We start from the raw sequence: 72,089 nt of genomic DNA on the forward strand, positions 1-72,089 counted from the left end.
TAGATAAGGTTAGTTAGTTGGTGGTTAACCAAGGACAGACAGCTGTCAGTAGAAATGGTTTGACCCTCTTAATAATCCTTTAAATTTTCTTCCACAATTCCTGTGGAATACCACTCATCATAGGAGGCCAATCAAAACAAAACCCTCCCTTTTGCCAAGTCAATTTTGGATCCAATTCACCAACTAGCCCTGAAACTCATGGGCCCTAACCTTTTGGACCAGTCTCCCATGTGGAACCTTGTCAAAGGCCTTACTGAAGTCCATGTAATTCACACCAACTGTACTGCCCTCATCAACACTCTTTGTTACCTCCTCAAAAAATTCAGTCTTGAGCATAGTTGAAGCTATTGTCATCCAGGTGAGCAGAGAGTATACCATCATTGTCCTTGTACTTTGTAGCGGGTGGAAAGCTGTCCAGAAGTGGGTCACTTCCCACAGAATACCTGGCCACAGACCTCACCAATTTTCACCAATGCACCACACAAAGCATCCTATCTGGATGCATCGTGACTTGGTATGGCAACTGCTCTGCCTGTGACTGCAAGAAACTGCAGAGAGTTGTGGACACAGCTCAGTACATCACGGAAACCAGACTCCCCTCCATGGACTCTGTCAATATCTCTCGCTGACACGGTAAAGTAGCCAGCATATTCAAAGACCCCACCCACTCTGGACATTCTCTCTTTTCCCCCCTCCCATTGGGCAGAAGATACAAAAAACTGAAAGCACCAGGCTCAAGGACAGCTTCTATCCCACTGTTATTAGACTATTAAATGGTCCGCTAGTACGATAAGATGGACCCTTGACCTCACAATCTACCTTGTTATGACCTTGCACCTTATTGTCTACCTGCACAGCACTTTCTTTGTGGCTGTTACACTTTATTCTGCATTCTGTTATTGCTTTACCTTGTACTACCTCAATGCACTGTGTAACAAATTGACCTATTTGAATGGTATGCAAGACAAGTTTTTCACTGTACCTCGGTACATGTGACAATAATAAACCAATTTCAATTCTAGGGAGCCATTCCTTAATACTGCAGCATCTGGAGTTTGTGCTCAGAAGTTTTTGCACAGTCATTAATATTGAATATTCAAAGGGGTTCTGCTAGTTAGAATGTGCTACTATTGTAAATACGTAATTCTGCAAAATTACCTGTCTACATTCAAAATGTTAAAGTCAAGTCGTGATTATAACCATTGAAGCCAAAGTTGATAATTTATTATTGTCTTTGTGTTCAAAAAGCATAAAACATTGTGTGGGAGATGATTCTAGGTTCTCCCCAGAAGAGCTGCTGTGTTCAATAAAGACTTTGATATTTCCCAGTTACAGTTTCCGTGTGGCTCAGTTTAGTCAGTCACAACAGCCACATTCAGTACTTTTAAAATTTATCTGCAGACCTTTAAGGGCTGCTGACACAGTTGTCAACTTCCATTTGGCAAATCCTGAATCAGTCTAATGTTGGCAAACATTGTCTAATTTCAATTGATCAACCAGGCATACTGAAATCTACTGGGCATAATCCCTAATCTGCTACACACCCATTCCGCCCATGAATGTTACAGAGATTGCTTCCAACACTTAATTGACTCTTCCTGTTCACTTGTGTATATCCAGATAAGAAAAGAGCAGAGAAGTTTTTGATATGTAATGTCCAATATTGAAGTGGGGGATCTCTGCTTGCTTTGTTCAAAGTCATCAAGATTGTGTTTATGAAGATTTCATTTTGATCATGTACACTTTCATGTTTTTAAAATTTTGTAGTTTTAAAAACGTAAAAGTGCACATTTACAAGATCAAAATGAAATCTTCATAGACACAATCTTAGAAAAGGGAATTCTTACAAATGCATTTTCCTGTTGTCATGGCAACTGGGATTTATCCCATTACTTGTTACTTCTTAAAAATTAGCCAGAAACTTACCTTACACAAATGAAATCCTCTGTTTAAATTGCTAGGATTGATGTTGATTTTTTTTCAGTTGTACTTATAAGTTTCATTATTTGAAAGCAGACTGGTGTCAAACAGCATATTAGCATTTAATTTGCTACTTCAGAATGCTTTTCAAATTTCTTAATTGACTTCTGCTTCTATCTCTAACGTAATGCTACTGAAATGGAAAGGTATGGAAATTATATTTTTCCAATGTCAAATAACTCATCAGCATCAGCTTAGAAAGTTATGAAAAATGATTTACCAAAATTCAAATCAAATAAATAATATGAGCTTACTGAATCAAGAGGAAACTTCAAAGTGGATGGGTCTCATTGCAGAATTACAGTACCCAATTTCATCAGAGGCACTGCATTACTGTAAAGTGGGAGTTGTGTTGTCAAAGCACAGTAGAGAAATTTGAACGGTATAAGAAGATTGTTCTATTTGGAAAATATACTGTTTTACAGATTGCATTAAAGAGAATGGCTTTTTACAAGTAACAAAATATTAAATAACATACTCTGCCATCAGCTGACCTGATGAAGAAAGCAAAACAAGTATTATAGATGGGAATGTTAGCTCTTGTTGTTCTAACTTTGGCTGTTGATGCTGAAAAGCTGTCAGTGAAATGTGTGATCGCTTTTGTCACTTATCGGTCAAACCACTGGCTGTAAAATCTTTTGATAGCCAAGAGGCTGTGCTGTCATCAGGAAGGCAATCAAACTGGAGCATCTCATCATGCAACAAATAGCTTTCCAACAGCTTGAGCCTGGGTAGAATGGATGATAATGTTTGTGGATATGATTGAAAAACTTTTATTTTGTCTTGCAATCCAATGGAGGTTTCCTATAGCTAGTTTTCTTGCCTCAACAGTAAAGAGTAATAATTGTTGAGATAAAAGTTCCACCAAAGGGCATTAAGTACCAAATAAACCTTTTCTCATATTACTGTTTTTAGTGTCTTAATGGTCATAGGTCTCCCACTGAGGAAAGCAAGTCGATCTGAATGCTTCACTTTTGTTTGCCCTCTTAGAACAGAACTAACAGAAATTTCTTCTACTTGTAAAAAAAATTATGGTTGACTGGGCATTGGAGTTGAAATTGGTTTATTATTGTCACTTGTACCAAGGTACAGTGAAAAACTTGTCTTGCATACCATTCATAGAGATCAATTTATTACACAGTGCATTGAAGTAGTGCAAAGTAAAACAATACAGAATGCAGATCTGGATCTGCTGCTTATGTACTTAGTACACTACGCAACCAGATCCAGAAGCCAACCTACTTAGGCCATTATTAAAATTTGAATGTGGACTTATTCAATAACAATATTTGACATTGCCTTATCCAGTAGTGTGAGAGACATATGGCTCCATGATGGAAGGTCAGCATCAGGGAAGGCCAAATGGTAAATTCAATCGTGACTGCATATCTCTGAGTCCACGAAGCTTTGTATTTTAAAGTCATGCAGGTGTATCATCTTCAGAGACCAATGCAGGTTCTGTAGATTAAAGATCTATGACGACTTTAGTCATGGCTGAAAAAAAAGACTAAAATTGGTAAATTGGTTTATTATTGTCACATGTACCAAGGTACAGTGAAAAAGTTTGTTTTGCATGCCATCCATACAGATAATTTCATCACAATAATGCATTGAGGTAGTACAGGGGAAAATAATAACAGAATGCAGAATAAAGTGTTCCAGTTACTGAGAAAGTGCAGTGCAGGCTGACAATAAGGTGCAAGGCCATAACGAGGTAGATTGTGAGGTCAAGAGTCCATCATCGTACAAGGGGACTGTTCGATAGTCTTATAACAGCGGGATGTGCTTCAGGGCTTTTGTATCTTTTGCCCAATGGAAGGGGGGGAGAAGAGAGAATGTCCCAGGTGGGTGAGGTCTTTGATTATGTCGGTTGCTTTACCAAGGCAATGAGGAGTGTCGATAGAGTCCATGGAGGGGAGGCTGCTTTCTGTGATGTGCTGAGTGTGTCCGCAACTCTCTGCAGTTTCTTGTGGTCTCGGGCAGAGCAGTTGCCATACCAAGCTGTGATGCATCTGGATAGGATGCTTTCTATGGTGCATCAATAAAAATTGATGAGGGGCAAAGGGGACATGCCAAATTTCTTTAGCATCCTGAGGAAGTAGAGACATTGGTGAACTTTCTTGGCCGTGACGTCTACATGGTTGGACCAGGACAGGTTATTGTTGATGTTCATTCCTAGAAACTTGAAGCTCTCAACCCTCTTGACCTCAGCACCTTTGTTGTAGACAGGAGTATGTGCATCACCCCCTTTCCTGAAGTCAATGACAAGCTCTTTTGTTTTGCTGACATTGAGGGAAAGGTTGTTGTCATGATACCTTGTTACTAAGGTCTCTATCTCCTTCCTGTACTCCGACTCATCATTATTTGAGACACGGCCCACTATGGTGGTATCATCTGCAAACTTGTAGATGGAGTTTGGCCATGCAGTCATGAGTGTATAGGGAGTAGAGTAGGAGGATAAGGACGCAGCCTTCTGGGGCACCAGCGTTGAGAATAATTGTGGCGGAGGTGTTTCAGCCTATACTTACTGATTGCATCTATTGGTCTGGAAGTCAAGGATCCAGTTGCAAAGGGAGGTGTTGAGTCCCAGCTTTCAGAGTTTGGTGATAAGTTTGCTTGGAATTATAATATTGAAGGCAGAACTGTAGTCAATAAACTATAGTCTAACGTAGGAGTCTTTACTGTCCAGATGCTCCAGAGGTGAGTGTAGGGCCAGGGAGATGGCATCCACTGTAAACCTGTTTTGGTGGTAGGCAAATTGCAGTGGGTCAAAGTTATCTGGGAGGTTTCCTGAATATAAAACTAGTCATAATATTAAGTGACAAAACAGATCTGTCCTGAACTGCGCACTAAGTGGCAGGGATACGCTTTTAACAATGTGTTAATACAGGAGATGGCCCTGATCTCATCCTGAAGTTTTCAATAAGCACCAATTAACATGAACATTCATCTATTGTCTTCCCCTGCGTAGTTTCAATGGTACGGAATCAGAGAATGTCCCACACCCAATAGTTGGTTTCAATAGCCTTAAAGTATCAGTTGAAGTTAAATTATGAACAGGTTTTATTTCCTGAAGACTGGTTCTCATTTTAATTAATATCTGCTCTCCATAATTTCATAACTCCAGAATAATCCCTAATGGTGGCCACCTAAAAATAACACTCCAAGAAAGGTAGAGTTTACAAAAATAATAAATATATTAAAGATGGATTTTAAGCATTTACAAAAATTGCAAAAGCATTGGAATGATTGTTGCATTTTTCTTTCAAAAAAATAATGGAACTGAAAAGAATGTAGAATTGCAAAAGGATTTCAAGAACAATATCTACAATAATTGAGAATTCCTGGGAGAAAAGACTATGGTTAAAAAAAACTTTGAAGATAAGAGCACACACAGTGCACAGTAAGGCAAGAGTTTTGCCTATTAACCTATAATCCATTATAAACGGAACCTACCAACTTTAATCAAAATTACAGTTGTTTTATTGTTGACTATTATATCTCTATTGACATCAAGATTATTATTGAAATCACTTTCATTTATCAACTAAAATGAAAAATACTAAATATTATAAGTTGTGATGACAGTACTGTACCAAAACTAGAGCATATTGACTGCATAATAGACAGACATTTTAATCTTGTGATTTGTATCTTTCTAAAGCTAAGCAGGGAAGAAGCAGGGATGCACCAGCTGTACTCACTAGAGTATGAAATTTTCATAAAGATGGATATGTAGCAATCATCCTAGTGGAAGACAGCAAGAACATAGGGAACAATGAAATGGGATTACTTTATATGTGAAGTGGAGTTTAAATAGTCTCTGGAATGTCACCAGTATGATGGTGTATTTGTGTACCTGATGTAGACAAACTATAAATCAATTGATGATTGTAGAAGTAAAGGGAATTACCACTCTAATGAAGGGATTATTGGAATTATTCATCTTTTAGTTATTAAACAAGGACCAGTTTTATTACTTTTCTCACAGCAAGTAGAACAAAATCAATATTATAATTATGTGGGTACATAATAAAGCAGTTCTGTGGGATACTTCAACAGGTTCTACTGAAAACAGTAAAATGTATCCTTCGGATTTTGGCTCAGGGAGTTTCATATTATAATAATCTAGATAGATATTCATTCCTTCCATAGAGGAAATTTTCTTTCGTGTGCTACCTTGTATGTGCAATGCAGTTTCCTATCATTAAATAATTCATTATAAATAGGTGAATGAATGAGCTAAAGCCATAGAGATGAGAAGTCAAAGTGAGCTGAGGCAGTGCAAAGATGGATTTAAACCTGCAAGTGCGCAAATTATAATGTTCAACTTTATTAGGATTTAATATAATCCATTGGAATCATTCCAGAATATCATATTTTAAAAGACTTTGATGATCAAATCTCCATGCAAGGCCTTAATTTTACAGTGGATATCTCACTTGTAACTCCCTATGTGTAACTTAATGTGAGATCCAGACTACCTGTGATTTAAAATCCTTATTTTCAAGGCAGCAGGATCATTGATTCTGGTCAAATATATATGCACATCACATAGTCTACAGCTAGAAGAGAGAAAACAAAAGTTTACAAAACTTTCCATTCACTTTCAGATAGGTTTGGAAAACATCTGGTCCCTTTTCCCTCACTATATCCCCAAGAATTTTCTGCAGAAAGGAGGAACAGCATCTTGTGAAACTTTCTTAAATGTTGCCCATAATACTTATTGAATGTAAAGCTCCTCTCCTTAGACAATCTAGTTACCTCCAGTACTACTTGTGGTCATACATTTTTTGGGATATTGTTATCTGATGCTGGTTATTCTCCTAAGTGAATAATATGAAGAAATCTCATAAGCTGTGAGAAAATAGTCTTCATCAGGCTGATAAATTCCTGAAAGGAAGTTGCTTCAAAGAACCCTTACAGATTTCCAAGAAGGAGTTTGAAATTGCAAGGAATAGGGTGGCAGAAACTGACATGCAAGGCCTAGACCATCTCCTCGTGCCTGATCAGGTGCTTGGACGAGTACAACAATGAGATACTGTTCAAGGATGGCACAGATGGGACTGATTACCAAAATGGTTTCCTTCTGCTTCCTTTAGTTGGCCTTAGAGTCAAATAATTTCGATGTCCATTCTCTACTTTTACCAGTAGCATCTCTACAGAAGTTGTGACTGGGATTGGAGAATGATGATGTGCTTCATTCCCTACCACAAAACCATCAGACACTGTTCATTTGGTTTCAACATGTTTCCAATTGCAAAAACATTGTGATCTATCCTTTAAAGATGATGCAGGCAGTTAAACTATAGGTCTAACTTTTTGCCAGCTGATGGAAAACCCCAAAGCCACTGAGAGTCTCAATAACAAGGAAACGACCCTCGACCTGGAGAACACAATTGAGCCAGAATGGAATCACAAGAGAGAATTCACTTCAGGTTGGGACACCAATACAGAGGAAATTCTACCCCAGACCACAGCTATATTCTATTCTATAGCTCTTATCTAAAGTGGTTTCCAAAGTCTAACTTGCTGAGCAGATCACAGTTCAATCTATCTTGTTGCTTTTTAAATATCGTTGATAAGTTATTCCACAAAGGCGTTTAGTGCATCGATCATTCTACTTCAACAGATCTAGATCCTTCAGAAGTTAAATATTTCCATCTAATCACAAAGTAATTTCTTCATTCACAGGTTTTCCCTTTCCCTTGAGATAACCAATAATTATATTTAGCTAGTCCTAATTCACCTTTGGAAAAAAAGTGAATTTCTTGATTTAACTTGTATTGGTCTGCAGGAAACCAATTCACAATTACCAATTAACACCAAACCTACAACATGTTCTGGAAACTTATTCAATGTGTTCGCTAGACTGTGTGAGGGAAAAATATTAAGCTTTCCACCAGGCTCATTGGGATTCTACCTGAACAGAACATGTTTGATCTGAATTCATAGTTAATTGAAATATTGGAACCCAGTTAACATTAATAACAAGATTGAAATAATTTTGCTACTCAACTGGCTGTACCTAATATTTTGCATATACTGACAACGCTCACATATGGATGTTGATAACATCTTGGTTTCAATGTTGTATGACCTGCAATATAGCACTAATTGTCAAACAAAATTAAATCTCTCTGTAAAACCAATAAGTTAAAGCAGTTTCCTATTACAGATGAGGACAGATGCTTCACAGACTGATTCTTCTCCATAAAACATTGCTTTGAAATGTGAAGAATGTAATGTTTGCAGAGAAAGTAAAAGGTGCTGGCTCTTTCCTAACCATTCCAATCAGAGGAATATATTAACGTTCTACCATACCAAGCACTCTTTCCTCAATTAATAATGTTGGTGTAGAATCTCCAGGGAGAATCTTCAAAACTCCCAACAGAAGTTTGGCAGAAATTTTGGGGTCCTTGTGATAAAGGCATTTTTCAATACTTTTAGGCGGGGAGTTCCATGATTTTGTTCCAACAGCAATGAAGGAATGGCAATATAACTCCAATATAAACTTGGATTATATGATCATAAAGATATATGATAATATATTATATGATAATAAAGATTATATAATCTTTGGAGAAGAACCCCAGCCAATGGTTTTCACCAGTGTATCCTCCTTCCTTCCACATTTAGCTTCTGCATTGACTGTCTCCTCATCTACAGTGATTTCAAACTGCAGGTCTGCTTCCCTTGTGCTCCCACCTTCGAAGTCACTCCTAAAGTTGTCCCTCTATTTAAATTCTCTAACACACGTTGACACCCCACTCTCAATCTTGGCATCTCTCAATGTCGCCCTGCTCCCGTGATCTCTAACACCATTAAGACATCTCTAACTATTCTTGTATGTTCTACAATCCACGTTCCATACCCTTTGAGGCTCCTCTTTCTTCTGTGTGCATTCCTGTAACACGTTTCTCTTCCAAATCACTTACAGACGCACTTTCTAAAATGCAACTGTATCACCTTTGACTCTCCATGTGTTCCATTACTGTGTCATTCTTGATCTGCTAAACACATTGCTCATGCCGACCTTTGACACTATTGTATCAGAAAAAAGCTCTCTCAGCTTTGTCAATAATTCCTTCAATTCTAAAAGGTGCAAACATCAGGGTACTATTGGCTTAGCCATCCATCACCAAGTCTGTCTGAACCACAATAGGTGCTATTGGATCAAAAATCAGAGGCGGAAAGCACTTACTATTCTGATAAGCAGACTGCTGAATGTGTGGCTCTACCAGCCTCTGCAACACCATCCATGTTCTCAAATAAATGATGCATTTGAAGATTAATTTCACTCCGTCCTCAGAATTCACTTTTTTAGCACAAGGGTGTTCAACCTTTTTTTTCCACACGGGCTATGTCAGCCTGGTCAGAGTTGAAATTGTTTTTTTACATTAGTTTGCAAATAGATAGCATTATGCACATTGTAAAAGTACTCAGTTTTTTTGACAGGATTAATCCATCATTGAACCAATGATATTTTCAGAACTTCCAACCAATAACTTTCAGACAGGGTAACCAAAGGAGAAAACAATTGTATATTTTAATCAGCTATCTCCTTGGTATATTTCCTTGACAGAAATTCGGTTGCTGGATACACATGGTTCCTGAACTTGTACTTATGAATTAATTGCCAGAAAATTGGGAAATATGCAAATTAGATGACCTAAAAATTGGATTTCAACTATCTCTAGTGTGCTAAAGCATCAGCAAATTGGGTTGCTCGCAAAAAAAAATCATGAAACTGGCCAAAATCCAGTGAAACGACATTGGTGTAGTTTACACCTGAAAACATGTACCACTATTATCCAGGTACTAATGCAGTTATGGCTGCTATGAACAGGAACAACTATTGTGAGCAATCAGGGTAGTAAATGGTAGCCCCTATCTTCAGTATCTGTCCCTGGCAGTGAAAAATGTGTGACAGTGCAGTCTACCTGAGAATGAAGGAACCATGTTTGCTTTCTGGAAACAGAATATTCAGCATGAGGAGATTCTTCTCTTGTCCATAACAAGCTGCACATTGAGGGAGTGGAAACCTCTCAGAAGATCACCTGCAGCCCCTTATCATTTGCACCTATCACCTCCAGCTTCTGACGCTACTCCCACTCTCCCCTCCTCCATCTGCCTATCACCCCTCCCCCTCACCTGGACCCACCTATCCCCTGCTGGCTCTTGCTCCACCCCTTTCCTCCACCTTTTCAATCTAGCTAGGTCCCTTCTATCTTTCAGTCCATTTCCTTCCATAGATGCTGCCTTACCCGCTGAGTTCCTCCAGTGTTTTGTGTGTTGCTAACAATCAATGACTGCCTGATCAGGGCAGCAATTCTGGCAGATCCCTGTGCCTGATATACCACCTGCTCCTCACTGTTATCACAGCAGCTGAAATCAAATACAGCGGCTGAGTGTCTTCTCTGACGCCACGTTGAGCAGCAAATTTGGAGCAATGGCAGAGACCAGCTGTAGTTACTTCGTAAGATCCTGCGCCAAGGAAGTTGCAATTCAAGATTACTTTTCCCCTCATAGAGAGAGTAATAAGATTGAATTGTCTTGGTTTGAAGTCCATGCTTAGTTCATTTGACTGAAGAAATGCGAGGAAATATTCCGGCATTGAGCAAATGGACTGATTCTCTTGCTTCAATGCTATAAGCTCGAAGCAGTTGTCAGTACACTATGAGGCCAGACCCCGAGGACATAAGTACTGGAAATTGTTTGGACAGCTCCATATCCAGTAAATGGACAAACTTCCATGTTTGTATTTATTTCAATCAGACATCTTTACAATACTTACTTTGCTATTTTCAGTCTCAAATATTTAATTGTGTTTTTCCCTTGCATTTCAATGAACTAAAAAATCTTTTTACTAATAATGATTTAATCACAAATGTCCAAACAGCAATGATTCTAATCCTTATAGGTTCCAATTGCAGTGATGTAAGCCTAAACAGGCTACAGGTTATAGAACATGTCCCCTCATGAGAGAACGCAATGAATCATTATCCATGATGTTGTAGAAATCGATTAAGAGTTTCAGTATTTCTATAACTAATTTAACAGCACTCTGGAATCATATAGATGTTTCTTGATTCTGTTTCTTCACTTTCTCAGATTTTTATTCTTATGCACTGTTCATGAATTTTTCTCCCTGTAGGTTTTTTTTTCAGTCCCTAACACTAAATGCATGGCTGAGCAGTTGGTGCAAGGGGCAGGGTTTCAAATTGTTGATTATTGGGATCTCTTCTGGGGAGGGTATGACCTGTACAAAAGGGATGGGTTACACCTGAACTGACCTGCTGAGCTCCTTCAGCACTTTTTGTGAATTACTCCAGATTCCAGCGTCTGCAGAATTTTTTGTGTCTCCATTCTTGTGGACGATTTGGGATGTGGGAGAAAACCAGAGCACCCAGAGGAAACACATGTGGTCACAGGAAATATGTGCAAACTCCACGCAGACAACACTGGTGGTTAAGATTAACCCAAGGTCGGTGGAGCTGTGAGACATCAGCTCTGTTGCTGTCTTGCTGCTCTGATCACTGCTGATCTGTAATTAAGCAGAAGAAGAGGGCATGCCTTTGCCATATGAGGATTATAAATATAAATCCCCGTTTTATTTTATCAAAGGTTTCTTGTCCTTTCTATTGTGTGGGACATAGAAGTAAAATCAGTGCATTCCACAATCACACCATAGCCTTGTACAAGTTTATCACAACCTCTTTGCCCTTGTACAGTGTGCCTGTTTATAAAACCAATATAAAACCTTTGGTGTAATTTAGTACTACACGTAAGAGCTTCACAGCTAGGATATAATGTTGTCATTAATTTTTAATGATGACATGAAAGAATATGGAAGGATTGTAACTCTACAAGTTACATGGGTCATGTTCAATTTGTACCATCATTGACTTTCTAATAATTTGACCTTCTACTGGAAGAACATAAATACAAGGAAAAATTTCAAGGAGCTATTACTATGAAATTTCTCACTGCTCTTCAAAAGCATGAAGCAAATAATCAAGCTATCAGTCTGGCTTATCTATACAATTTAACTTCTTCTGGGATTCAATAAGTATCATTTGTCAATATTCTTATTTATAGCTATGATTGCATCTCTCTAATTTGTTTTTCAAAAAGAAGGTAAGCATTTTAAAAGGAGTATAAACATCAATGACATACTGTATGTGCATATTCTTGCCTTTTGAATGCAGTTGGATTCCTCAATAGGTTTCCAATGTACTATTTGAATCACCCAGCTTTTCAGAAGAGAAGAAAATGTCCAAAGATACCTACAATATGGTAAAAAGAAATAGCATGGATTTATGAAAGCAAGAGCTTGTTTAACAAATTTAATGAAGTTTTTGAAGAATTGATTATGCTTATTACTTACTTTCCTGTTAATGAGTTATATTGGTTTATCATCAACTCTATTCTCACCCAAAGCTTCAATATATAAATAGAAAACTGTTTAGTTTTTTTTTCTATAACTACTTCTATCTGTAATCTAACTTTTAATGATATCTCTGTACGTTCATTCCACTGAGAATTTTAGCATTCCTTCTCTTTCTGTTTTGTTCCAAATTGTATTATTTCATTTGAACCACATTAACTGCACATTCTCCTAAACTATCTCCTTTCTCTTATAGCTCCTGTACTCACCTTCACAGTTTGTCTGGCACCCTAGATCAAAATAGTGAGTAGATGTTAGTATTAGACTATCTATGTCATTGTCCAAGTGACATACTGACAATATACAGATCCATGGGACACAACATCCATATTTTGCAAACATGAGAAACATACATTCAGCCTAGCTCTCTACTTTATGATCTTCAGGCATATCTCTATACATGCCTGAACTTCACCTCTAATGCTATGAGCCTTGGTCTTCATTTAACTTTTTAACTGTGCCATTTGATCAAACAGTTTCTGTAAGTCCAAATACAATCCTTTCATTGTGATCAGTTTGTCCCATGTTTCAAAATGCAACAGCAATTGGACCTTTTTATCAATCTCTGCAATGAGACTGCAATCTCCCTCCTCTGTTGCAGCTGATGAATTCACACATTACATTTGCGTGCATGAGTCGGTGAAAGATTTTAGGAGAATCCATATTACGTCATGCAAAATTGCAGCATTTGTTTTTGATCCTTCGAGTGAAACAAGATCAAGTATTGATATTTCCAAATATAGATGTAAAAGCAAATGATTTGTTGTACACATTAGTTTTCCCATATCAAAATATGGACACATATTTCCAAAGGATCACATTCTTCTCAGTTACGAGCTTTCCATAGAACACTGGTATGTTTGTAGGGTTATTTTACATTGTACAATTGTGGAAAAAGATTCTGCACCATGAAATTATCCCACATATAAAACGCTACTTCTGCTGTCCTTTATTATTGTGATTGTAAAATCAAGAATGCTAACCACCAAAAGGAAAACATTTACTGAGAAAAGACTATGAACATTTTATTAATACATATGTAGAAACCACATAATGTAATTCAGCATAGCTTAAGTTCATAAATTCAAGGCCCAGAAGTATTTCAGGGTTAATCCATCGTAACCTTTGTGTACTTGTAGGAGAAATCCTACCAAAAGACTAATTTTTCTGCAGTGCTGAGGTTACTGCCTTGTTGGAAATATTAACCTAGAAATTATTTGATGCTTGGAGTGCATGAAGAAATATTAGTCAAGGTTTTGGCCTGAGTCATGTATGCATTAAGGCCTCATCCAGGGGGGTCAGGATTGAGAGGGGTGGAGGCAGGGGGCAGACAGTGAAAGGCACCATTGAGGAATGGGGAAATGGGGATCTTAAGGAACGTGTCAGTTTATAGTGGGATGGTCACAATCAACTAGCATGGACAAGGGTTAGTTGAACAATCAACAAGAGTTAGTTGAACAATCAAGAGTTGAGATAAAAGCTGGATTCACAATTAGGAGGTCATTTGGGCAGTATGAGGGGTAAGAATATAGATTAAAGAGGACACACCTAAGCTGGGTTCCTAATGTCATATTCACTATATGAGTCTTATTCAGAAGTGGTTCCTTCTAATTAATGTTGAAGCAGTCTTCTAAAACATTTTCAAAGCCTGCTGTAGCATGAGTGGTCCATGCATAAGTCATTGGAAATTAAGAGCATGAGTCATGCTTTCCTTCTCTGTGCAGTGATTTGTCTTTTGAACAAGTGATCCAGAAGTAAAATGGTAGATATTGCTAAATGGTCCTAATTTTCCTTCATGATTTTTTAATATATATTGGAATTGTATAAATGTTGCAGTATTTGATGGAATTTCTCAGTTGTTTTTTTGGGGAAGACATCAAACCAGAACCCTGGCAGGTCATTGTGGTCAATGTTAAATACTCCTCTACAACATTTGAAGTTGGAATAGCCAAGATTTATATCACAGCCACAGCAATTTATATAGATAACCATTAAACTCATTGCTGTCTGTGAGAATCTGTTGCTAAAGTTGCAGTAACTGTGCAGGGAAGCCTTTAGGAAGTCCTGATAATGTAGGAAGTGATATTAAAAAAAAGTCCTTTTTACAATTTGAATGACAGCTATACTGTTCTAATTTCCATATTTCTGTCTCAATAGGTATCTTAAAATCCTAAAATATTGTGATTCACAGTTGGAGAAGCTTAGATACAATGTACAATCTATCCTGAGAGCTACGTTGCATCCAGGTGCCCAACTGTGATGCATAAGTCATGCAGCTTTATAACGTAAGAGAAAAATCAAACTCTTAACAGGAGTGCACAAATATTTTTTGGCTAAATCTTTTTACAGCTTTCAAGGAGGAGGCACATCCTCCTTCACAATGGAAGCTAGAATTCATAAGATCTCTTTATTAGTCACATGTACATTGAAACACACAGTGAAATGCATCTTTTGTGTAGAGTGTTCTGGGGGCAGCCCACAAGTGTCACTATGCTTACAGCACCAACATAGCATGTTATATATTTATTAAATATTTCTTACTATGTCTCACAGCACTTCCAAGGTAGGACAATGCATCAGTCAATTTGAATGCAACAAGGCTACACAAGCATGCTTTTAGTGATGTTAGTTAAGATAGGGCATCTACCTGCTATTCTTCAAACAGCATGATGGAGCCTTCATTTGGCATTTTATTTGCATTACAGCACTTACACTAATTTAGAAAGAGTTTCAATAGCAAAGGGGACCAAGGGAACTGGAGACCAGACTCTGCTGTATGTTTATTAATACTTACACAAAGGTAGGCACATGGATGGGTCCGCAGTATCTAGAGCTTGCTCTTTGAAAGCTATGTGATAGCTGGTGTGCAACAGCTACCCAATATTGAAAGAAACCAGGCACAGGCAATTTCCACTCCACAGCATGAAATTGGGAACCTGGAATGTTGGGACATTCATGAACAATTCCAACAGTGACAGTCCTGAACATCATACTGCTATCCCAGCTCAGGAACTAGGACACTTTGGCACTGACTTCACTGCAGTGAGTGAGACATGTCAAGACATGGCCAGTATGAAGAACAAACTGAAGGAGGAATCTTTTTCTCCCCATGGAGTGAGCTTTGCCATCAAGAATGAGCTAGTCTAGTATTTAAGCATTTCCTCCAGTGGAATTAGTGAGTGCCTTCCAGAAATGGAGTCAGACCATCTGAGAAAATATTGAGAACCTCTAAGCAGTACATCAGGAGCACACAAAAGCTCGACGTAATCAGCAGGAGACCATCACCTCAAACTACCCTGTCAGCCACCTCTTCTCCCATCTGTGGGAGAGTCTGCAGTTCTCACATTGACCTCAATAACAACAAAGCTAGATCCTGAGGACTGCACAAAAAGAAGTCAAATTTAGCATGTGCTTTTTGGCCACCCATGGTAGTTTACTCTGGTGTCCATCATTGTAACTAGAAAATACTGAGACACCCCACTGAAACTGAACTCTTAAACCACAGCAACAATCATCACTTGTGTCATTACAACAGAACAAGGCAGGGCGAGACCGAAAACTGAGTAAGAGAACAAAATAAGAGAGGATTGATTTTTACTGAAAAGGAAAGATTATGTTAAATTGGGCAATGAGTTTTATTTTTGTTATCCAATGGTATCAAGTGACACGAAGAAGGCAACAGGTAAATGGAGTTGGGTCAATGATCAGCGATGATCTCACTGAAAAGCAGAGAGTGATTGAAGAAAAAAAAAGTAACCTACTCCTTGTTAAAGGATGCAAAAATTGGTTCACTAGCATCACCCTCTAAAAACCTGAAGAGGTCTATCAACACCCTTCTGCCACTTTCAAATTATGTGGAGCTATTTATAAGATAGATAAGATACTTTTATTAATCACGTGTATATCGAAACAGTGAAATGCATCTATTGCATAGAGTGTTCTTGGAGGTAGCCTGCAAATGTTACCACACTTCTGGCACCAACATAGCATGCCCACAACTTCCTAACTTGTACGTCTTTGGAGTGTGGGAGGAAACCAAAGAACCTGGAGGAAACCCTCAGAGGCAGGGAGAACGTACAAACTCCTTACAGACAGTGGCCAGAATTGAACCTGGGTTGTTGGCACTGTAATAGCGTTACGCTATTCTTAAGATTATAGCCAGGTCCCCAATCTGAGAGACATATATGGAGTATCTCCTGGCCCAGGCTACAATAATGCAGGTCCAATCTTACCCCAGCACCTCCTTGTTTTTCACATTATTCCCCACTAACTCCACTCAATCACACAGCAAGGACAGGCCAGCAGGCATCAACTTTGGAATCACAGCAGTTAATAATGTGAAAACTGGAGAGTGACCTTGAACTGCTTGTTTTGTGTCTTCAGCTTGCTTATCAAATTCTCATTAGGCAGGAGCCTCAAAACCAAGGCTGCCTCTTTGGTACTGGGAAGGGTGATTGGCCAGTGGAAGACAAGCAGGTTTTGTAATTATGTGCATTAGAGAATGGCTCAGATCAGCTTTATTAAGAACAAATCCTGCTTTTATCAAAAGCAACTACAAATATAAATAACATGAAGTTGAAGTGTTGCGTAAATGATGTCAGTATCATCTCCAATGCAAATGAACAAGCAATTAAGATCTTGCACTGGTACAGTAAAGCAAATACATTGTTTCCTCAATGACCTGCTGTCCATAGTGTGCAACAGAGCCAAGTCAATTTCTTTGTGTAGATGTTTGCAGGAAGTGCCACACATAGGTTAAGTACTTATGTTTGATAATACTTCAACACCTTGCAATGGAATATGGGCCTGCACTCATAAAGGCCCAAGCTTAGCAGGGCAGTTGGTGGAAGATTTTAATGAAAGAAAAGCAATTAAGGTCATTCTCTTTAAAGAACAACAGGCTTTAGACTGAAGTAGACTAGAATTAGAGGTTTTTTTTAAGGAAAACATGTAGGATTCCACATCAGTTCATCACCAGAATTATCCATTCATCATCCCATAGGATGAAAATTAATTCTTAACTCATACTACTAAATGGATTTGACCAGGATGTGAATCAAATATTCTAAATTCCCTTTCCAAATTCCCAGTTATCTCGTTATATAACTTAATGTTGAAATAACATCTATGGCTGTTTTGTTATTAAAACCATTTCTCCTGGAATGCCACCAGTCTAATGCGAATGGTGGAGTGGGAGATCAGGAGAACGCCAGTGGAAATAATTGTTGCAGCAATGATCAGGCTGAGGCAAACAAATGGTTCACTTTAAAGAATGAGAACCTGCGTGAAGTTCCTCTATTTCTGATGAATGGGTTAAGAAGCTGGATCAATGAAGAAATTGGGCCTCAGCAGATCTAGCTTAATGCAAATCTGCAATATATAGACTACACTCTGCCCCCTCCCACTGAAGATAAAGCAGTCCAATTCCACTCCCCCTTTCTTTAAATTTCCTTTGTGTTTAAGGCTCTTTTTGAAAAAAGCAAACTCAAATGTGAAATAGATATGCTGAAGGAAAATATTCTTGAAGCTGTTCTTTCCTATAGCAACACTTGCAGTAAATCAACAATATTTCCACCACAGTACTTAGACATTAAGAACTATGACCATTTATGAACATTATGTAATTTGTAAAGTTTTGTAAAATAACCTCAATTTTATCTCCTTGTGAAGCTTACAATATAACACTGCACAAATAGAATGCCCAGATTAATTTATTTCTTTAGATTAAGCTGGCGATAGAAGGACCAAATGCAAATGTTTTAGTTTTAGCTTCAGGGTGCTTCATCCAGCTTAAATATGAGTTACATGTCTCATATTAACCTCCCTCAAGATAAAGGATGACTTATTCCTAATCTGGTTGTATAGGTTGAGGTGGCTAATGACACCAATGTGGGAGCTGTAGAGTCTGATAGGACAGACTGGTGGGTAGGTTGTGAGGTAGAGTCTCTTTCCCCTACTTATGCAGGGCTTCTGATTGCTCCCAATGCATGGCCTCCAGGTTCTGAAGACCATCCTGAATATCCTTCTCCACTTTAAGTCGTCATGGGCCAGAAATTCCCAAGAGTCAGGGGATGTTGCATTTCTTCAAGGAGGCTTTGAGCACATGAAATCTTTTTGTCTGCCTGGTAATCTCAGACTGAGTGACGTGGCCTATCCAACATGGCTGATTGAGTATATCAAGGGCTTCTTTACTGGAGAGGACATTGACATTGCTTCACTTATCCTTTCTATTTGGGTTGAGGATCTTGACAATACCCTTTTCCTCAATCAACCAAAGATTGTGCTTCAGTCACAAATCCACTGCCTCATCACACACATCTGGGAAATGGAGGATATTTCAGGAGATCTCAAAAATTTTGTAATCATGACCAACTTCAAGCAAGGAGACAGATCCAGCTGTGGTAACACCAGAGGCATGTCCCTGTTACCCTCCCCATGGAAAGTCATTGCCAGGGTCCTCCTTAACCACTTTGTCTCAGTGGCTGCTTCCTGAAATGCAACGTGGATTTGGCCCATCTTGAGACACAGCAGATACAATCGACATCTCCAAGAAAAGTGCAGAGGGAAGCACCAGCTGCTATACATGGCCTTTTCCAACCTTGTCAAAGGTATTGACTCTCTTCATTGGGAGGCACTATGGAGGCTTCCTCAAATTTGGCTGGCCACAGAAATTCTTCACCATCTTGTGCTTGCTCTATGATGGCATGTAAGTCAACGAGTCTATAACAAAACTGTCCACAGTGAAGATCAATGTCAAATAAGGCTGCATTATTGCTCCAACATTTTTTTCCAATCTTTTTTGCTACAATTTTGAATCTTCCCTCAGACCAATCTTTTTACAGTAGTGGAACTAATCTTCAGAATTAATGCAAAGCTCTTCAATCTACAGCGATTATACTCCAGAACCAAGGTTACCCAAAACTCAGTAAATGAGCTGCAGTATGCTGGTGATTGTGTTGGCACATGGACAGAGGATGAGCTCCAAGCCATTGTCAACACTTTCAATGCCTTACACTCAACATCCATAAAACCAAGGTCCTCAATCAACCCACCCCTGCTGTAAGACCCTGTCCTCCAATATTGAAGATTCACTGCAAGACTCTGGAAAACAGACATTTCCCATGTCTCGAAAACCACCACTTACTGAAGGCAGGCATCAATGATAAACTTCAGCACTGCTTTCAATTTGCCAGCATAGCCTTTGGTTGATCGAGAAAAAATGGTATCTGAGGATCAAGACCTCAGCCCAGGCAAAAAAAACTCATAAGTAATGTGTTACATTGATGATTGCAAAATGTGTTTAATATTGTCAATAATGTAATAATATAGCCAGAATATTTAAATTTAATTTCCATCACTCCCCTATTACCGAGTTATAATATTTATCATTTGCATATGTAAAATTACAGCACTGATTTCTCAATTCACCATTGTTCTTTAATGGGAGTGAGGTAGAGAGAGGTGAATAGAAAAATTAAACATGGATGTAGAGGGTGTAAAATATGTCAAGGGATATTTTCAAACTGGTTTGTCAAATTGGTTGCTTTCCAATGTTCATTGTACCAAAATCTTTGGGAGATAATTGGTTTAATTTTCTTTGCAAAAATTGGGTAAGTGTTCAGACTCAGTAAGGATGTTGTACTTTTTGAGAAGACTGAGTACATCTTTCCTCTGTCCACCTAATAATCTATTCCTGTGAGAGATCTCAGGATAGATAGTTTTAGGATTCCGGTGAATGATGTGGCTTGCCCAATAGAACAGACCGAGTTCAACTAGGGCCTCAGTGCTGAGAAGATCACATTGTTATTAAATAAGCTTGATCTCTGCAAAAGGGAAAATACAATAAAAATACATTAGCATGATTAAAGATTCTTTGCCTATGAAAAGACAGCGCAAGATATATCTGACTTGTCACACTTTATCACCTTTTAATAATCCACCTAGTGCACATTTCTACCTTATTGTTAGTAACGTAGAAAACAGGATAGTCAAATTACATGCAGCTAAGGTCCTGCATGCATCAATGCAAAAATGACTGTATAAGTGACTCAGTATGTTGGTTGTAGGATAATCAATGACCAGTGTAGATTTGCTATTCTTAGGAAAGGATCGTTAGGTTTTTTTCATGTCTATTTGAGAGAGTAGAGAGACATTAGTTTAACAAATATCCAAGAAATGGCACCTCCGACATGCAATTCTCTCCAAACATTTCCTCTTCAACAGTACAGGATGTAGTATTACTTGTCCAGTAATGCCGTAGAGGTGGACAGTAAGTTCTGGCAATGTCAGCATTGTCCACAACCTGCAATTATATAAGCAAATTTTAAAAGTGGTGCAACTGAAAAGATAAATTATCCTGTGCTATTGCTGATTCATCCACTTTTTTTTATATCTTCTAAATCTCCCTTGTTTTAATATTTACTTTTCCCAAGAGTCCCAAAGTCAAATAAAGTTACAGTGTACAGATGTTCTATTTTGCTGTGGTATCAATGGGTTAAATAAACCCCAATACTGATCTACACAAGGAAGAATGTTGGATCTATTTCAGTTTATCCATCAAGTGTTCTAGATCCCTGTAACATCTTACAACCACTTCTTAAATAGTTCTTAGGTGCTTTCTTCCAGGGCCTTTGCTAATACTTTGTGCAAAGGACTTCCAATATTTAGTCTTCAGTTTTAAACCTTATTTTGCGTTCATTCACAAAATGTGGCATTGAGGCATTGGCCAGTATTTATCATCAATATTAATTTCCCCTTGAGATGAATGAAAGTTAGGCCTTTTCAGAAAACAGTTAAAGAGTTATGAGTCAAAACAAGGACAGCATACTCTATTATCTGAAGAACATGATGGAATCTGATGGGGTTTTTCAACGATCTGGTCACCTCTAATGATACTCACTTAGTATTCCAGACTTATATAATCAACTGAATTTAAATTCTCTAGCTACCATAGTGAGATTTGAACTCATCTCTGGATCATTGGTTTAGCAACATAACCACTATGCTGCAATATTCATAATTTGTCTGCCTTTATTCCATAATGTTAGGTTAATTTGAACTATACTGTATTCCCTTCCATAAAACTTAACTATCAATCATATCATTACTCTTCCTAGTATCCTTTCAAGAAAAGGCAAATATCATGAACATGTCCACAAGGTTGCAGCCACTAATTGCAGCCCTCAACTAACAAGGCTTTTCCTTGGACTAAACACCTCAAGGGCTCGTTGATTTGTGATTTCACGACCAAAATTGAATGTTACATTCAAGGTAGGGTCTGATTGTACTTTATAATCTTCTACAGTCTGTTTTTGCCATTTTGACCAATCATTTCAGAATGTTATTATATTTGTCATTTGCCACAATATCATGTCAGGTCAAATTGTGTAGTTCCTTCACAAGAAGCTGTTCTCTCATTTGAAACTGGTCAACATTTATTAACAAACTCATTTTGATGCATGACAGTAATGGAAAATGGTGAGTTATTCTTAAATGTGTACACAGATTAAAAAGAATAATGCCCGAAATACATGTCAAAACAGTAGCATGAATCAGATTTGAGATGACATTGATATACTGCTGGTACTTTATTGCTCCTTGTCATTTCTGATTGTGTAATGCACTTTATGAATCTGAGAGGAACATGATTGGTGTCTGACTCACAGAAGTTTTCAGACATCTATTTACCTTATAGCTACTTGTAAAGGAATACTTTGATATTTAAAGTGGGCATGTTTGTGAATGAGATGGAGTAACAAACAGATCCAAATTAACTGAAGGCTAAAAGTATCAATTATTAAATTACAAATTGTAGGATAATTTATTAGAGGATCATTTTAAAAATAATCTTGCTTTCATGGCCAAAGACTAAAATCATTACATTGCTGGGGCAATATAAAATTGCAATTTCAAAGGGTTAACCTTACTTCATGCTAAAGGATCAATACAAAGCTGTGAATGGGAATCAAATCTGAATATCATGCTGAAGTTTGGGCCATATTAGATTTTACACAACTCATTGAATTTTTTTTTTTTTTGCAGAGCTTTACCATTCGTCATATAATCAAGCATTTGTACATCAGATTTTGTTCAAACGAACAAAGCTCATAAAGAGTGTTTTAAAACAGAGGTGATTTTTCTACTATGAAGAGAATTCCCTTTTATAGAATCTGGAACTCAATGCCAGTATCATCTTACGGCATGTGGTACAAGGGACCATACTGGATGATTTAATGGTACACACTATGTGCCTCATGCCTACTGTACACAAGAGTTTTCAATGAGTAAAGTTGTGACTTCCTGATCTCTAATTTGATGCTCTGCTGACATTTGGGCAATCTTGTGTATCAAAATTCTGCTCACACAGACCAAAAATTTTGCTTGTTATTGGGGAGTGAAATAGAAAGGTCAGGCACTGGTCCTGTTGTCCCCAGCTCTTGCCACAAAGCAGAATTACTTTCTTGAATAAAATGTTTGATCAAATTCTCCATGTTGTTATGGGGTTCACGTCAATGCTTAGTCCAATAGGTATGCAAACAAGTAGATACAGGATTCTTGTACATATTCTCCTTGAGAATACCAGACTTTTGTTCTGTAATCTTTTGCAATGTAATCCACAATTAATAAAATGATTACAAGATAAGAATGCATGGGGTTAGGGTTTATATATTAGCACGGATAGGGGATTGGCTAACTAACAGAAAAAAGAGGGAGGACATGTGGTTCATTTTTAGATTGGCAGTTACATGGGTGAAGGGGGGGGGGGAAGTGCGATAGGATTGGAGTGGGCTTCAACCACTTGCAATCCTTATCAATGACTTGATGAGGAGGCTGAGTGTATGGTAGCCAAACTTAATGATGTAAAGATAGGTGGGTTTGCACATTGCGGACACAAAGAGAAAGCAAAAAGATAAAAATAGGTTAAGTGATTGGCCAAGAAGTTATCAGGTAAAGTATAATGTATGAAGTTCTGAAGTTGTCCATTTAGGAAGGAAGAATGAAAAAAGCAAACCATTATTGAAATGTTGCAGTACAAAGTGGTCAAAGAGTTTGTATGTAGGTACAGTATGTAATTAAGAAAGCTAATGGAACATCAGCAATGGAATATAATAACCAGGAAGCATTGATTCTAATTTGCAGAGCATTAAGGAAGGGTATATTACACTAGGGGCAGTGAAGGGAGGGTTCACGAGTTTGATGATTTGGGGTGATGTAGGAAGAGAGATTGAATAGGTTGAGCCTTTATTCATTGAGCTTGGAAGAATGAAGGATTGTGTTATTGATACAAATGGTGTTCGGTGGGTGATTGTAGGGTGGATGCTGAGTGATAGTCCCCCTAGTGAGGATAACTAGAAATAAGAGGCATATTTTCAGAATAAAGGATCACTCACTTAAGGGGAGAAGAGTAGGATCGCCTTCTCTCAGAGAGGCAAATCTTGGAATTCTGTGCCCCAGAGAGCTGGGAGGCTGAGTCATTGAACATATTCAAGGATGAGATTAAAAACAATTGTACTTCAAATAGCCTGGGGAGAATGCAGGAAAGTGGTGCTGAGGCCAAGATTGGATGAGTCGTGATCTGACCAAATGGCAGAACAGGTTTCAGGGGCCAATTTGCCGTCCTCTTCTCCTGTTTCTCATGATCTTATGTTCAAGGCCTATGATCATGATCCTTTAAATCCTGTAAAGAAGAATCACTACAAGTAGAATCATTTGGTAGGCCTCCAGGCCTCATTCCGACAACGCTCATTACACCCAAGGGCATGATTAAGATATGGTTTTCAGTGCTGGGTATTAGCTATGGTTTTGTGTGTTTGTCTCATAAGCTCGATTTAAAATTCATGACTGAGAAAAGAAAGCAGGTATCCTTTGCTGTGTAATACAGATATATATGAAGCATTGATTGTAATAGCACTGAATTAAAAACAAAACTCAATGTAAAAGTTCAGAAAGTTGCAATGGGAAAATAGTTAATTAATTCATCTGAACAGTCAATAGAAATATAAAAATGTTATAACATCAATAAATTTTGATGAGTTGCAATTGAAACTTTGCATCATTGTTTCCATTAAAAATGCTGTTTATGCAAATAAAATGAATCTTCATTATTGGATTTAGCAAAGCTATTCAGATGCTTACTATATTAACAAAATATTTTGTTTATTGTGTCAGGCAGAAAGTGTATGACAAATACATATGTTGACCTAAGTAGATGACCCAAAATAATATTGTTAAGAATTGACTGACGATTTCTATCTTGTTGAATGTCAACACCTCGAAAGATGATATTATCAATTTGTGATGAAATAAAATGATAGCTTTAAAGGATTGTAAGAATTCATTTAGAGACTGGGATATCTATCAAAGGCATTGACTGAGTTTAGAGTTATCAGCTATTCATTGAGTTAGGTCCCAAAAGAGCATCAAGGCTTTTTAAGACCTGCTCACAGGCAGGGTCTTTTGAAGCATTCATTCAATTTAAGTGAAAGCAAAGTTAAGTTTATTTGGATGCTCAGTTCAATTTTTATTTCTTCAATTCTCAAAGCTTACCTTTTTCCTCTTGAAGGAAATAACTTACATTGCAGCTCATTGCCATGGGCAATGGTGTGGTCTGATGCCTTACACAAGGGACCATTATTGATATTTAAGTTAAAGAATTTAATTAAAAAATACATCACAGTCTAGTCTAATATTGTTTTCATTCAATATCTACTTATTTGGACACAGTGTTACAAGATAATGTTGGTGGAAAATAGCCCTGGCCAAGCTCTAGAAAAACAAAATACCATGAATGCTGCATTTACATAGAGAGACCGAGTTAATATTTCAGATCATTGAAATTAGATCAGAACCAAGTTAGGTAGGCTTAGACCTTCATCCCTCCTTTTATTGAATCTTCCTTCAGAAGTATGGCTGGGTAGACTTTCCAATTGGAATCTTTAACTATATGTATCAATGTTGCTGACATGGAGATGGTTGAGAGCTTCAAGTTCCAAGGTGTAAACATCAACGATAGCCTGCCCTGGTCCAAACACGTAGATGCTACAGCCAAGAAAGCACACCATTACCTCTACTTCTGCAGAAGGTGAAGGAAATTTGGCATGTCCCTGTTGACACCCACTAATTTTTATAGATGCACCATCAAATACATTGTATCAAGATGCATCAAAGCTTAGAAAGGCAACTGCTCTGCCCAAGACCACAAGAAACTGCAGAGTTGTGGACACAGCTCAGTCTATCACAAAAACCAGCCTCCCGTCCCCTGCCTCAGGAAAACAGCCAACATAATCAAAGACCCTTCCCACCCCAGTCATTCTCTCTTATCCCCCCTTCCATCAGGCAGAAGATACCAAAGCTTGAAAGTACACACCATCAGGCTAAAGGACAGCTTCTGTCCTGCTGTTATAAGACTCTTGAATGGACATCTTGTATAATAAAGATGAACTCTTGATCTCTCAGTCTACCTCATTGTGGCCCTTGCACTTTGTCAACCTGCACTGCACTTTTTCTGTAACAGTAACTGTAACACTATGTCCTGCATTCTGTTATTGCTTTTCCCTTTGTACTACCTTGTTGTACTTGTTTTGGAATGACCTGTGTGGATGGCATGCAAAACAAAGTTTCTCACTGTGTCTCAGTACATGTAATAATAATAATAAACTAATTACCAATTAACTTCATTTCTTCCTGCACTGATCAGCCTTTTCCAGCTTTTTCAGTTTTATTTCAGATTCCTGCATCTGCAGCATTTTGCTCCAATATTAAATATTTCCAGGTCAAGACCATATTTAGTTTAATTTGAAATAAAATAGGCCTTGTACTGTCCATCATTGAGACTTCAATTTAATAGCAACAGCAAAACGTCTGCTTACCATATAGCATTAATACTACACACTTCTCTACATATACTGAACAATCCAGCAAAATTAGGATGAATTCATAATGTCAATCTAGACAAGCGATTTTTGTTTAGTATCTGCACCACAATGCATGTGAGACTTTTATTCCAATTTCCATACAAGGCATTGCTCTGGCATCCTTGTTTGAGGTTGTCAGTTGAGTTGCATCTTCTCTGGTGCATATAACTAAACTAAATCTGTCAACATATTTCACATAGGACCATTGCAAACTACAGATAAGATTTTCAGTGGGCATCAAAAGTAGTGCCCTTAACCCCTTCTGAAAGTCTTGTTGTACAAAGCAGCTATAAGAACATGGAATATCACACAGTATCCTTTCCTTTTATGATCTTATTCCTGGCAATATTTTGTGCATCTGTTAATAATGATGTCAATGGAGCTTAAGAGTTTCTGAAGAAAGCTTCCAATTCTGTTGGTTAAATTTATTCCCTTTTTACTAATGAACTTTGCTTAACAACTGCATTTAAGGTTTGAACAGAATGATCTCCAAAAAGATCTCATACTAGAAGATTAAAGAGCAAGCTGCATTTGTTATTGTAGAATAAGTAAAATCTGAGTGAATAAGTAAAATCTGAGTGAATTTTTAAGTTCCAGTAGATTCAGCAGGGTTCATTTTTTTGCCAAAGAAAATCAATCAGAATATATTCAGTTCAAGGTGCTTGGGAGCAAACAGGTCTGCTGAACAACACAAGAAAAGTACTGACTACAATCTTCTGAAAAGCATGAGTGTGATTTTATTTTCAGTTTGATCCTTCAACAGGAATATCTGAAGTTAATGCAACTTTTTTTATGTGTAGTTGCTGACCTCTTTTGTGCTTGCTTTATGCTTGTTTTGCAAAACCTTCAAGACTATTCCCAGGAAAGCAAAGGTCTGAGTTCTTGAAGAATATTTGTGTCACCACACATGCATTTCAATTTTCCATCTAGTGTTTGTGATGGAAAATATACAGAGCATGCATGAAATTGGTCTTGAAATACAGTTAACATTGTGATCTTTTGCTGTGACCATTGCACTAATAACAAACATGGATTTTCACCTTGGGGCCAAGCAGAACAGTGAATCAGTTTTCAGTCCACATTCATCTAGTTTCCCTTTGCTTTGCATTGGTGGAATGCAATAATCTCATCTATTTGCTTTCCAACAGCATCAAAAGTAGAAACTATTTCCAGATAGTAAAAAAAAATGGAGATTTGCAACCTATTAGAACATAGAACAAGGAATATTATAGCATAGTACCAGCTCTTCGGCTCATGATGTTGTGCTGAACTATATGAACACCTCCTCCATGATCAATCCAACCCTTCCCTCCTGCACAGCCCATAACCCTCCATTTTCCTTACTCCTTTGTACCTATCTAAGAGGCTTTTAAATGTCCCAATTGCATCAGCTTCTACAACCACCCTCAGCAGTGCGTCCAGGAACCCACCACTCTGTGTAAAGAAGCTACCTCTGACATCTCCGCTGAACATTCCTTCTCTGACCTTAAACTGATGTCCTCTGGTATTGGCTATTGCCACCCTGGGGAAAAGATGCTGGCTGTCCACTTGATCTATGCCCCTCAATCTTATACACCTCAATCAAGTCGCCTCTCATCCTGCATCACTCCAAAGAGAAAAGCCCTAGCTCATTCGATCTTTCCTCATAAGACATTTTCTCTAATCCAGGCAGCATCCCAGTAAATATCCTCTGCACCTTCTCTAAAGCTTCCACATACTTCCTATAACGAGGTGACCAGAACTGAACACAATATTCTAAGTGTGGTCTAACCAGAGTTTTAGAGCTGCAACATTACCTCATGGCTCTTGAACTCAGTACCCTGACTAAAGGAGGCCAACACACCATGCCTTCTTAACCACCCTATCAACTTCTGCTGCAACTTTGAGGGATCTATAGACTTGGACCCAAAGATCCCTCTGTTCCTCCACACTGCACAGAATCCTGCCATGAACCTTGTACTCTGCCTTCATGTTCATTCTTCCAAACTATCACTTCACACTTTTCCGGGTTGAACTCCATCTGCCACTTCTCCATCCAACTCTGCATCCTGTCTATATCCCATTGTAACCTACAACAACATTCTACACTATCCACAACCCCTCCAACTTTCGTGTCATCCACAAACTTACTAACCCATCCCTCCACTTCCTCATCCAAGTCATTTATAAAAATCACAAAGAGGCAAAGTCCCAGAACAGATCCCTGCCTAACACCACTATTCACTGACCTCCAGTCAGAATACTCTCCATCTACTACCACCCTCTGCCTTCTGTGGGCAAGCCAATTCCAAATCCACATAGCCAAGTCTCCATGAATCCCATGCCTCATGACTTTCTGGATGAGCCTACCATGGGGGAGTTTGTCAGACACTTACTAAAGTCCATATACATCACATCCACTCCTCTACCTTTATTAATTTGTTTTGTCACCTTCTCAAGAAACTCAATTAGGCCAGTGAGGCACGACCTGCCTCTCAAAGCCATGCTGACTATTCCTAATAAGACTATGCTTCTCCACATGCTCACAAATCCTGTCCCTAAGAATCCTCTCCAATAGCTTGCCCACCACTGACATAAGACTCACTGGTCTATAATTCCCAGAATTATCCTTATTACTTTTCTTGAACAAGGGAAAAACATTAGCCATCCTCCAACCCTGTGGTACCACTCCTGTGGCCAGGGAGGATGCAAATATCATCAACCCCCAGCAATCTCTTCCCTCGCTTCCTGTAGTAACCTGGGGTATATCCTGTCTGGCCCCGTGGACTTATCAATCCTAATGTTTTTCAGAAGCTCCAACACTTCCTCTTTCTTAACCTCAATACGCTCCAGTACATCAGTATTCATTAAGGACCTCCCCTACCTCCTCCACCTCCAGGCACATTTTTCCCCTTTTATCCCTGAGCAGTCCCATGTTCACTCTAGTCATTCTCCTATTCCTCACGTACATGTAGAACACCTTGGGGTTTTTAATTCTACTCGCCAGAGGCTACTCATGTCCCCTTCCAGCTCTCCCAGGTCCCTTTTTAAGCTCCTTCCTGGATACCTTATAATTCTCAAGAGCCCTGCCTAACTTTTATTCCTAAACCTTAAGTATGCTTCCTTCTATTGACAAAATATTTCACCTCTCTTGTCAACCATGGTTCCTTTACACCACCATCTTTTCCGTCTCAGTGGGACAAACCCATCCAGAACCCCATGCAAGTGATCCCTAAAATGCATCCATGTTTCTTCTGTGCATTTCCCTGAGAACATCTGTTCCCAATTTACACTCTCAAGATCCTGTCTAATACCATTGTAATTAGCCCTCCCCCAATTAAAAACTTTCCCATATTGTCTGCTCTTATCCCTGTCCATGGATCTGTGAAAGGGCAGGGAGTTGTGGTCACTATCTCTGAAATGCTCACCAACCGAGAGGTCTGTCACCTGACCAGGTTCATTGCCTTGTACTGGATCCAGTATGGCTTCTCCTCTAGTCAGCCTGTCCACATAGTGTCAGAAATCCTTCCTGGACACACTGAACAAATTCTGCTCCATTTAAATCTTTCACACGAAGGTTGTGCCTATCAATATTAGGGAAGTTGAAGTCTCCCAATGACAACAGCTGTTACTTTTGCACCTTTCCAAAATCTGCCTACTTGTCTGCTCCTCAGTGTCCTGGTGGCTACTGGGGGACCTATAGAATACTCCCAGTAGAGTGATATCTCCTTTTCCGTTTCTAACTTCTGCCCACACTGACTCAGTAGACGATCCCTCCACAATGTCCTCCCTTTCTGCTGTTGTGATACTATCCCTGATTAGCAATCCCACTCCCCCCACCCACCTTTTACCTGCTTCCCTATCCTTTTTGAAACATCTAAGCTCTGGAACATCAAGTAGACAATCCTGCTCTTGCAACAGCCAAATCTTTCTAATGGCTTCAATATCATAATTCACGTACTGATCCATGCTCTGAGTTCATCGCCCTTATTCTTAATACTTCTCACATTAAAGTAAAGATATTTCAACCCATCCAACTGACCTCATTTATGACCTATCCACTGTCTATCCTTCCTCACAGTCTCTCTGCATAATGCATCTACCTTTACACTAACTGCTCCATCATCTGACCTAATACTGGTTCCCACCCACCCGCCAACCTAGTTTAAACCCTCCCTAACAGCTCTAGAAAACCTGCCACAAGGACATTGGTCCCTCGAGTTCAGGTGTAACCTGTCTCTTTTGTACAGGTCATACCTTCCCCAGAAGAAATCCCAGTGATCCACAAGTCTGAAACCCTGCACACTGCGCTAATTCTTCAGCCACACATTTGTCTACCATATCTTCATATTCTTACCCTCACTGGCACGTGGCACAGGCAGCAATCCAGAGATTACCACCCTTTAGCTTCCTTCCTAACTCCTTATATTCCCTCTTCAGGACCTCATCCCTTTTCCTATCTATGTAGTTGGTACTAATGTATCCCACAACTTCTGGCTGCTCACCCTCCCCCTCAAGACTGCTGTGGACTCGATCCAAGACATCTCTGACCCTGGCACTGGGAGGCAACATACCACCCAGGAGTCTCGTTCTCATCCACAGAATCCCCTAACTATTCCCCTAACACTACCGCAGTCCTCTTCTCCCCCACTTCCCTTCTGTGGGAGAGTCAGACTCAGTGCCAGAGACCTGGCCACTGTGGCTTTCCCCTGGTAGGTTGCCGTACTGCAACCTAGGTGTAACTGCCTCCTGGTAACTCCTGTCTCTCATTTGCTCAGTTTCCTGAATGATCCGGTATTCATCCAGCTCCAGTTCCCTAACATGGTCTGTAAGGAGCTGCAGCTAGATGCACTTCTTGCAGGTGTAGTCATTAGGGACACTGGAGGTCTCCCTGATTTCCAACATCCTGCAAGAGGAGCAATCTACTGCCCTACCTGCCATTCCCAATGCTCTAAACTGTTCAATAAGAACAAAAAAGACCTTTCCTGAGCCTTACTTTAGCCTCCACTCACTTACTCCACCTCTTCACACCAAAGCCCCTTGAGCCAAAGCCTCAGGATCCCATTCTTACACTAAGCCACTCATGAAATGGTCTATTGTGTCTTTCAAAATCTCAGGTTGCAAAAAAGTATGCTACGTCCAATGAACAGCATGCAATTGTCTTCCTTTGCATTTTTCTTGTTAATACCACATGGCAGGACCTTTAGCAATTACTCTCAACTGAGTAGGTAGAATTTTTTTTTTATATATATATATATATAGGAATGACCATTTACTGGCATACATTGTATCACCTGAGTAGAATAGCTGTAGAAAGGGAGGACGTCCTGGAGAGATTGTCCAGTGAGTCAGTGTGGGTGGAAATCAGAAACAGGAAAGGATCGATCATTCTATTGGGAGAATTCTACAGACCCCTCAATAGCAGCAGAGACACTGAGGAGCAGATCGGGTGGCAGATTTTGGAAAGGTGCAAAAATAATAGGGTTGTTGTCATGGGTGATTTCTACTTCCCTAATATTAATTGGCACCTTTTTAAGTGTGAAGGGGATAGACGAGGCACAGTTTGTTAGGAGTAACCAGGAAGGATTCCTGACACAGTATGTGGACAGACCAACTAGAGGAGAGGCTGTACTGGACCTGGTACTGGGCAATGAGCCTGATCAGGTTTCAGATCTCTTGGTGGGAGAGCATTTTGGAGACAGTGACCATAACTCCATGACCTTTACCATAGCCTTGGAGGGGGATAGGAGCAGACGATATGGGAAAGTATTTAACTGAGGGGGGGGGAAATATGATGCTATTAAACAGGAACTTGGGAGCATAAATTAGGAACAGATGTTCTTGGGGAAGTGGGCAATGGAAATGTGGAGATTGTTTAGGGAGAACTTGCATGGGGTTCTGGATGGGTTTGTCCTATTGAGGTGGGGTAAGCATAGTGGAGTGAAGGAACTGTGGTTGTCAAGAGACATAGAATGTCTTGTCAAGAGGAAGAAAGCAGCTCACCAAAGGTTTAGAAAGCATGGATCAGACAGGGTTCTGGAGAGTTACAAGGTAGCCAGGAGGGAGCTTAAGAATGGATTTAGGAGAGCTAGAAGAGGACATGAGAAGGCCTTTGCAAGTAGGATTAATGAAAACACCAAGACAGTCTACATGTCTGTGAAGAATAGGAGGATGACTAGAATGAGGGTAGGGCCGATTAAGGATAAAAGAAGAAACATGTGCCTAGAGTCAGAAGACATAGGGAAGGGCCTTAATGAATACTTTGCTTCAGTATTCACCAGTGAGAGAGATATTGACACTTGAGAGGATGGTGTACAACAGACTGATAAGTGAGAACATGTCAACGTGAAGAAAGAGGATGTGCTGGAATTTTTGAAAAACATTAGGACATAAGTCACCAGGGCCAGAGGAAATATATCCAAGGTCATTATCGGACCTGAGGGAAGAGATTGCTGCGCCATTAGCAATATTATTTGCATCCTCACTGGCCACAGGAGTAATGCCAGATGATTGGAGGGTGGCAAATGTTGTTCCTTTGTTCAAGGGAGTAGGGATAACCCTAAGAATTACAGACCAGTGATTCTTACTTCAGTGGTGGGCAAATTACTGAAGAAGATTCTTAGAGACAGGATTTATGAGCATTTAGAGAGGCATAGGCTAATTAGGGACAGTCAGCAATGGCTTTGTGAGGGGCAGGTCATGCCTCACAAGCCTAATTGAATTCTTTGAGGATGTGACAAAGCACACTGATGAAGGTCAAGTAGTGGATGTGATATACATAGATTTTAGTAAAAACATTTGATAAGATTCCTCATGGAAGGCTCATTCAGAAAGTCAGGAGGCATGGGATCCAGGGAAACTTGGCTGTGTGGATTCAAAATTGATTCACCCATAGAAGACATATTCTGCCTGGATGTTGGTGACCAGTGGTGATCCTCAGGCATCTGTTCTGGGACCACTGCTCTTTATGATTTTTATAAATGACTTGGATGAGGATGTGGAAGGGTGGGTTAGTAAGTTTGTAGATGACACGAAGGTTGCTGGTGTTGTGGACAGTGTAGAAGGCTGCTGTAGATTACAACAGGACATTGATAGGATGCAGAGCTGGGCTGAGGAATGGCAGATTGAGTTCAACCCAGAAAGGTGTGAAGTGATTCACTTTGGGAGATTGAATTTGAAGGCAGAATACAAGGTTAATAGCAGGATTCTTAGCAGTGTGGAGGAAGAGAGGGATCTTGGGGCCCAAGTCCATAGATCCCTCAAGGTTGCCATGCAGGTCAATAGGGTTGTTAAGAAGACATTAGTGTGTTGGCCTTCATTAGTCGGGGTACTGAGTTCAAGAGCCGCGAGGTAATGTTGCAGCTCTATAAAACTCTGGTTAGACCACTCTTGGAGTATTGTGTTCAGTTCTGGTCGCATCATTATAGGAAGGATGTGGAAGCTTTAGAGGGTGCAGAGGAGATTTACCAGGATGCTGTCTGGATTAGACAGCATGTCTTATGAGAATAGGTTGAGTGAGCTAGGGCTTTTCTCTTTGGAGTGAAGGAGGATGAGAAGTGACTCGATAGAGGTGTACAAGATGAAGCATAGATCAAGTGGACAGCCAGCACCTTTTCCCCAGGGAGTGGCTGTAGATGGAGAGTAGTCTGCCTGGAGATAGGTGACCAGTGGTGTTCTGCAGGGATCTGTTCTGGGACCCCTGCTCTGTGATTTTTATAAATGACTTGGATGAGGAAGTGGAGGGATGGGTTAGTATGTTTGCAGATGATACGAAGGTTGGAGGTGTTGTGGATAGAAAAAAATGGAGGGCTATGTGGGAGGGAAGGGTTAGATAGATCTTAGAGTAAGATAAAATGTCAGCACAACATTGTGGGCCAATGGGCCTGTATTGTGCGGTAATGTTCTAGGTTCTTTGTTAACAGCTGAAAACTGAGAATGATATTTCTGTAAGAATCCAAACTGGAGATTCAGTTGAGCTTATCAGCAATCAGAGATGATAATGAGCATGAAGGGCCAAATGGCCTCCTATGCCATTAGATTCATTGAATGTATTTAATGAGTGTACAAATTATTGGCTGCCAATTGTAAATGATGTCCATGTAACTATTTTCATTGACTTCAAAGGAATCAATGTTGGGAGGTGAGTATAACCTATGGTTTATTCTCTTTCCCCATATGTAATGATGGCCACTATACAGCAAATCCTCTCCTGATTGACCAAACAAATTATTAGTCATATCTATAACATTGTATGGGTATTTGTATTATCCTTATTATAACTTCCCTTTGCTATTTTAAGAGGAATTAACCCCTTTGAAATGAAATTAGTTAAAATACTGGAGAAAAGAATTTGGCACAAATGCTTTAAGCATTCATTCAGCAACTTTGCACACAGTAACCTGCAGGTAATCCATTCAGTACAATTCTGCAGAATATCTGTAGATGTTAAGTTGTTTTTAAACCTACCAGTGTTGATGTTGAATTGTATTTAAACCTCTCACAGCATTGTTAATGGGTAGTCCAGAACTGGCTAAGTAAAATCAGATATGTAACTTCATACTTTTAGAATCTCAAGCATTTTATCTCATTGCAAATCAGGCAACTAATGAAACTAAGGGGGAGATTTTCCAAGCATGATTCTGGTTTTGGCAAATTTTGCTTGCACCAGTCAGAAACTAAGACCCCTCTGAATATTTGACAGGGTCAATCCTCATTCATTATTCAAGGCAAGCTCCCAGTCATGCTAGTGGAATAATAAATTTCTCTATGTGGAAGTCCCATTATGTATGGCAAAGCAGGTGTGTAGTTCTTATTGAATCCATGTTGATGTATCACTAACCAAGTCACTTTTTCCACTGCTGTGTCTCTGGTGAATAATACCTGGCAAAGTGATCACTTGGCATAAATTGACCATCAGATCTTTGCTGTAATGCCTGAGGTCAGTACTTTATAGTATTATATTCAGACTTGATCCAAGTGCCAGTCCCCTTTTATACCTCATGTTTTGATTTGGCTAGAATATACAATGTTATTACCCACTAAGTTCCTCCAGCATTTTGTGTGTTGCTTCACAATGTTATTCCAGTTTATCAAGCACAAAGTGAAAAATAAAAAACCTTTAGACAGATTTCTACTGGATAAAAATTCAGGAAATCTGTGCAGGGAGATGCAATTTTCTGCCCATTACTCATTGTACATTTACAGTGTTATTTCTCATCAACACATAACTACTGAAATTGATCTGTGGATGGTTACTTGGTAAGGTAGCTGAAATAATTACTATTTTTTTGGCACAGCATAGTCTGTGTATTTTACTCCACTTCTGAGATTTAATTCAATTGACCATTGTTTTAACAGTGGGATACAGTGCACAGCCTCAATTTCACACATTTTGTGCTACTGATTAAAGTGAATGTAACCCCCTCTGTTTTGGGATCTGCAACCATTGAAATCACATATCTGAAAGCTGTTATGCTATCAATAAGTATTAATTAAATCACTGTTTGAATTATAGGTTTATTATATTTAGTTTTAGCTGTTGTATCTTTGTTTCCAATGTGAGCCCATGTTCTTCATTTGACTAGGTGATTGTTGTACTGCAGGATTAATGATTATAACATGAGAAAAAAATGTGCTGGACTCAATCTGAAAACTGCTGTGGATTATCCTCTGATGTAAGTGCCCATTCACTATCTGCAAGGCTGAACTTCAAATTTGAATTAAATTTAACCTAACTTGCCTATCATGTAATGATGGGTTTAGATCCTACTGATTTTATAAAAGCCTGTTCTTACACTCCTTTAAAATAACATTGAACACTTTCTTTGGATGGTGTGATTTGACTCTTATCTGGCCAATGTAATAGTCTGGAGACAACAATTGGGAATGAAACAATAAATACTGGCCTTGCCAGCAACATCCCACCCATAAATGAATAAATACAGAAACATTTCCCTGAACTCTGGTGTTTTCATTTGACCATAAGGTTAAAATAGCACAGTCATTGCCATAGCCATTGGCAGAATGTCAATCTCTTTGCTGCTAATGCATTTCACTTACACAAAAGAAATTCCACCAGAAGATATTAGATCTGGATGAATAGTGGTAATCCTGTTTAATTTTCCATTCCTAAATCTGGGACCATTATTACTATTTGCTGTAGACCCATTGTTTTCCTTGGTGAACTAAGCTAATTCATTATAGGTATTGAACAGGAGATCTCCCTGGCCAACAAAACAATGGCTTGGAAATCTTATCACTGAACATAACGTTTAATCTGAAGCAATCAAATATGTATTGCATCATTCATGGCACTCAATTGTTTGTGCTTGGAGTAGTTTGTTTTAAAAAAAATCAAGCACCAGGACACATACAATGTTGTCCTATCCTATGCAACACATTTGGGTAGTTCTTTTGTTAAATTCCATCTGGTGCTTACATGGCCTGAAGATATGTGGAACCACTTAAGGAAAAGTAAACCTTCACAACGAATGTGAGATCTGCTTCAGTGAAGTGTAAAGAGGTCTGAAACTGAAATGTGACATTCACCCTTGACCTGTGACTTACCCAATTTCCCCAACTCGCTCTGCAATGATAGAATGTACAAAGCAAAAATTTTGCTGGAAATTTCTGGATAATGTCTCTTCTACTGTGTATGAATCTTTGGGCTTCATGCACAGTGGAATTCTGCAGTGGGCTCACACAACACAAGCTAGTCTTCAATATTTTGTCAGTTTATGCCTTTCCTGATGTGAAGGATTTTCCAGGCCAGCTACTGACAACCTTACCTGACTGACACTCTCAATTTGTAAAGAATAATGTTTTGATATGTTATTTCTATTTCAATATGTTGGAGTCAGTGTGCATTTTCTGTTTGTTTTGAAGGCTTTACCCTTGAATGAGACATTAAAGCTTTATCAACTTTCACAGATGGATGTGTGTAATCCCACAGATCTATTCAAGGGAAAACAAAAAAAACTGGTGTCCTGTCCTGTCTTCTGGCTTTAATCAACACTGAAACAGATGAACAGTTCATTCTGCTCATTGGCAATTTGCACAAATTACCTGCCATGTCTTCCCACATATCAACAGCAATTTCACTTCTAAAGTAATTCATTAGCCATGAAACTTTGAGGCATTCAAAGATTAGTCCTTTAGGTCTAACTGGAGCAGATAGATACATCATTAGCACTGATTTATTCTCACCTTTAGGGTATTCATTAAGAGCCCAAAAAATGATGGCCTCAGGTCCAAATTGATAACATTTTGTGTATTCTGGCAAATTGTGATTTAAATGAAACAAAAGTTATTTGTTACAAGGATGTATTTGACATGTATAGTTTCCAAAGTAAAACTATACTGCCCTCTCCAATTTGAGTTTAAATGTAAGTGTTAAAGTTCAGAACTTCCATTACACTCAAATGTTGCTTGTCAATACAGACGTCTTTCCATTTCTCTTTGGCTTAACATAAACAAGTAATCAAACCTTACCAAAAATAATGACCATATCAATACAGAGAGGGGAGAAACAGGCTAACATGCAGAATGCAGAAATAAAACAAGGGATCATCGACTTGAAAGATTAACACTGTTCTCCTCATCACAGGTGCTGCTTCACCTGCTGAGTATATGAAATATGTTCTGCTTTTCCCATTGCAGCAAGGATGATGTGATTGATCAAATTTAACTGGAAGGACATATGCCTAAGAAATAATGTTGCATTGAATTTCAGAATTGTTGGTGGGGCTTAACTATTTTTCTTGAAAAGAAAACAAAGAAATTAATTTGCATCTCTCCTCACTGGGTAAATTGGAGCAAAGAGCATTATCTTGAGTTCTGTTTGAGAATGAGTTTCAGAGAAAGAAGAGATTCAGAGGGTATGTAGCTGTTGACAAGATCAAGAAAGTAAAGTCTGGAGGAGCATGAAACAAAACAATATTAATTAATTAATGAGGTAAGTGTCCAATAGATCTGTTGCATCACATTTACTTGACTGACAATCTATTTCAAACATAAGAAAGAAGAAATCTGAAAACTGGTGATGGTTCCACCTTTACCACTTATTGTACAATTAACTTCACAAAACTGCTGCTTATCTGGTTGCACCTATTACCTAGTAGCCGGTTTCATTAGAACGTAAGCAGTAGGAGTAGGCCATCTGGGTCGTCAAACCTGTTCTGCCATTCTATAAGATCATGGCTGATCTGGCTGTGGACTCAGATCCACCCACCTGCCTTTTCCCCATAACCTTTAATTTCCCTACTATGCAAACATCTGTGTTTTAAATATATTTAATGAGGTAGCCTCTGCTGCTTCACTGGGCAGAGAATTCCAGATTCACTACTCTCTGGGAAAAGCAGTTTCTCCTTAGCTCAGTCCTAAATCTACTCCCCTGAATCGCAAGGCTCTATCCCCTAGTTCTAGTCTCCCCTACCAGCAGAAGCAACCTTCCTGCCTCTATCTTATCTATCCCTTTCATAATTTTATATGCATCTATAAGATCCCCTTTCATTCTTCTGAATTTGAGTATAGCCCCAGGCAACTCAATCTCTCCTCATAGGCTAACCCCCTCATCTCTAGAATCAACATGATGAACCTCCTCAGCATCACCTCCAAAGCCAGTATATCTTTCCTCAAATAAGACCAGAATTGTACAGAGTACTCTAGGTGTGGCCTTACCAGTGCCTTGTACAGTTGCAGCACAACTTTCTTGCTTTTAAATTCAATCCCTCTAGCAATGAAGGCCAACAATTTGCCATCTTGACAACCTGTTGCACCTGCCAATCAACCTTTTTGCAATTTATGCACAAACACTCCCAGGTCCCTCTGCACAACAGCATACTGCAATTTTTCACCATTTAAATAATCTGGTCCTTTATTTTTCCTTCCAAAGTTGGTGACCTCACATTTACCAACATTGTACTCCATCTGCCAGACCCTTGCCCACTCACTTAACCTACCTATATCTCTCTGCATCTTCTGCGCAATTTGCTTTTCCACTCAATTTATTGTCATCAGCAAACTTAGATATGCTACACTTTGTCCCCTCTTCCAAATCCTTAATGAATATCATGAACAATTGCAGGTCCAGCACCGACCACTGCAGCACCCCACTCACCACTGATTGCCAACCAGAGAAACACCCATTTATCCCAACTCTGCCTTCTATTGTTTAACCAATCCTCTATCCATGCTAATACATTACCCCCAACTCCATGCATCCTCATCTTATGGATAAGTCTTTTATGCAGCATCTTATCAAATGCCTTCCAGAAATTCATGTGTACAACATCCATCACTGTGCTCATTATATCCTCAAAGAACTCCAGTAAGTTTGTCAAACAGGATCTACCATTCCTGAATGCATGCTGTGTCTGCCTGATGGAACCACTTCTATCCAGATGTCTCACTATTTCTTCCTTAATGATAGCTTTAAGCATTTTCCTGACTACAGGCGTTAAGCTAACTGGCCTATAGTTAACTGCCTTTTGCCTACATCCTTTTTTATAGTGGTGTGACATTCACTGTCTTCCAATCCACTGCGACCTGCCCAGAGTCTAGAGAATTTTAGTAAATCATCACAAATGCCTCTACTATAACTTGCACCATTTATTTCAGTACCCTGGGATGCATCCCATCAGGACCAGGAGACTTGTCTACCTTTAAGCCCACTAGTTTGGGCATCACTACTTCTTTAGTGATAGCGATTGTATAGAGGTCCTCACCTCTCATCACATCCATAACATCTCTTTGGCAAGCAAGGTGCATCCTTCACCATGAAGACTGACACAAAATGGTTGTTCAAGACCCCAGTCATTTCCACATTAGCCAATATTAATACCTCCTTCTCATCTTCTAAGGGACCTATGTTCACTTTAGCCACTCTTTTCTGCTTTATATAATTATAGAAACTTTACTTTCTGTTCTTACATTTTGTGTTAGTGATTTTTTCCCCCTTCACTATTCTAATATCTACCCAGATGGACTCAACATGCTGCTCCTTAGATCTTATAAGATCTCTCACTATTGCCTTGATCTCATTCTTAATTAGAGCACTATCCCACCTCCCTGCCTATCCTTCCATATTACCTGATACCCTTGGATATTTAATTCCCACTCATCTCCACCCTGCAACCACATTTCCATGAAGGCCACTAAATCATACCCCTTTGTACAGATTTGTGCCACAAGTTCACTGACCTTTTTTCAAATATTATGGACATTCAGATAAAGTGCCCTTACATTCATTGTCCTTTTAGAATCGAGTAACCTTTGATTCCTTTGCATTTAACTTTTCTGTACTCCATTCTTACTTTTATCTAACTTTTGCTCTGGTCTCTGCTTTGCTGCCCTGTCTTTCTGCATGGATTCCCATCCCCCTACCACAGAAGTTTAAACTCTCCAACAGCACCAGCAAACAATCCCTCTAGGACATTGATCCCAGTTCTGCCCAGGTGTAGACTATCTGGTTTGTACTGGTCCCACTTCCCCCAGAACCAGTTCCAATGCCCCAAGAATCTGAAACCCTCTCTCCTGCACCATTGCTCAAGCCACACATTCATCCTAACTATGCTGCTTTTCCTACTCTGACTAGCACATGGCACAGGTAGTAATCCTGAGATTATTATCTACGAGGTCCTACTTTTTAATCTCGCTCTTAGCTCCCTAAATTCATCTTGTAGGACCTCATCCCACTTTTCTCCTATACCATTGGTACCTACATGCACCACGACAACTGGCTGTTTACCCTCCCCTTCCAGAATGCCCTGTAGCTGCTCTGAGACACTCCTGACCCTTGCACCTGAGAGGGCAACACACCAACCAAGAGTCACATTTATGGCCACAAAAGCTCCTCTCTATTCCCCTTACCATGGAATCCCCTACCACAATAGCTCTGGCACTCTTTTTCCTGCCCTCCTGTGCAGCAGAGGCACTCACAGTGTCAGAATCCTGGCTACTGCTGCCTTCCCCTGATGAGCCATTCCCCCTAACAGTACATCTGCTTTGGAGGGAGATAACCACAGGGGACTACGGTGGTATCTTCCTGCTACTGCTCTGCCTGTTGGTCACCCATTCCCTATTTTCCCTAGGCCTTTAAACTGCAGTGTGACTAATGTGCTAGCCACAACATCCTCAGCATCATGGATGCTCCAAAGGAATCTATGCACAGCTCCAGTGTTGTCATACAGTCTGTCAGGAACTGCAGCTGGACACTTCCTGCACATGTTGTCATCAGGGACACTGGCAGCCTCCCTGAATTCCCACATTGTGCAGGAGGAGCATGATGTGGGTCTGAGATCACCTGCTATGACTAAAAGGCTTTGAGGGAAAATAAAGAGACAGAAAAAATGAATAAGAATCTACCCTCACCTTACCTTAGTGTTGCTCACACTCCTCACTGAAGCCTGATATTCACAGGTTGGTATTCACTCTCAAATTGCTGCTCCAAAATGACCACTCCACTTGACCCTAACTTTTTATTAGCTGCTGATAATGAGCTAATTAGCCAATCACCTATTAACTAACAATTAGCTGACCTACCTTTTAAATTCCTGCAAGAGAAACTTACAAGCAAGCAAGGAGTCTCAATTCTTCTGTTCTCGCCTCAAGTTGCTAACTCCTTAGCCTCTGCCCCTTCTCACCAAAGCCTCAGCTCCCCACCCTAACATTGGCCTGCTCCAACAATGGCTGCTCTAGTTTCTATTTACTGGCTATCTTCCCTCAATACTCTCAGTCCTGTTACAAGGTCTTGACTCGAAACATTGACCATCCCTTTAGTTCCACAGATGCTGCTTGACCCACTGAGTTCTTCCAGCAGTTTGTTTTTTGTTCTGAAAATCTCTGTAAATTCAGAAAATAAAAGCAAAATACTGCTGGGTCATAAATTAAGATAAGGAAAATACTGATCAGGCAGCATTTTTGGACAGAGAAACACAGTTAATGTTTCAAGTCGAAGACTATTAACTCATGTTGAATTCATTTTAGGACTTCTCCCTTTGAAAAAGACACTGCCTCATTGCCTAATTCTCATCCTGATGCCTCAACACAGCTAGTGATTATGGATAACCAGAACCTTAACAATATCACAAAATATTCTTTTGCAGCTCATCAGTTCATGCCTTTTAGAAGGAAAGATCAGCCCCATGGAATGTCGAGGCCTATTGACTGGTTTATAGTTGAAGGATGTGAAATTGAAAGGAGAGCTGATACAGCTTCTCAGCACATATTTCTACCAAGTTCATAATGAGTAGTCTTGTACTCATATATTGATTGGTCAAAATCACCTTGGCAAGGACCAATTGGAACTTTCTTTGTATAGGTTCTTCTTGGTTAATAGCCAAGGACATTGCTGGTGCAGATGCTTTATAATTGCCGTGACTGTACGGATTCATGAAGCATACCATTGAAATCTACTATGTCCTCCCCTTTCCAGGAGAAATTATATGAGATGTTGTTTAGATTTACATAACATTGTTGTACAATGCAGCATGATGACATGTAATTTGTATCTTGATCCCTTCACTGATGATGCATAGAGAACTCATTTGGGTCTTAATCATTTGTCAATGCTAGACTTAATCATCATGTCAGTTAGACTCCAACAAAGATTTGACAGGAAAATGAGAGTGAAAGTGAGAAGCATCAGAGATCTCATATTAATGGTATCATAGTAAAGGTAACTGTTTCCACATCGTAATTTTTTCCTAGAGCATGGATCACCAACTTGTTATAGATCTTGTCAATAGAAATAGGAATCTGGGAAGATAACAGGCACAAAGGCATATAACAGGCACAGAGAGATGAAGAACAGGCATAGACAGTGGTAAAAAAGGAAGGAGAAATGTATAAAATGTACAGAGGAATGGAGAACAGACATGGTGGGATGTACAAAAGGTACAGTGAGGTGCCTGATATTCTGGAGAGTTGCAGAACAGATGCTGAGAAATGTATAGCATGGAGAGATGTTTAACAGATATTGAGAGATCTATAACAGGCACAGACAGAAATAGAATGGGCATGGAGAGAAATAGAACAGGCAATGTTAGATGTATAATAGCCCTGGAGAGATATAGAAGAGGAACAGAGAGAAGTATATTATGTAAACAGGCATGAAGAGACGTATGGTCATCACTATGACACCAGATAGTTGGTAACTTAATCTAAAAAATGCACTATTAAATATAAGGATTTAGTGAGAGAGTGTAAGAGAGAGTGAGGGTGTGTGTGTGTGTGTGTGTGTGTGTGTGTGTGTGTGTGTGTGTGTGTTGTCGTGTGTGTGAGAGAGAGAGAGAGAATATTTCTTCCTCCTCTATCTGCCCCAAAACAGGCAAACTGGATTAGTTTATTCAGTATTAACCATGTTATAATATTTCCATAGGTACAATGTTTTGAAGGAGTGCACAACCATGACTACATCAGTCATATATATTACATTAAGCAGGCATGATTAGATGTAGAACTAGTACAGATTTAATTTTTTCCGTTTAAGAGTGTGACCCAAAGCTTAGAATTAGCTTCACGTTCATGCATTTGAGAGCTGTGTGATAAGCATGAATATCTTTTTAATAATGGGAAAAAGTCAGATGCTTTTATTTCATACTGTTCATGCTTTCTTATTTATGAGCACCAATGATATTTAAATATTCTGGAAGTGATTCGTCTACAGTCATGATGATTAATGAGAGCAGTGGAAAGGGTTGAGGATGTCTCCACTAGGTTCAAATCTAAGCACTGAAGAAATTTCTTTATGTATCAATACTGACTACAGGCTTCTGATCTTGGACACGGACAGTGCCCACATGTAAAATAGGTAAATAATTTGAGAAAACTTTGGTCATACTTCAGGTGTAAGATTATTCTTGGGCATGAATGTGCTGAAGATAAATCCTTCTCTTTTATCCATCTTAATTTTAAAACATTATTCCAGATGAAAAGGGTCAGAAAGCTTTGAATATTTTCAATGTTACTGGCAGAAAGTAATCCCTGAAAATTAATTAAATCAATACCGTTGCAAACACCTTGGCACAAGTAACACAGGAAATGCAAAACAGTATTAACCCATACCATGCAAAACTCATACCCTGTTTTATTGATCATATCAACAGATTCTGAGCTCAGTTTTATTGGCAACAATGATGGGTTGGAATATCCTGGAAACTTAGCTCATGGTGAAATTATAATACTTTTATTCCAGCACAGATATCTGAGAAAATAATGGGCACTACTAAATTACACTGAATGTTACTCCACATGAACATTTCCTGAGCCATTTGAGCTACTCTGCTGCTACTCTCCCTAAACAGTGGGGTTAGTATGAGGTTATAGAGTAATACAATCATAAAGTAATACAGCACGGAAACAGGCCCTTTGGCTCAACTTGTCCATGCCGTCCAAAATGCCCACCTAAGCTAGTCCCATTTGCCTGTGTTTGGCCCATATCCCTCTAAGCCTTTCCTCTCCATGTACTTGTCCAAGTGTCTTTTAAACGTTACTGTGCCTGCCTCAACCACTTTCTCTGGCAGCTCGTTCCGCACATGTACTGCCTTCTGTATGAAGAAGTTGCCCCTCAGATCTCTTTAAATCTTTCCCCTCTCACCCTAAACCTATGCCCTCTAGTTTTTGATTCCCTTTCCCTCAGAAAAAGACTGAGTGCATGCATCTTATCTATGCCCCTCATGACTTTATGCAATTCTATAAGGTCACCCTCGGTCTCCTAGACTTCAAGGAAATAAGTCCTTGCCTGCCAACCTCTCCCTATAACTCAGGCCCTCAGATCTTGGCAACAGTCTCCTAAATCTTCTTTTTGCTCTTTCCAGTTTAATGACATCTTTCCTATAACAGTTGTAACCAGAACTGTACCTAATACTCCTTATTAATGTCTTGTACATGCAACATAATGCCCCAGCTCCTATACTCAGTGCACTGACTGATGAAGGCCAGCATGCCAAATGCCTTCTTCACTACTCTGTCTATCTGTGACATCACTTCCAGGGAACCATGTATTTGTACTCTTAAGTCCCTCTGTTCTTAATTATGATAGTTCCGCTCCATTCAAATAAATGGTGAATGCAAATCCCTGAAGTTACTTGTGACCATTATGCCATCCGTTAGACTGAAAAATAAAGGCAGTCTAGACAAATGCCAAACTCTGCTGTTTGCAAATAGCTAGAAATTAAGGCTCGGAGGCTGTAGGTCTGGATCTGAGGTGAGATCAGAAGCAGGGAGTACAAGCTAGCAACTGGAGGATGGGAAAGCCAACCAGAAGTGTAGGACAGGAGAATGGATAGCTACCTGATGTAAACCTAGAGTTTGGAAAGAAGAATGGGCTTGGAGTTTGGATTTAAAATAAGATGCCAGAATTTATGGGCAGGATTGGAAGTATGAAAGTTGTAAATGCTAAACAACAAGAAAAGAACATTAATATTAGTTAAAATGAAGAGAAAACAAGCCACCTGCATTCCTTTATCCTTCTTATCCCATTCGGGTCAGGGAATCCCTTTCAAATGAATGGGGCTACCACTTTACGTATGCCAGCCAGGATCCAGTGGCAGAGCAAGAGGTCAATTATGCCACCCTCCAATCTGCAGGAAAGGTAAGTGTGAAAGAAAGTACAAACCCAACATCAGCCACTGTGTGTTGGCATTTGGGTTTTGAGGAATAGGCTTTCTGAGAGACTCAAAACTAACTCAGCCATCCAAGTTACAAATAAAATGATTTATAACAAAATACTGAAAAACCTTTAGTTGACCTATGATGAATACTTCACTGCTTGTTTTCTTCCAAACTGTTGACAAACAGGAAATACATTTTGACAAAATGCCTATTTTATGAGTGGGTCCATATGTATAGCTATTTTTATTGTTTACCGTTATGGTAGCTGGCATATTTCTGGCTGAAAATCTGGCCACTCTTGCTTCCCTCTATATCAAAGCTATAACAGGCAAATTACTGCTTAAAATGCAGGCATTTTATTTTCAAATTCTTATCTAAGATAGCATCTAAAATGCATAAAATTAGAAGAGAAAACTATTTATTGTGACTGGTTTCCAGAGCAAGATGGACTTTATCCCAACCTAAAAGACCTGAAGCTTGTAGTGCAGCAGTATAACCACTTTATCTTCCAAAACTCAGTTAATATTAAAGAGATCAAGTTATCGGCTGCCAATACTTCCTTTAAATTGAAACCTGCCATAATATGTAAACAATTCTGTATGCATTATTTATGGAAACAGCTGTCATCCTAAACTAAATGGATTTTTCAAATTTCTGCTATAAATTGTCTTATTTGAAACTTGAATGGTTGAGTCAGTTTTGAAACTTTCAGAAAGACTTATTCCACGTGAACTGAGATATTTGGTTAATATTTCATTTCACACTTGCTATTCTTGATACATAACATGTTTGTTATTTTTTGGCTACAACCTATTTTTAACTGCTTTAGCAGCTATTTGCTTCAGTACTAGGCCCCAGTAGTTGCACTTTAAATGCCCGAATCTCAAAAGATCTGAATGATTATTCCCATAAAATAAATCTGATAAAAGGTCACCTACCTAAAACATTAATTCTGTTTCATTCTCCACACAGATGACCATCTGATCTTCTGAGTATTTTCAGCATTTTCGGTTATTCTTTCAGATTTTCCATATCTGCAATTTTTGCTTTTGCCTGATAGAATAATTCTTCAGTTATAACAATCATTGGCTTTTGGATGTTTTTCTTCTAATTGGATGTTGTAGAACCTAAGATGTGTTCCAGTTACTAATTGGGGAAATTTTGAACAGGACTGCAAGGAGAACTATTAGCACTTACAACCTGCTCAGGCTCAGGAAACCAGTTATTGTTGTTTATTATTACTGACATTGAAAGAAATCTGACATACAATTATCTAAGTATTTGAAGATTGCAAGCTGTTTTCCAGTGCATTCTTGCATCAAAAATTTTAATAACTGATATCATTTTATGTGGTTTTCTACACTTCATTTGCTAATTAACATGCTCTGTGTGTGATTGCTGCTGTCTAACCAACCAACAGGATGTGAAGTTCAAGTGAGCCAAGTCAAACTATATTTATAATTCCCTTATGCAGATGAAAATTCCTGAAGGTAAGGTGTTTGCATTTTGAAACTTAACTGAGCACTGACAGCACACAGTTACTGAGGAGATGAGTGTGTTCTCAGTGACAGTCAGACCTGTTGAGACAGTCAGCAGTCTTATATCTTGCTTGTACAATCTAGCCACACTTCAAGTTTCCCAATAAATCAACAGCCAGATATTTACCATTCAATTTAAGGAATTACCTTTGGCAACTTGTATTATGCCACATGTTTAGCAAAATTTAAACAGTCCATTCCATTTAAGCCGTTGGCTTGTAAGATGATAACTTTCCTTCTGAAGCAGATGTCGAAATTCCAGAAAAACAAGCAAATATTCTTCTTGCATTCATTTTTCCTTCCTGTTAATCAAATCATCATGGTAATTCATTTACAGCTTTGACTGCTAAAGGGCTTTGACAACTTTCAAAACATACTCCTTTCTTGATTCACATGACAGCTGCAAAATTGTTTCCTATCAGTTTCTAAATGATTACTTTGAAAAATAGAATTCCGGAGACGGAATAGAAATTAGATGTGTGATATGGTTTGGCTTATAGTAGACCAGAAATGAATTGAAAATGTAATATTTGACTTTGGCATTGATATGTGTAACTAGTTTCATCACTATCTTAACTTAAGTACCTTTTACTTCAAACAGTTAGTATTTGGAAGCAAATATTAAAATGAGTTTTGTACTTAATATTCATCTATGTTACACTGGAAGAATGAAAAGGATATGTATAATTATACTAAGAAACAGATCATGTTTAAGGTGGTCATCCAACTACAATTAAAATTATTGAGATGTGAAGCATGTTATTGCAGGTTTCTAGTTCACCGTGATGTCAGTGTTATTGGAAGGGATAGTCACCTTATCCCTTGGTAGGTATACTGGTGATAGTTTTGGCATTCCAAGAGACTGCAGATGATGGAATCTGGAGTAACAAACAATTTCATGGAGAAACTCAATGGGTCGAGCAGCATTTGTGGGAGGAAAATAATTGCTGATGTTTCAGTCGAACCCCTGCATCAGGACTCATCAGTCTTGGAATTATTTTCTTATGGGTGGACCTTTCCCCTTTACCTCAAACTCTACATGCATGATTTATTGGTAAATGTAGACTGTACTGTGCATTGGTGTCAATTAAACTAAACTTCAGAAGTGTAGTACAAGACACATTTGCCTAGCACATGCAACTTGCCAAATTTCTACCATTTAGGGTAGTGAAACCTTTGGGATACCTCAGGTTCTGGATGCTAAGATCAGTAACAGACTAAGTCATGTAACAGAGTTGTTATACCATTATCTGTGGAGCATTTCATACATCTTCCATAATCCTCGTCCTGATCTTACATTATCTACCATTATTTGTTCACTGGTCCAAAGACTTGCTTGCCTCATTCATCTTTTGTCTATGTATGTCCTACATTGTACCTCCTGCGCAGTGCTGTGCTTTCCATTTTGCTTCTGATATTTGATTCTAGTACATGAAAGCTCTATGACAGTTTTGAGATGGCTAAATTGGGTGCATTGGTCGGTGTGGGCTAGGTGGTTCAAAGGGCCTTTTCCATGTTGTATGACTCCATAACTCTTATATTTATGTTGTCTATCTGCTCATATTTACAAGAAAGATTGTAGGATAGATTGATTTCTTTATCTACAGAGATGCACCACAGTGAAAGCAAAATATATGTTATGTTTATGACCTTCTGTACCAACCACCTTAAAGAGCTGGTCTGGATTTGAGCATATTCCACAAGCTATTCATGTCAGCAGTTTTGGCGGAATTAGAATGTTAATCACAAAATGGAGATCTTACTACAAGACCCAAACTTAGCAAATCTTCTCTCACATCCAACACTTTCGTCACAGGAAGGCACTGAGTCAAGAGGAATTTTCACCAAGGGAAGAAGAGGAAGCCTCCAGCTGATTAATTGTAACCTCTGCCCTTCCAAGATATTCTTTCAGGAAGCTGGTGAGGGGGATGGGATAGGGTCAGCTGAATGGTTGGATGGAAGGATACCAATAAATTTAAAAGTATGTGAAAGAAAATATATTAAGGTATTTTCTGCAATTTTTGACACATGATTAGAATCAACATACGTTTCATTGAAAACAAAACAGAAAATGCTAGAAATACTCAGAAGGTCAGGTAACATCTGTGGAAAGAGAAACACAGTTAACATTTCAGGTCAAAGACCCTACATTTTGTTTCATTTTCACACAGACAGGGCAAAACAAATTTCCATAATTGCTGTTTTTTGTCTGAGATTCCAGCATCGGCAGTCTCTTGTGCCTGCAGTTATATTGCGGTGGATGAGTTCAAATGGTCTTCAGATATCAAAGGATAGGGAGATATTTGACAGAGGGTCTTAATATCAGATGGGATTATGATAAAGTAAACAAAAAAGAAATTATTTTTTGGCTGATGTGTTGGCAACAGGAGACAAATTTAATTGTCAAATTAATCAGTGATAGATGAGAATTTATTTTACAAAACAAATTGTCATGAACCTGGAATGCAGTACCTGAAAGCATGATGAAAGCAAAGTCTAATGTTCATTTCCAATGCTTTAGAGAAAGGGACTGGGGTGAATTGGAAAGCTCCATCAGAGAATCTGCACAAATATGAAATATATTCTTCCCTTCAGCAATCCATGATTTTTTAAAACAGAACTTTGGATGTTTTTTGATACTTATTCTTGTTGCAGAAAATGTAAAAGAAAATTATAGCTGGCTCATGAGATAAGCTGGAGTCCTAACTGGAGCATAGTTAGGACTCCAATTTATCTTTTTTTTGTACTATCACTAAATGTGTACACAAATATATATTTTAATCTAGAGTAGCAAAGGTTTCATTATTACAAGAAAAGGTGTGGTGCCTTAAGATATTGCCATTATAAAGACTTTCATTGGAAAACACACTTTGCCTGTGATGATACTAATACATCCAGCCTTGCTGCTGAGTGGAATAATAAAAAATAAAGGTGATGGATAGAAGGGCATTAGGTTAATCTGGTCCAAATAAGTACCATTTCAGATTAATGCCACTATATTCTTTTCCTTTGAGTTTTATTTTCCATATACTACTTCTAAGAGCCTCAACTCATCAATTATGTTTTGAGAATGAAAAAGCAGGGACGATTCTGCTGGAGGTGGCAGGACAGTTAGTGTAAAGACGGCAGAGCTTACTGTGTTGCCCCTTTGTTTGTTAAACCAGAGACAAGCATTCAGATTGTTCAAAGACAAATTGAAAAATATGTTTTCAATGAATGACAGGACAGCGGTCTACTGCCTATGTTCCTAGGTTAAAAATCCCAGGGCTTTGGCAAACAGTGCTACTTCAATTCCTTCAGCAATGATTATGGTTGGCAGAGTAAAGGAGCAAGAAATGTTTGCAAGACACATCTCAAGGATGAGATGTGCTCCGGAAAGTGTCTTTCTTTCTCTCTAATTCATTCCATTCGTATTCTAAATTAATTCCTGAATATGCAAATTCAAAAGCTTCTTAAATCAAAAGCCAAGTATTGCAAATGCTGAAGATCTGACATAAAACATCAGGTCAGAGAATTCATGTTGGTGATCTTTCACTGAAATTCCAATTTTGATGAAATGTTAATGACCTGAAATGTTGATTGTCTTTCTCACACTACCCACACAAAAAGTGCTGGAGGAACTCAGCAGGTCAGGCAGCATCTATAGAGGGAAATAAACAGTTAGCATGAAGGAACCAGTGTTTCTTTCTCCAATGGTTCTGCTCAACCAGTTGCATTGCTTCTGATCAAATGTACAAATACTTATCTTATTCTTCTGATAACATATTTGATGAGGGAATCCCAGTGGGAGGATTGTACAAAAACAGAAAGTGGACTTTGTGGCAGTTGATTTTTTATAACATTGGAGAAATTAAATAGAGGACCATCCTGATCAGTCCAATGACAATTCATATTTCTTTGTAGATAGATGCATAACTAATGACCATAACAAATAGGTAATACTAACTAGTATTCTAAATACTGCCTGTTATTTAAAGTTAAATCTTATGACATAGTTAAATTTGTCTTTCATATTTCTCGTCAGTTTGCATGTTGATTTTGAATCAAGCTCTAAAAAACATGGAAGTTAAACTATATTAGCTCCACATTGATTGAATTTCATATACTTTGTACTAAAGGTACAACTTATAATCTACTGGAGGAACTCAGCAGGTCGAGCAGCATCTGTGGGGGAAAGGAATTGTAAACGTTTCGGGTCACAACCCTGCATCAGGTAAAGAGGAAGATTGTCAAAGGATACAGCAGGATATAGATCCATTGAGAAATGGCAAATGGAGTTTAATCTGGAGAAACGTGAGGTGTTGCATTTTGGGTGGCTCACCAGAATGTTGCCTAGATTAAAGAGCATTAGCTATGGGAGAGGTTGGTCAAACTTGGATTGTATTCCCTGGAGCATCAGAGGTGGAGGTGTGACTTGATAGAAGTTTATAACATTATAAGAGGCATAGATTGGGTGGATAGTCAGAGCTTTTTTCCCAATGTGCAAGACCAAATACTGAAGGGCATAGGTGTAAGGTGAGAAGGGAACATTTAAAGGAGATCTATGAGGCAAGTTTTTTACCTAGAGAATATTATAGATGCCTGAAATGTGCTGCCAGGGTAGGTGGTGGAAGCAGATATGACGGCAACGTTTAAGAGGTATGTAGAGTGGCACATGAACAGACAGTGGATGGAGGGATATTGACCAAATGCAGGCAGATGAGATCAGTTTAAATTGGTATTATGGTTGGCATAGCCATCATGGGCTGAAGGACCTGTTCCTGTGTTGTACTGCTCTATGCAGTATGTTCAGACCTACAGGGCAAGAGATCCTGAATAATGATTGCTTCAGACAAGTCACAAAAGAAAATAAACATGAAGGAGCTTATGGATCTCATTTATCTCATTCTTCCATTCATGATATGATTTTTGTTCTGAGGCATTCAATGTGAATGAATATGATTGTTGCTTTGGGAATACCAGTGGATTTGATTATTTACAAGTTTATTCCTCAGAGGAAGAAAAATACATCTGCACTGTTATGGTGGATCAGAATTATAAGAGCTATTCTAAATAATGAAACTTTGCATGTGAAGTTGAATTTAAAATGATTTGCATCACAAAAGTCTTTGATTTTTGATTACAAGATACCTTAATGCATTAAATCTTCTTTTCACAAGTCGGTGTCTCAGTATTTCACTAACCATTCCAATTTGTCAGAGAGGAGCATATTCTTTGAACTGTCAAAATGCCATGAATCTCTCACTTTACCAGTCTCTTGTTTCTCTTGAATCAACGCTGTCTTTCACAAGTGCTAAAAATCATTCTTTTTATGTTCCACAGACCATCTGAGCAGCAGGCCCGTACATCTAGCATTCAAAGCAGTCATGCAATGATAAAAAGGGAGAGTCTTCTATTGAGATCCATGTTGGATATGGACAATTCCTGAGGGAAGGCTGTGGCAGAGCCTTCCACTCAGTGGAGAAGCAGCTGCCAGTCTTCTGTGCTGTTGGTGGGATTCCTCATTCAACAGTACAGAGCAAACCTGGGAAGTCAGCCCACTAAAACTATGTCCAGTCAACCTGGTGCATACTCAACAAGTAGATTATAGTCAAGGAGAGAAATTGGCTGCCAAGAGAAAGATAAGTGCAATGAAAAGCAGCAGGAAATCATTAGGAATTGTACATCACCAGCTACGTAAATTCGCATTCAGATAATGGATGTGTGTGCATTGAATAATGCTGCAGTAATCTGTCTTTCACAGCTCTCTGCAAAATGACAAAGATGATCCATGGTTATGTTGGAATTACCTTTTCTCAGAAAATGATTTGAAAATTATGAATACAGATACGACTCAGCAGCAATTACTTAAGTGGTGTTGGTATAGATTATCTTAAGGATCTTGCAACTATATTCAGTAATACATTCTTCCATCAAGTAAATGAAAATATATTAAAAAAATGTGGCAGCTCCAAGTTTAAGTTCTTCCATCAATTTGATATCCAGGCTTCTATTTTTACAAGGGGCATCACAGTCAAGTTTGATGACTTTGTGTCCTGTACAAACATTTTGATATTTTTGATACAATTGGTGGAAAATAGGCACTTATTATGTGTTACTTGCTAAGCTTGCATCAGCTGTGGTTCAGTGGGGAGAGCCATTGCTTTTGAATCATAGGGAGATGGGTTCAAATTCCAGTCCAGAGATCCTAGGCAATGTTCCAATGGAGCATTGCCAAACTGTTGGGGGTTTCACCTTTCAGTTGAGATGTTGCAGCAAAGCTCAATGAGTTCTCTCAGGTGGATGTAAAAATACCACAAAACCATTTCAGTTATTTCCACTTTCCTGGCCAACACTTATCTCTCAATCAACGTCACTAGAACAGAGCTTTGATCATAGCACATTGTTGTTTGTGGGAATTTGCTATGTGCAATTTGACTGATGTATTTTCTGCTCTACAACAAGGATTATACTTCAAATGCAGTTCATTTGGCATTAATCACTTTGGATGTCTTGACAGGGATGGAAAGGATTCCATATAAACATTGTCTTTATTTTCTAACCAGGACAGCCACAGAGCAATCTCTGAGACCTCGGAGATGATTGATTATTTTTTACACAGTTGATATCAATTAGAAAAGGACTGAATGAATTCAGCTAAAGCCAAACCAGATTTTATTTAGATAACCTTTGGACTTTAAATTTAGATTTCTGACTTGGCAGGTAGCAGATTGATGGTTGCAGATACACATTATTTTTCATTAATTGGGTGCTATGCCTTAGAGTGATGGATTGTAGGTGTGCGTTCATGATTATCTGCATACTGCATTCCTAGACTCTGGAGAACCATTGCAAAATACAACCGAATAGAGCCATTCCTTCTCTAATGAAGGGAAGGAAAATGTGAGGAATACTTAGCCCAAGCTTGTTTTCTTTTCCAAATGTTTTGGTACCCTGTGTTGGGAGCAGGACATTTTCAATTGCTTTATACACAGTTGGTGAAGATAGTTAGTGAGAAGATACAGAAAAACTGAGAATGAAAACCATTCAGAGAAAATACAATTTTATGAGAGAACTGTTTTTATTATGTTACACACATTATGGAAGAAACTAACCCTATTTCAAGTACAGAATAAATAAAAAAAATGTTAGTAGTAAGATGAATAGCCATTTATCTTAACCCAGTGTATGCAGCAGAGACCACAGATAGTATTAAGAAGTAAAAGGCAGCAGGAGAAGCATGTTTACAGGGGCAATATAGATTTTATATTTCACCAGTGTACAAAAGCAGGCGTTATAAAGGTCACTGGACTGTTATGTCATTAATGTCCTTCAAAGAAGGAAATCTGCCATCCCCCTGACTAAGTACCATCCAGGAAAAAGCATCGCAAACGTTTATTCCTTGCACCACCAGTGCATAGTGGCTGCACTGCATACAATTTATAAATGCACTGCTGTTACTCACCTAGGCAACTCATTAACCTGTGACCTCTCCCACTTACCCATCTAATTCACACCCGATCCTGATTTGGAAAGTTATCATGAATCATTGTCACTAGGTCTAATTCCTCATCTTCCTCCCCAACAGCATTTTAGGAATACCTTCACTAGAAGGTCTGCAGAAATTCAATATGGTGGTTAACCATCATCTTCTCAAGAACAATTAAGAATAGAAAAATTCTAGCCAGTGAGGCCCAGATCTAAAAAAAGATAACTAACTTTTCATTTTCTTTAACTGTGTCACTTGTAAAAGTCATTGCCAACTCCTGATATGTGATTTAGTGTAGCAACTAAATTGTTTCAATGTAAACCTTTTAAGTTGTTTTTGTGTCACTCTTAACCAATTATGGTGACACAAGAGGCAATACAAGTATATTGTGCTGGTTAGGAAATTCAGTAAATGTACTTAAACCTTGGTACGACAGAGCTACAAACCAAAATGTATGACAGAATTTCTTTGAGATGATTAAAACAACTTCACAACAGGGATTATCCAACTGATATTCTAAATAAAATACTGTGTGAAAATCAGGAGAGATGAAATGAAACTCATGGAAACATAGGCTAAATAAATAAATAATCTTAAATTCAGAGAATTGCAAGATAAATTTGAAATTAAAAAGATTTAAATTGCACACAGTGTTTTTCATAGCTTCACAAGTTTGAAATTGTTTTACAGCCAATGAAGTACTTTTGAAATGCAGTTACTGTTGTAGCAGTGGATGCTAGTCTACACATATGTATTTGTATGAAATGTTCTCCTCTGTTAGCTTAAACATCAGAATGGCCTCTTTAAAATAACTAATTTAAATTCCTATTTACATGATGGAGAAAGAACTAAACAAGGAAATGTTAGCTGTCTTGTTATCATTCATCAGTGAAAAGAAGTTTACACTGTTAGTGTGTATAACACTTACCTCTGGGTCTTGGTCTGAATCCAGCTAGGTTATAATGAACATCTGTCTGGCAATGTAAAAAATATTATTAGTTTGGGCAGTCTTGAGTTGGTCCCTGATGGGAATGAGACAGGGCACAAATTTTATCAACAGTTCACATTAATTTAGCATTCAATTCACTGCCTGACTTTGAGAGGTTCGGACAATGGCTTGCATGAGAAACGTAATTGTTACAATGGCACAATAATGGTTATAATTCAGAGATTTGGAGACTGAAGGTCAAAATGGATAGTTGAGCTTTTCCCCACAACCAAACCAAACTAGCTTCAGAACTAACAACAATTGAATATAGGGAGAAATCCCTCATTCTCCAATCCCTGAGAGAAAATACTTCAACTCATTTCTGTATTAAATAGCCGGCTCTTCATTTTTAAACAGTGACACCCGCCCCCACCCCCATTCTAATTTATGTAAGTTGAATGTGGTTTTAAATGAATTCATTATTTTTATTTGCTTTAGAAATATATTTTTAAGTTACTTAAATTCTTTTCACCTGTTCCTCAATATCTCTTCAGAAGAAGTCAGAAAGGTCTTTAACAGATTTCTGGAATGGTCACAGCAGTGAGCCCAAGTGGAACTTGGGAAATGTGTAGCTGCAAAAGGTAAGTGCAACAGCAGGCATTCCATGGGAGGTGTGGGCCAGGTCCAGCACCATCTGGATTATTGCACTTCACTGTTTATTCCCATTCTCAATGGAAGGGATATTGGAAGGAACTATGGAGAGGGATGTGATGACCAAAGGTGTTTTTTTTTCAATTTAGCATAAAACAGTGATGTTTTAATGAATTATAAACATTTCAATGTGCCCTTATAATTTGGAAAGGCAGAAATAAATTGTTACACTAAGGAAGGCACCGTATCTACTCATTCTGAACTTTTCTATCAGACCTGTGAATATTGCACACATTTGCTAGCAAGCTGTATTGCAGGAGAATGTGGGCACTGCTTAATTTCTTAATTAGATTTGATGTTTTGAAAGTACTATAAATTATGTGATAGAAGTCTTAAAACCAAAATATTTGTTTCACATTGTTGATCTTATGCGAAGCACCACAGGACATAGTAGTAGATGAACAAGTATTCTCATTAAATGAATGGTCCTATTACAATAGTGCCTTTTAATAGCATCTCATTGCAGTTATAATCCTATTGCACTTCAGGAACTTTGGACAACTATTGCTGTCGATTGAAGATAGTTATCATGCCATAATCATACTGCGGTTATTGCTGTTTTAAAGTTAAACAAAAATGAAATTCAGGAGTATAAGATGGATTGCTTTCTGTTAAATTTTGTCCTACTTTTCTTTCCTGCATCGTTTTTACTCTCTCTTTCTTTGAAATCATTCTCTCTATACCTTTTTTTATTTCTCATCCTGTACTGATTTCACATTAATTCTTCCTCTGTCCCCACCATCCCTGTTACTCTTGTAATCCTTCAGTGTCATTGGTTTTGAAGATGGACTGTTGCTTTCATTAAGGTCCCACATGCCCCTTACTGTTCCTGCACCATTATGAGCTTGCATGGAGCAAAAATGCTTTGAGATAAATGTTACAAGATAAAATCTAATAAACATTACATTCCCTCCAATTGTCAGAGTTCTAGACATCAATGAGGTCACCAGGAAGTGAAAGTGATCATGATAGCTTGTAGATAATGAAAGTGTCTGTTATGTCATCCCCATAAATATTGATCTGGACACGACATAACGGATACTTTGTTTTTTGCAAATAATCTGTACATCTGTTCAAATATTTGTGTGCAGCACTGCCCTACTTGTTGGTGTAACACTCACAGCACACTCTTATGTCAAACCTCATTAACAAAAATGAGGCACTTTCAAATTTTCAACCCATAATCTCTCCAGATGGCTGCACCCTTGCTTGTTATTGGATCCATATGGAGCACTGGGTGAAGCTGGAGAGATCAGAAAATATGTATAAATCAGGCTACTAGTTTACAGAATATTATTGTAAATTCCAGTCCTTTTCTGGAACATGGCACAGTTTCAATCAAAAGGAATACAGAAATGTTCAAACACCTGAGATCACTGTTCAACCAAACAATTTTTTTTACAGAATCACAAAAGTGATTTTTAATATTGAACTACAGACAAATCTGTCATAGAACCAGATAATTATACACCAGAGAGGGAGAGATCATTAGCCTTTGCTGGCTCTTTTGCAGAACAATATAATTCATTACATTCCCATATTCTTTCCCCATGTATTCTCATACTATATTTTGTTCAAGTATTTATCCTGTTTTCTGTTAAATGTGACAATTGAATTTGTTTCCAGATCATTACAATCCATCAATTTCATTTTAACCTCCTACACTTTGTGAAGAATTCAATTTATCTCATTTTCTTGACTTAGAATTCCTTTATCTGCAATATATCCAAGGCCATGTTATGCTTTTAAAGTATAAAGTTCAGCTCACATTCTTTGCCTTTGTACTCAGTTTCTCTATTAATAAAGCACAGATCGTATGTGCACTTCAACAGCACCTTCATCTTTCCTGCCACCTTCAAAGGTTTGTGCATGTACACAACCAGGTTTCTTTGTAGCTGAGCCACCTTAAATTTGACCCAGTTAGTTAATATCAGCTCTCCTCATTCTTCCAACCAAACTTCCTCCTTAACTGCATTAAATTTAATCTAAGACTATCTCTTCCCACATCTGTATTTGTATTCTTTATCATTTAAATGTGCAATTCAATTTATTTACATTTTTTGAAATTATGTCCCTGTATACCAAGTTGACATCATCAACATGTATCAATGGCTATGATATTGACAAGTGAGCACCTCCACTCTGTAAATTCCTTCCAGTTTGCAACATTGTTCACCTCCAATCCCTTTTTATCCTTTCCTTGGACAATTTTGTATCCACGCTGCCACTGTGCTTTTATACCTGTTGTCAATGATGATAATTATAAGAACTTACATTTATATTCCAAATTTAGCACAGTAAGACATCTTCAAGGCATTTCTAAAGAGCAGTCTACTTTGGAGGGCATCAATGTCGCTTTCAATTTTTTTCATGTGATTTTATAATGATAGTAATGCATTGTTTCCCCACCAATTAAGTAGAACATAATGGTCAAAACCATTATTAGATGTGCGACTTCAGTCAGTTGTAACCACACTGCAATTTTCTGAACAGGTAGAGTATAAATTAAACACAGCAGGGCACAAATAAGAAAATAGGAACAAGATATGTGGAATAAAAGTAGAAGATGCTTTCATTTCAGTTTTCCAGCATCTGCCATTTTTATTTTGCTTTTTAAACAAGATATTTGTTCCAGTCAGACCACGTTTTTAGAGGAAAGTTTGACAGACTAAATTTGAGGAGCAACTGATTGCACCCATTTGAGGGGTTCATTTCTAAGACGATCTCTTTGACTTCTATATTTTCTTGATGATCCATTTAGTCTGTGATTCCAAATCTTTTTTCCTACCTGGCCCTGCCATACCCAAGCATGGTCCATTTTTATTTTAATCCTCCTAATTGATCCATGTGTTTGACCATATTCTGAGGAATCCTGTACCTTGCTGACACTGTTGTTAATAATGATTCAGGCGCACTTTTGTACTGCCTTTCATTTGAAAGAACATCTCAAGAAACATAACAAAATAAGATGGTGAGGTTTATGCAGGAGGTGAGGTTTTAAAGGATTGAGACCTAGACTTCTTGAAGGCAGAGAGAGAAATGGCAAAGTGAATTAGTTCCACAGTAATATGGTGTATTTGATCAGAAACAGGATTTCACCCTTCTTGGATTGCTAATACTGTCTGTGTAAACTGCAAACATTCAATCAACCCCACAGCATAAAAATTGTAAAATTAGCCATTAGCTTACACCTACAAATGATGCACGAAAACAGGACCTGTGTCATAACCGACAGTGTGACACTGAATATAGTGCAGTTGCCAGTCTGCTGTGCGCCAATGACAGAGGGGCGTCAGCCTTAAAGGTACAATCCCCATGAAAGACAGACATCAGCAGCAGACACTGTGACTGTCATGGTGGAGAGAGAGTGCAGGAGCAGAGGAGACAGCTCCCATTTTCTCTCAAAGGTACATGAAAGTCATAGTGAATGATTGAGAGGGCAGAGAGGCAGTAGACCTGATTGGCTGCCATTTGAAAAGAATAGCTAGAGATGTCTGTGCTAGTCTTCTCCAAGAGTGGAAACCCCACACAGTATAACAACTGGATGAAATTTCGTGATCTCACACAATGTAGGACAACATACACAATGTAAGTTCTAGAGTAAGAGATACACAGCTCTGGTATTCTCTCTCTCTCTCTCTCTCTCTCTCTCTCTCTCTCTCTCACACACACACACACACACACACACACACACACACACACACACACACACACACACACACACACACACACACACACACACACACACACACACAGAGTTAAACTATCCTTTCCTACACAGCTGTCCTTCCTCATGCTATCATTAACAAACTATCCGCTATATTCCCAATATCCCCAACACAGAGAATAACCATAAGAACATAGAATATTTTTGAAAGACTAGGCCACCCAGCCCTTTGAACCTCCTCCTCTAATCGTTAAGATCGTGGCTGATCTTCTACCTCAGTGTCATTTTCCAATTCTATCCCTATAACCTTTGACCCCCTCCCTTATTGTCCAGAGGGATAGTAATGTACTTTATCTCTTCTGTTTAGGCTTACAGCACAAGAGGGTGCAGATGCGAGGCCAGCGTCTGTCCCATATTGAAGATACCATCCTGCATCTCATTGGTAGAGTGACCACAAAGCTCCAAATCATCTGATGAGCAAGTGTGACCCAAAATCTGTCAGGCATGCTCACTCACAATGTTTCATTGAGATCATTGCATTGCCTTTAATTCAATCACGAGTAGATATCCTCATTATCGTTGTTGCCACACTATCAGCATAAAATGCGTTAGCCGCTGAAGAATTAATATCGTCTTTGGCTTTGTCATCGGAGGGCAGAGGACCATGAGGGGGATGATGATGATGATGACGACAAGAACTGCGAGGAATGAGAAGCTTAGATTAATGGAATGGATGCGGCAGGAAGATATACCAAGGACTAGGGATACAGAAATTCATGCAGGTTTCCTCAGAAGGGATGGTGTGTTCATACTGCTCCAGAGGACTCAGATGAAGACCGTGTTTGGGATATTTTCATGACAAGGCTGATGTAGATACAGCAGGTTGGTGAGTGAGTTATCAGGTCTCCCTCACTGAATACAGGAGATGACAAGGAGCATGGAGGAGACCATCATTAAGCTCTCACAAGAGTTTGTGCAGACTCAGCAGACCTGGCTACGATAATATCCTTATCATAGGCCAGAAGTTGCACAGCAAGTGGTAATCTAGAATAGAAGAAAGGGGATATTGAGCTCAGGTGTGACTGCAATATTGGCAGTGTGAGGATCAGTGAGGCATCGCTGAGTAATTGTCAATGCAGTGGTCAATGCACAGATCCAGTGATTATTAAGCCAAGTAATGCCCTTTCTCTCGGCAGTTCTCTGACAATTTGATAAGACAATGCTGCCAATGTCAATAGTTCCTGATTTCAATAGGCTGTGTTGTCCTCTGATATGTAAATAAAACATTGGACTGAATTGTGCTGACTGAGGCCAATGGTTTGTTCAGAAACTGCTGACATTCGCAACATCCCTGCAAGTAAGTTGCAGACTTACCTGAATCCTGGCACCTCCCTGAATCAACTTCATCACTGGACTTCACAATTAAATGGGGACTGTTTGTTTTTAATGTGATTTCAATCATTTTTTTTTGTATTTCTTGAATAGGCAGGTTGTCTGATAAGGAAAGCTTAGGCAGGCTGGGGTTTGTATCCACTGGAGTTGAAATAAGTGAGATGGAAATTGATTGAAACGCATCAGAGATCTTGACAGGGTGGATGTGGAGAGGCTGTTTTCGCTTGTGAAAGAATCTAGAATTAGGCGAGTCACTGCTTAAAAATAAGGGATCACACACTTAAGACGAGATCGGGGATTTTTTGTCTCAGAGGTTTGTGAACCTTCGAAATTCTCTTCCACAAGGAGTGGTGTAATTAGGTCTTCAAATATTAAGGCAGTGGTATAGTGGCACTTGAACAGCAAGGGGAAAGATTATTGGGAGGCGGGGGTTCAATGGGACTGGAGGATTGGAGGGTTGTGGATACAATCAGATCAGCTGTGATTTTAGAATCATAGAGTCAAAGAGTTGTACAATATAGAAGAGGCCCTTCAGCCCATCATGTCCATGTTGACCATCTACACTAATCCCATATGATCATATTAGGTCTGTAACCTTCTATGCTTTGCCTATTTAATTGCCTATCTCAATGTCTCTTAAACATAATGATTGTATCTGATTCCACCACCTTCTCTGGCAGTGAGTTCCAGATATCAACCACTCTCTGTGTAAAAACAAAATTACCTTCAAGTCCGCTTTAAAACTCCTTCCTCTCATCTAAATCTATGCCCTCTTGTTTGTGATATCCCTACCATGGGAAAAACAATTCTCACTATCTACCCTATTTATGCTTCTTTATACTTCTGTCATTCCTCAGCCTCCTTCACCTTAAAGAAAACAAGCCCAGTTTATCCAATCTCTCGCCATAGCTAAAGTCCTCTAACATCCTGGTGAATCTTCTTTGCGCTCTCTCCAACACAACCACATGCTTCCTGTAGTCTGAGCTGCACAATACTCCAAGAGCAGTCTAACCAGTGTTTAGTAAAGTTGCAACATTTACATCATAATTTTAATATTTTGTGTCCCGACCTATGAAAGCAAGCATGCCATATGCCTTCTTCACCACCCTACTACCTGTATTTCCATTCTCCGGGTAGTATGGATTTGATCCCTGTGGTCCCTCTGTTATTCAACATTCCTTAGCACACTTCTATTTACTGTATATGTCCTATCCCTATTTGTCTTCCCAAAATGCATCATCTCACACTTGTTGGAAGTAAATTCCTTCTGCCAACGTTCTGCCCAACTTTCCATCTAATTTGTATCCTGCTATAGCCCCAGACAACCTTTCTCACTATCTGCAACACCACCAACTTTCATGTCACCTGCAAACTTATTCATCATACCTCGTACATTCGCATCCAAGTTGTTAATAAGTATCACAAATACAAAGGTCCCAGCACCAATCCCTGCAGTCCAATCAGAAAAGCATCCTGCCTCTTATCACCAAGACGATTTTGGATCCAATTGGCCAGTTAATCTTGGATCCCACATGTCTTAACCTTCTAGACAGCCTGTGGACCTTAACTGGTGGAGAAAGTTTATGGAGCCATGGCCTATTCTTGCTCCCAACTCATACCTTCATATGTTCAAATAGATCTTATGTTTTACTTATTGAAAGCAATCTAAATAATTTATAAGTTTCTCTAAATATCAGAGATATTGAAAGTCTGTAAAATGAAGAGCTATGCAACTTTTCCAGGAGTCAGATCTCCACCATCAGTCTTACTCATAACAAACCTTGGGTCTCAGCAATACAACCACCTGAAGTGGAGTCACTGCTGAGGCCTCGCTATGCTTTGCTGAATGCACCTTGGTGTAAGGGTCGAATCCTCTTGTCCTCCTGTACCTAGTTTTCCTTCCACGTATCTTGAACCTGTCTGGGTGGGAGGAAACTAGTTAGGGCTCACAGAGCAGCATGATCAAGAACATTAAAACTGAACACACAAAATCATACAAATATAACTACTGTAACTAATATGAGATAAGACTTTTTTAAAGATTTCTTTATTAGTCACATGTACATCGAAACACACAGTGAAATGCATCTTTTTTGCATGGAATATTCCGGGGACAGCCCACAAGTGTCGCCACGCTTTCGGCGCCAACATAGCATGCCCACAACTTCCTAACCCGTATGTCTTTGGAATGTGGGAGGAAACTGGAGCACCCGGAGGAAACCCACGCAGACACGGGGAGAACGTACAAACTCCTTACAGACAGTGGCAGGAATTGAACCCGGGTCACTGGCACTATAGTAGCGTTATGCTAACTGCTACACTGCCGTGCCTGCCTATGTATATGAAATTACTAGAGATTATATGAAGTAAAATATTGTGCCCTAGTATGACCTCTTTACTTTGTACCTTACAGGACTTTAACCCTTAACTATAACTTATGACATATACTTCTCTTTGACTTTTCACTGGCATTCAGTTTTGTTCACACATGCCTTGAAAGCTATTCTTTAAATTCAAATATTACTCACCAAATTTGAACCAACAACCAAAAATCTGCCTTGAACCCTCAGTTTTAATGTACAAAACACACCCATGATAATTTGATTGATAAAATCACTGAATTGATTGTACCAGCTTCATATGTTTGCTTGCCTCAAGGCCATGAACTGTCCAGTATAGAAATGCTTGATGTTCAACCATTAGCACCACAAAGATGCTTTGGTGGGGAAAGTGTTTGATCTACTCACTATTGTGTAAGATTCATGAATGGTTCCCTAGTGAAAAATCTGATACATTGCACTTCTGAACAGTGTTGCAGACAGAATCAAACAGATTGGAAGGAACCATCTTGCTACTTGCAGGTTGACTTGAAGATCTCTGGCAGGCATCCAAAATAGCCTGATTATGTTTGTGTAAGCAAGATCTTCAGGATTTCCTCTCTGGTTATAGCCTGCTTGAAAAGTTCAGCACAGACTCACTTAATTCCTCATGGCATGCTGAAGTAAGTACAGCTGTTGAAGACCTTTGGCTACACTCGGCATCCCACCCAGATAAATGGAAGCAGGAGTGAACCACAGGGGTGGAGTCTGGACAACAACATGAATCTAGTTCAATTCAATCCATTGCTTTCTTTCACTTGGGAACATTAGCTATGTTTACAAGTAATAGTGAACAATCAATGTGGAAGCTGGAGAAGGATATAGCTTTTCCATGGTTATTGTGTCGAATTCGGTCGGAGAGAAGACTCAAAAGACCACTGTTCTCGTTCAACCTCTTCATTACTTGATCTGAGGAGAGAGCACCAAACCAGGCACCTACGTCCCGGATTGGGTGGTCTCTGAGATTCATTGATCTACATTCATTCTTATACTTTTTCAGAGGTGCAAACAATTACCGTACAAGGAATGATCATGCATTAGTCAGGCAGCATGGCACTTATTTTCTACATCGTGATTGGTTACAAAGGAATTTACTTTAAAAAGTTACTATTTCTACAAAAGCTATAGTTCCTTAATCTTTTCAGACCATCTTGTTCCACCAATTACCTTTCTATACATAAGGTTTCTCACGGTGGGCTCAGGGTCAGTTTAGTGGAGCAAGAGTCAAGTCTGCAGACTTGCTGAGACAAGAACTGATTTTACTGTATAATCATATCTCAAGGCTGAAGAAAACTAGCTGAAGCAAGCAAAATCTCTGAAGCAAGGCACTACAAAGCGAAGCACAGCTATTTCAAGCAGTCTATTACAGCCATAGTGATGTACCCTTTAATTCACGTCTCAGGGCTCACAATCTTTTACTCTCCTAACCTTTCCTTATACACATTCTCAACCCAGATAAGTGGAAGCAGGAGTGAACCACACGGGTGGAGTCTGGACAACAGCATGAATCCAGTTCAATTCAATCCATTGCATTCTTTCACTTGGGAACATTAGCTATGTTTACAATTAATAGTGAAAAATCAATGTGGAAGCTGTAGAAGGATATAGCTTTTTCATGGTTATTGTGTGTTTAGGGCCAAGAATCCTCATCCTATGGTGGTGATATAGTCAGGTACAAGAGACCTGGTGGAAGCAGAAAATCCAGTGCTGACATTCTTACCAGCTGCAGCCTGAGGTGAACAGAAAGCTGCCCCTCCTGCCAGAGGAGATGTGAGGAGGAGGAGAGGAGATCTCTACAAAGGGAGATCTCTTCTTGGACACAGAGACGAACCAGTGGGCCAACTTGTCCTGTGGCAGGTTGAATTCTGTCAACAGACTGGTTGGATTTTCATACAAAATAGACTTCTGCTGGGGTATACGCTGCAATTCTAGTAAAATGTTAGTGTGCCTTTTTTGGCCAGAATCCAGGAAGCACCGACACAATATCAAAGTGAAGAACATCCAGGCCTGAGGAGACAAGAACGATTTGCATTTGTAACGTGCCTTTGATAAATTTATGGTATACCAATGCTGTTTGTGGTCAATAGAATACTTCTTGCTGTTGCTATAGTATGAAAACAACGGCAGCCGATGTGTGCACAGCAAGATACCACAAAATAATAACTGGAAGAAGGTCAGAAACTTGCCCTCGATTGTTGACAGACCTGGGGACCTAATAACTTAGAAGGCCAGAGTGCACTCAAACCTCCATCAATTCTGCCAAATCCCAAGTGCCAGACAATGGATATCTTTACAGGCTTACCCCTTTCCCTTGACTATTCCATGATACTACAATCATGACACCTTAACCATCAATAACTTGCAGGTTAAAAGAGATCAGAGGTCATAAGGGAACAAGTAGATTAAAGCCTTAACAGTAAGAACAAAACATGGAGTCAGTGCTGTAAAATGGGGCCTCTATCCCTGAAAAACTCTGTCAACGAGAAGGCACACCTCGAGAATGTAAAGGGACACCTACTATTTATCTGGATGGTTTGAGCACAAAAACACTCCAGAAAATCAATACCACCCTGTACTGAGTGACTTGCATGATTGATGCAGCTGCTGCTGCTACTGGACTCAGTGCACTGTGTCTGCAGTCTGCAGGATCAACAAGGTGCGCACAACCATCTCATTAAGGTTGCTTGTGACATCAACTCTCTGCCCTGTGACCGCTGTCAGCAAGAACGACGAGAGCAATAGAAGTCTGGGAATTTTTTTTATATATCAAAATTAAATTTTATTCAAAATAAAAATATACAAAAGAAGAAACAGTGCAAAACTTTTACATTCATGCTCAGTAATGTTAACTTAATTTTTTTAAAGCTGTAACACCACTGCCCCTGATGTGACCCCCTGGGGTGATATGTCATTTCAATGTTTCAGGGGCTTCCCCACCCGACTCTGCCCCTCCATATGCAGTAGCGGAAGGAGCCTAGACTGTGGTCCTTCCCTGCAGGGCCTTTGCATTGGCTGCATCAAGCTTCAGTGCATCCCTCAGCACATACTCCTGCAGCCTGGAATGTGCCAGTCGGCAGTATTTCCTTATGGATATCTCACAGTGCTGGAAGACCAACAAGTTACGAGTGGTGTGGGAACACCAAAATCACCACCTTTCCCTTCTTCCAAGTTACACATTAATGAGACCTATAGTGCTCAAAAGGGAAGGAGCTACAAAACACACTCCAGGCAATCAAGCAGACATTCAGTGCAGTATCTCCTGAGAGGGGAAAAAAATAATGCATTTCAAAAGACTACAGCATCCATACCATTAACTTCCTTTCCTTCAAATTCAAGTTTGGTGTTCTAACTGCAACTCTCAAAAATATGAATAAAAATTTTATGTATTTTGCTGAAGGATAATATTTCATTGTGAATGTGAATTGCTTATGTGGAAATGGAAATAAGATGCTGTAATAGCCGGTCCTATTTTCCACTGGAAGTGAACCAAATCTTTGTGCAGGACAAATGGATGATTGTGTTAAAGACACTGAAAAATTGATTAATTTTAAGTATTTTGCTCTTTTCCCAAAGGGCTGAATAACCAAAACATATTTACCATTTAGTGCGACCACTTGTGAAAATGATTATTTAATGGAATGAATGAACATGAATACTGCCTGTCTCCTGAGAATTAATTTTACAAAATGTTTTGTTGCTTTGAGATTTCACATCAGCAAAATAGTTGATAATTGTATTCATTGTGATGCAGCTATATTTAGTGTATGTCTCTTTCCTAGAATAGCATAGGCACCATAAATATAATTTAATTCATCCTGGGACTGCTTGCATTAGAGAGTAATGACATAAATGTCATAATCTCTACAGCTTTACAATCAAATTTTATTCTTGAATTTGTTTTATGTACTGCCAGCTAATATGATTTACCTATAAAAAATTTGCAAATAAAGTAATCAATTTTCCAAAATATCATTTCATATTGGTCTAATTTTTAACAAAACAAACTAGACTAGTTCTGAAATTTTATGAATTCATGACACTTCAAAAATTCTTTTGGCCCACAAGTTAACTCTTCAAAAGGATCATTTACTCAGTCCTTATTCAGTTTTCTTGCCTTTAAATCCTTGATATATTTTTTCAAATAATTATTGCTTTCCTTTTGAAGGCTATTATGAATTCTCCTTCTACCATTATTTCTGTTGCAGTTTTCTATGTCCCAACATTTTGTGTAGACGTAGAATGATGAACTCCAGCAGTGTAAATGCATTAGATATTTTAGATTCATTCACAGGATAAAGGCATTGCTGGCAAGGCTTGTACTTAATGGTCATCTTGGTAGTCTTACGAACATGCTAAAGGACCTTTTTTCTTGACTTGCTCAGTCCAGGTGATGAAGGAACTCACAAAAAGCTATTGAGCAGAGACTTCCAGGATCTGGACCTGGTGACACAGAGGAAGTGGCAATTCCTGTTCATGTTGGGATTGCGTGGGATCTCCGAGGGAACTTTAAGGAGGTGCTGTTTCCATCTAACTCCTGCTTTCATATTTGGTGGTAAAAATGTTGCAAGTCTAAAAAGTCCCACTTGGACAGCTGCTTCACTTTACCTTGTCAGTGATAGACTCTGCACCCAGTGCTTAAGCTGATTGATGGACTGCCAAAGAACCAAATTGTTTTTTCCTAGATGGTGTCAAGTTTTCTTAATGCTCTCATCCTGGCAAGTGGAGGGTGTTCGACTGCATTTTTGACTCGTGCATCACAGGTGAGAGAGTGGCTTAAGAGAGTTGGGAGGTGAACCACTTGCTCAAAACTGCATGGTCTCTGATCTGCTTTTATACCCATAGTAATTATGTGATTGGTCTTATTGAATTTCTGGGCAATGATGACCCCCTAGAATATTAATGGTCAAGGATTAGATGCTGGATATAGAGTAAATGTTAAGAGAAGGTGGTTAGATCCTCTCTTGAAGGTGGCTGTCAGTGTGTGACACAAATGTTAATTGATACTTATCAGCCCAAGCTTAGAGATCACAGGGACCACTTACTCTATTTCCCTAGCTGAACTCTCAAGCAGATTTTGTTGGAGGAGCTATATCATGGAAGTGTCTTTTATTGTAATATTTTATATAGCACCAATTCTAAACTAAATGAAATATTCTGCTCATCATTTCAGTGAATTTCTAATGCAATTCTAATCTTGCATTGGTATTGCATTCCAAAGTGATGCAAAAGCAGCAGCAATATAAAATGCAAATATTAATAATTTAGCTGGTTCAAATGTACAAGTGATAATGAAAATTAATTGAAAACATCATTTCAAAGACATGCCATAATAAATAACTTTGCAAATTTCATTCATAATTAATTGTTTATTGAGTGTGGCCCATGTGTATTGGCTAAGTCTCTAGATACTAGATGATATTTATTCTTTGTAAATTCATGTTACATCCAATAGATAAATATGAATTATTTCATAATTAATGATTATGTGGAAGATATTTGACATTTAATACATTGTCAAGCATCAAACAATTTATTTATACAAAAAACACAGAATAATGAAAGCACTGTGTAGTTACTTGTTTTTGTGTTATTTATTTCCTTCCAGTTTTGTGCTTGCCAGTTTTGAAGATAAATGGCATTATAGTACTTCACTCTGCCTCCCCCTTAAACAAGACGTGATGATTTTTTAAATGATTTTTTAAAAATATGAATAAGTTAAACTTGTGGCATGCTCGTATATTTTGCTTTACTTATCTGCATAATTATAATATTTTAATTAAAATTTTGAAACTTGGCTCTTTGGCTGTTAAGAAAGTGCACTAACGCATGATCAATGTGATCGTCTGGAATAAGAACCAAGAAAAGATGAGTCATTGTTTTGTAATAAATCTAGGTAAAGCTCCATATTAAAAAAAACACTGCTGAAATAGATTCATAAATTTCCATTTAGCAAAGTTTCTGTGCATTAACAAAGTCCATTGTTCAGCTCAAGGAGTGCTGCTTTCCAAATTAAAAAAAACGTTACATTGATGTGATAGGACCAGAAATTTATCATATGCTCTGATTACATTGAGTTTGAGATTATCTGTCACTCTTCTAATCTTTATCATCAACTTGTTCTATTCAAGAACATTAGACTGAGCAACCATTGATTCATGCAACATAGATGAGTCTGTTCAGTCATCCAACTCATCCTGTTCCTTTGCTCTTTTCAACATTTCTTTTGCAATGAAATACATTAAATTAACAGGAAGATGGAAAAAAATTCTGTAAATATGTTTCACATCCATAGAGGATCCAGAAGAGTTCCTGTCAATAAAACACTTCTAAAATGAGGTACATGCTCTGTTGTATGCAAGTAGCAACAATGGAGCATTAAATCGGTGGTGGTATTCAACAGGCTATTTTTTTCCAAGTCGGTAGAAGATCTCTGATTTTCTTTGGGATCTATTTTGTTCAACTGAACAAGTAAACAAGGAATTGTTTCTCAGCATTTCATTTTTTGGTAATATATTTATTAAAAAAACAACTACAGTATGTTAGTTAACTTCAAATGTATAATATTATATTCCAAACAATGTGAAGCAAATTCTGAATACACACAAATTAAATGTTTTTGGCTCCCAATCTTCCAAATTCTTATTCCAAGTCTCCCATTTTGTTTTCCATCTCAAGTTATCTTCTTCACTGCTGAGCGACACTTTAGCTGGTGGTACCTCAGACAACACTGCAGTGATGCACTGAAGGTTTGCTACAGCTGACCAGTTTACTTTCTAAGTGTTGCACTGATACCAAAACCTATAATCTTCTGGCTTGGAAGTGAATATGTTACCCTGAAAGCAAATACAATGGCTCACCAATGAGAAAAAAATTTCCCAAGATTTCTGATGAAGTACAATAGTTCAAGTAAATAGGTACGGACTGGATTACATTGCCTGACTTTGTAGAAACTTACTCAATTTAAATTAATGAACAGAATTCAGCAGGTATTTTTCACGGAAGCACTCTCCACGTAGATCTTTTCTTAATCATTCACTACACCCAAGCAATCTTCTATTTCTGGATAAAAGGCCCAAACAAATCTTCCTTGAGTTCTATCTAGATCTATCTTGAACTAGTGGGAATCACTGTGGTTAAATCTGTTAATGGCATTTCAGGAATATGAATTAATTGCAGATTGGAAGCCGATTCTGGACCTACTTTGTAAAATTGACGTGGTTTAATACACACTGTCGGCCCATTATGGCTGCAATTTACAATTTCATGCATTCTGTGTTTTGACTATCATGGAGGAATGACCAGCTTTATGAGCTGCGTTGACTTCTAGTGCAATATTTTATGAACTTGTGCAAAACTTTGCAGTAATTCATTTTGTACTGAGAGCAATTTGCACTTAAACTTCTACATTCTTTTGTCTGCATTGCAGTGACAAAAGCTAATGCAGCCAGTTGAAAATTCTAAAACCATAATATAATAATTTAAACAATGACAATTATTGCAAAGTAACTTCTTATTTACTTCAAGATGCATATGTTTCTTGCATAGTTACATGACCTCTAAAATGTCCTGCACATCATCCTTCCAGATGACTTGTCACGACAAGCTGTCAATCTCTTTACTACATTTGAACATCAATATCTTAGAGGAACAAGTCCACACAATGGTGTAAAACAGATCAAGTTTTGGAAAAGCTGCAATAATATCCAAACTGTTAACAACTCTGTTTCTTCAAAGAAGTTGCACGTATTTTAAAATAATGTTTTTGAAACAGCAACTATTCCTCAGACTGTAACAGCTTGGAAACTAATTAAAACTGAGCAAAATTTATCTGCTGAGGAACTAATTTTCTAATTACATTTTTCACTGCAAATTTTAGCAATGCACAATATTTTCACCAAATTGCTTATATGGAATAAATTATTAATTGCCACAGTTGATATCAAAATTAAACCAAAGCTGTTTAATTTTCTTTTGGATGCAAAATAACCCATTTATTGACAATGAATGTTCTGATCTGTAGTATATAGAGGAGTGGAGAAATGTCTGAACCAGCTCTACATGTCGACGATTAACA

The 72,089-nt window shown here is 38.6% G+C and overlaps 1 long non-coding RNA gene across 1 annotated transcript; it reads right to left on the bottom strand.

The window, feature by feature from the left end:
• Positions 1–19,735: 19,735 nt before the first annotated feature.
• Positions 19,736–41,751, bottom strand: LOC127570910 (uncharacterized). The gene is made up of 3 exons (XR_007956422.1): positions 41,697–41,751; positions 20,613–20,732; positions 19,736–20,253 (listed from the first exon to the last, which is right to left on the bottom strand). It is a non-coding gene; the product is annotated as an uncharacterized LOC127570910 (long non-coding RNA).
• Between the last annotated feature and the right edge of the window lie 30,338 nt (positions 41,752–72,089).

This window comes from Pristis pectinata, chromosome 5 (assembly GCF_009764475.1).
Source record: "Pristis pectinata isolate sPriPec2 chromosome 5, sPriPec2.1.pri, whole genome shotgun sequence".
NCBI lineage: Eukaryota > Metazoa > Chordata > Chondrichthyes > Rhinopristiformes > Pristidae > Pristis > Pristis pectinata.